Source organism: Aplidium turbinatum, chromosome 15 (genome assembly GCF_918807975.1).
Source record: "Aplidium turbinatum chromosome 15, kaAplTurb1.1, whole genome shotgun sequence".
NCBI lineage: Eukaryota > Metazoa > Chordata > Ascidiacea > Aplousobranchia > Polyclinidae > Aplidium > Aplidium turbinatum.
In genome coordinates, this window is record NC_137486.1 from 19,196,770 (window position 1) to 19,256,020 (window position 59,251).

At 38.4% G+C, this 59,251-nt stretch overlaps 2 protein-coding genes and 1 long non-coding RNA gene across 4 annotated transcripts; all 3 read right to left on the minus strand.

Annotated features, from left to right (window-relative positions):
* Window positions 1-587: 587 nt before the first annotated feature.
* On the minus strand, window positions 588-15,550 carry LOC145784106 (glycogen [starch] synthase, muscle-like). 2 transcript variants are annotated; one of them, XM_082595859.1, is made up of 16 exons: window positions 15,408-15,550; window positions 13,619-13,800; window positions 12,856-12,894; window positions 12,487-12,639; window positions 11,761-11,946; window positions 11,057-11,201; window positions 10,868-10,924; window positions 8,192-8,309; window positions 7,496-7,616; window positions 6,363-6,529; window positions 5,703-5,839; window positions 5,231-5,413; window positions 4,481-4,740; window positions 3,476-3,553; window positions 3,091-3,195; window positions 588-2,820 (listed from the first exon to the last, which is right to left on the minus strand). In XM_082595859.1, exons 1-16 carry the CDS (start codon window positions 15,463-15,465, stop codon window positions 2,728-2,730), a joined length of 2,082 nt encoding a protein of 693 aa, XP_082451985.1. In that variant the 5' UTR covers window positions 15,466-15,550; the 3' UTR covers window positions 588-2,727. The 2 variants fall into 2 exon arrangements, with proteins under 2 accessions (XP_082451985.1, XP_082451986.1); XM_082595860.1 differs by lacking the exon at window positions 10,868-10,924.
* Window positions 15,551-19,857: 4,307 nt separating this feature from the next.
* Window positions 19,858-47,538, minus strand: LOC145784039 (uncharacterized). The gene is made up of 20 exons (XM_082595795.1): window positions 47,331-47,538; window positions 46,073-46,261; window positions 44,486-44,593; window positions 42,264-42,500; window positions 41,677-41,799; window positions 41,356-41,478; window positions 40,974-41,093; window positions 36,742-37,014; window positions 36,072-36,353; window positions 35,217-35,531; window positions 32,895-33,218; window positions 31,556-31,719; window positions 30,267-30,368; window positions 27,233-27,404; window positions 26,277-26,388; window positions 25,607-25,751; window positions 25,168-25,309; window positions 24,292-24,405; window positions 23,125-23,204; window positions 19,858-22,137 (listed from the first exon to the last, which is right to left on the minus strand). The coding sequence occupies exons 1-20, from the start codon at window positions 47,536-47,538 to the stop codon at window positions 21,964-21,966; spliced, it is 3,507 nt and encodes a 1,168-aa protein (XP_082451921.1). The 3' UTR covers window positions 19,858-21,963.
* A 599-nt stretch (window positions 47,539-48,137) lies between these two features.
* On the minus strand, window positions 48,138-49,609 carry LOC145784284 (uncharacterized). Its single transcript, XR_014290994.1, has 3 exons — window positions 49,527-49,609; window positions 48,897-49,061; window positions 48,138-48,236 (listed from the first exon to the last, which is right to left on the minus strand). It is a non-coding gene; the product is annotated as an uncharacterized LOC145784284 (long non-coding RNA).
* Between the last annotated feature and the right edge of the window lie 9,642 nt (window positions 49,610-59,251).

Below are 59,251 nucleotides of genomic sequence, written 5' to 3' on the forward strand. Positions count from 1 at the left end.
TCGCGTAAATTTTGCGCGATTTACAATTTGCAAAATTTATTGGTGTCTATCTGTGTGTCTAAAACAAGTCCTGGGGGGTGTTAATAACCAGATGTCTTGGAAAACGTCATAAATTTCGACAAATTTTATTACATTTTCAACAAAGAGCTCAACTTCGGAATCCAAAGTTGGAAAATTTGGGGGGGGCCATGGCCCCTTTCGCCCCCCCCTGGCTACGCCTATGTTGCCTATTGGCGTGCTGGTATGATATACTGTCCATGCAGGGACGTAGCTACGAGGAGGGTATGTCGTATTACTATAGCAACGTCTGCCATTGTAGTTAATCTTGAATGATGTTTGCCCCTTCTTTCTAATTATGTCACTGTGTCGGTGGCAAGTTAGTTTGTGCAGCACAGGAAATAAGAAATAGTGCTACAGCGACAGCTTACCGTTACCGCAACAGTAACGGATTGAACGGTAGAAAGCGATATTTAGCATTTAAATAAGAATCTCAAATTACAAAGCCCACTTATAGCATGTGTTATCCTGGACTCTGAGAGAGAACTTTTTCAGCTATCTAGCGACACTTTGTGGTTAAAACACACGTCTCCATGTAGTTGATTTATCATCGACACTCAGGCAGTGCCACAGCAAGCAAAGCGTGAAAGTTAAGCAGAAATGCACTAGTTTTGTGATTATTTCATAAGAAAAACAATGAAATTAATCAATTAAAGACAATGAGACAAAATAATCCGGCAGAATTTCGCACTGAGATAGATGGATACTTTCTGGAATAGATATTTAGTTATCTTGAATATCAAACTGAAAACGTCTCATACTTCAACAGAACTTCACCTTGGTCCGATTAAATTGAAAATTACGTAGATTTAGGAAACATTCTACGCCAGATTTAAAGCACCAGCTAAATTTAAAAGCCAAATTTTAAACAAATAATTAAAGAATTAAAACTATAACATTACCGCTTCTGACATTTAATTTTTTTGGAAAACAGGGCATTGTGACATCACAGAATCCTTAACAAGCATCTAATAGAGCATTTAGACACATCGTGTATCAGAGAAGGATATTCGAATGTTTTCGGGGTCTACGTATGCCCGACTTTGGTTAGCAGGTCGAAGTGTAGAAAGCTGCTATGGAAATCAAAAAGTACAACCAGCGATGAGCAAAATTGTGAAACCAAAATGTTTTTAAATCATTGACAACAAAAATTTCTGCACATTTCATCTTGTTTCCGGCTGAACAATTGGAAGTTGTTGCTTTACAATGGTAAACAATGGGAAGTTGTTGCTATACAATGGTAAACAATTGGAATTTGTTGCTATAGAATGGTAAACAATTGGAAGTTGTTGCTATACAATGGTAAACACTTGTTGATTAATTGCACACATTTTTCTACCCCCAACCGTAACCTAAACAGCTTAAATTTATATACTGTATAATATAATTTAGAAAACAAACAAATTTGTCTATGCTACAAACTTAATATAAAACTTTGAAAAAAGTCGTGAACGTCAAATGCTGCATTCGTGTTCAAGGTAATCTACACTAAATACAAACAGTGGTTTAACTACCATTGCAACGGCACGAAAAAACAAAAGACAGTTCACCTAAATTTTACACAGAAACATTTTTGAAGTGCCACAATATATGGCATTTTGGCACTTGCTGAGGAAATTAAATCAAACACAATCAAAACAAAGAAATGACAAACTAAGACATGAAATTTAAAGTCGTTAATTTAAGGTCAGGTCGTTAACGTCTAGATTGTTAAGACATAAAAACTGGGATTCTATAAAACTTAACAAAATTTGAAGCAAGTTTCAAAAGTTAAACTGTCCAGAAAACAGATCATTGAATTTATATTCAGAAGACTTTAGAATCCTAAACAAGATAAGGTGCTTATATGAAGCGTCATAACCTACAGAGCTGGGTCTAACTGCCGCCAAATCTCTAGAAGAGTCTGTTGGAAATAAATCTTCATTATACTATCAAGTCTACGAGATGAGTAGCATATAGTTCTTGCATGGATTCAATATTTTTACAGTGATTCCTTCAGTCTACGGTTAGTAGACTGTAAATGTAATTGCATTTCCAACAAATGAGAGTAAAGGTGTCATCTGCTTCACTAAGCAAAACTAAATTTCTTATCAGCAATCACCAACAAACGTAGCGCTCTGAAGTTTCCGGAAAAGAAGTCTTGTTGAAAACCATCTGTTCAGAGTAAAAAATTCAAAACTGATTGGTGCTTAACCGTAGAACCTTTGAATATTAACATGCAACAACCTATTGGGCCATACTGGTTTGTCAGTGAAAAAACATTTCGTGTTAATTTTACACGAAATGTACACGACACAAAGTTGGCTTGAAAATTAAAGCTTATGCTTTACAGCAAAGCGAAGACTACACGATTGAAGGTAAAGGATCTGGACTGATTACGACCAAAATTTCTGCTCAACAACTGTACTAACTTTACGACAATTACACATCGCAAAAACGATAGAGTTGTGGTAATTAATTGAAGAACGCAATAGCATTAAGCAAGCATCTGAACCACAAAATTGTACACGATTTTAACATTTGCTGATATGATACAAATAATATCACATTGCGCAACCCTCAAATTTTACTCAAAAACGACAGCAAATTGTAGGAGCTGAAGCGTTTTTCGTAAATTGATCGTCAAGAGATGTTGAAACTAGGTCAAAAATCGCTACAAGTCAGTGGAAGTTATGGTGGATTGTTGCTACTGCCAACGCTCTCGGTATCAGTCAGCGTCAGCTTATCCATATGTAGCCCGCTGTCAACGTCATCGTCGGACAACTGCAAAGCAACCAATCAAATCAAGGTATTGTCATCACGTGACTCATCAAGCAAAACACGACAAACATCAGTTCAGATTCTTTGCTTTTGCGGGCAAAAAAAATAAACATCACATTAAAAAAAAAATCAATTTGCACATGGGTTGAGAGTGAAAAACTCAGCAGTCAACTAAGCCAGCAGCCACTATAGTATTATATTTTACAAACCTAAAAAAACGATATACAAACTCAGCTTGTGCAGTAACTAACACCAAGAAACGTGCGATCTCACCTTATGACCTTCATCCTCATCATCAGAGGGGTATGGGGTGACCGCTTGTGACGCAAAGGGGGAACTGGGGGCGGAATACGGCCGCGGCAAGCGGACTGAGCCGGTCTGAAATCAAGCAACGATTACAGTAAAAGATGCGCCAGAAGCATATAGATGTCAATAAAGGATTGCATAACTTAATTCAGAAGATAACTATTCAAATTGTTAGTGCAGATGTGCAAATGTCCAATCTCGTAAAAACCAGCTAATATAGAATGTAATCCCAATACATTTAACTCGGTATAGTGCATTCAATGGATGAATTGAATTCCCGCTGTATCAAACCTGAAAGCACCTAAGCAATGTTGATACAGTAGATATATCTGAGAGCAGTAAATTAGCTTACCGGGGAGATGGAGCGAAACTGCTCGAGAAATTCTGGCCTGGTTCTTTCAATGGCGAGACGTCTTGCGTTGGAATAATACTGTGGAAGTAAGTTGAGTTGACGAGATCAGATTATAATCTGACTAAAAACAATAATTATTGTAGCAACTTCATCAAGTACAAATACTGTACAGAGAGACACACGAGACATTGTTGTGCCAAACAAGCATGAGTCGTAAAGAAAAAGACTTACAGTTCTACGTTTGGATTAAACGTCAAAACCAAAGCTACGTCAACTTCAGTAACGGTCTAAGAACGTAACAGAACGTCTAAGAACATCTTGAGCGCTTCGTAGCCAAGCACAGTAAGAATCGACAACATAGCCAAGTCCTCGTCACGTATGATTTTCTGTGGCCGAGGGTCTATCCTTTTACCACTACTTGTTGGCCATGTTTCCCAGACTGCATTGAGAAGCTACTGAGAGAACCTAGTCTTGAGTTAGCTGTGTTTCAGCCATGCGGTGAACCACCTTGGCATCCCATGGCTTCTGCTACAAGACCACCAGGAATATAGTTTAACTTGATTGGCGAATGAACATGGCATTCTCAGTAACGGTAGCCACTTTAACAAGTCGAAATTCTGCCACTGAAATTGATAAGAATGAAACCGCCAACCAATCATAAGCTACGGTTTAAGCGACGTAAAAAATGGCGAAAAGAAGATCATAGAAAGCAAGTTAAGTGATTGATTTTTTGTCAGCTGGTTGGCTTAGGGGTTAAGGTTAGGGATAGAAAGTAATAATTTCATTGACGCGTGTTCGATTCTCACCACTGCTATTGCTCTTTTTCTTCTGTAATTACCAAATAAAGTTCAAAACAAGCATTAACTCTCTGGGTGAGTGCTAGAAGGGTCACAATTGGACGGTAGCCTCTTATAACACTTTCTGATTGGTTGGCGCTTGCATTGTAGTCAATTTCAGTGGCAGAATTTCGACTTGTTAAAGTGGCTACCCTCAGTAACAACCTACCATTCCCAAGGTTGTCCAGTCTAGCCGCTCGCTTAACCGTTCCGTCCTGTTCCTCTGTATGATTCTTTCCCTGCGTGACATCCTGCAGAAGTGATAGAGGTAGTCCGTCAGTTGAGCACACGACTCGTCAGCAGATCTGAATCTCCTGTCCACGATGTAGATCCCGTACGCTTCCGGGTCCTCTAAGTGGCGCTGCATGAAACAGCCGAAGCCGCTCAGGTTGGTGGTGATGCTGGGAATCCCCTTGACTGCGCACTCAGCTGTGACGAAGACAGGTTGGAGCTTATACAACTCATTAGTGCCAGTTGAGTGTATATCATCAAGTTTCAGATATAATCAAACTCTCACGCTAGGCATCTTCGGAAGACACTCAAATCAACAAGTAAACTATTTTGTTGTATCAAAGTCTAAGCCCGGTGGTTGAAGATTTATATTAAGTGGACTGGAAGGCGAGGAATCCAATCTTCGTGTCCACCTTCAGGTATGCCAAAGTGCCGTGCGCCAAAAACACAGCTACATGCGCTTGGACGGTGTCAAACCGGCGCCTTTCAAACGTGCCAGGGTTCCCTTCTCACTACTCGGCTGTACAGTACAGGTGATTCTCGAACACACGAGAGAGCCACAATCCACAAAGATTTTCAAACTTACTGAATGTATAACCACTATTATGTATCACCGACCGGTCATAAAGGCCGTCAATTTGACCCAATACACAGTCAATATTAGTACACACATCATCCGCAATCCTACCTGGAGTGTACCCCCAAGGCTCGTAGTAAGAAGGAAAAACTCCCAGATGGCAGCCCCTGACAAACTCATCATAATCCATGGGAAGCAGTGGCGAGGTTTGAGAGAGGAACTTTGGGTGGAAGATTATTTTCACATTATCACTCTTTGCGTTGAATAGCTTCACTGCTCTTATCTGATTCAAAACTGAAAAGTATTTTATAGAATCGATTAATATGAAAATGTTAGAGACAAACAGCTCAAGACTTTGAATAAGAGAAAGTTTTGTTGCATCACAAGCAAATTTGAGGTTACCACTGAGTCTCGCCAGAAAATTTATGTCTTGGTTAATTTCTAATTAAATTTAAGGAATCTGAAATGCGTTAACATCAAGTGTTGCTACCAGTTAAAATGCATCAGAAAAAGTAAAACAACTATAAGAAACAAGCACTTGCTTACTGCGACATATTGGCAAAAGAGCAGTAGGCAAACTTACTAGGGTCGTTGGAGTCGTCCATCATGTTATGGGTTACAATGGGAGGAAGGGTACTACACTGGTTCGCATACATGCATCTCTTCAGCTTTATCAAATCATCTCTCTGAAGTAATTCTTCCTCGTTGGGGAGTTTCCCTCTAGTAAGAGGCACTGGATTAATCTCACGAGCATACAACACAAGAATGACAAAGATGACAAGACATTAGCACGTAGGCAAGTTCTAGAACGTTCTGCACGTTCCAGAACGCTTGTCGAAGATAAACAAGGCATGGCACCAATACTAAAAGCAAGAATGACATCGATTCATTAATACTGTATCGACATTGAACAAACAATTGACTAAAGTTTTAATGAGTGATACGTTGTTACTCATGCTGTGAGAATAAAACTTAAAAAGCTGGACTGCAAAAAAGGATGCTTGACAAGAAATAATACTTCCACATGGTCGACTGGTCGTCACCACAACTGGGGAAACTAAAGTTGCTACACCTGTCGTTATAAAATTATCATGCGGAAGAACAAGAAACCAATAAAAGTAAAATAAAAACAAAGGGGCTAACAACAAAGCCAGTTGCAGTAAAATTGACCAAAGCTGCACCAACAATTATTGTCAGCTCAAAGGACAGGTTTAATGGTCTTTGAGTGGAATATAGTCCATACCTGAGACAAAGATCAAACATTCTGGAACCCATTTCCTCCTTAATGCTATCAACGCTTTCCTTCAGCTGCTTGACTACCGCCTGGCCCTTCAGGCTCTCCACGTTGAAGTTGTTGGTCGCTGCAGGAAAGATAAGAAACGCCACCACTGTGACGTCGCTGTTGATCATCTGCAGAGAGACACGTGTTCTTGTGACGTCACTGGAATCATTCCACATCAAAAACTAACGCAGTCGGGCAACAAAAACTGCATCACAGCTACGTCAAAATGCCAAAAGGCGAAGCAGTGCACAAAGATATGGATGGTGAACGGAAGATAGTTACATAGATTCAACGTACTAGGTTATAGTAGAGACGTTGCGCAAGACGATAAGCAAAATTGCTCAGTTTTGTATTATTTTAACTTTTGCAGACGTTAGATTAATGTAAAATAATGAATTTTGCTGGTTGAATTCTTAAACCGGTAATGAAAAGCAATAAATCCAGTTCATAGCGGATTATTATTAATCGAAACTTGTAGCTACGGGCAATATTAACGAGTAACACGAGCCATTAAATTATTAACAATCGGGAGTTGTCTGTTCACTGCGGAGCGAATTTAATCTGAGCTACTAATATTTACTTGGATGGTGAGATTTGCTGATACGATCTACAACTACAATATTGTACTGTTTGTCGTCGAATAATTGCAAATTATTTCAGGTACAAAAAAAAGGATTTACAAAATGTTTCAAAACAAGTTTGCCTTCCCAAACAGCAAATCAGTCGTTCGGTCTCTGTCGAAACAGAAAATTTCGGATACACCTCATAGAGCTTTAGTGACAAGTTTAAGTAAAACCGAAAGTATATACAAAAAAAGACGCTGTTAAGACGTTGAAACGAAGGGTTGGTGGAAAGAAGAACTACCTTCTTAATATCGGCAACCTTATCCCACCATGGAATATTACTCGCCTTCTGGAATACAAAATGACGTGCACGACTACTTACGGTGGCCTCGGCACGATACGTGACAAGAAGCAGTCGCGGAAAACGTTAAATAAGATTACAAACTTGGAATCTAAACATAGCATCAACGTCACCAGAAGAGCTATTAACGAGAAATAACAGCATTATTGCAGCATAAATACACAGCATACCTTCAGCCTGTGGTTGAGCCTGCTCATACATTCAATGTACATATCAGCTCCTTTGTTGGAATATTCGTATCTGCCTGCTATGAACATGTATAACGTCTTGTCCAGATTCAGATCGAAATGCCTGCAAATAAACAAGGAGTCTTTAGAAGAAACGTAAGCGAAGCTGTCTGGAGTGGTCAACAATGAATATGCCGACTACAACTACAAATTCCCTGGATTTGCATTGGCAAAACATCAGTAGACGTTAAGAGCTCCAGTGTCAACTGCTTGGTTTTCAATCACTTGTACCGGTCCTGCCACCCAGTCAACAAATCAGTCATTTTTACATTGATTCAACGCCTGGTGAGGTTGAATCAAGAAGAACTGATTCGCCAACTGGGTCGGGTCAGCTAGCATGACCGCACACTTCCAGTCAAAAAAGTTTTTTGATATATAGTTTCAGCATGGCTGAAACGTCGTCGTCAGATTTTTGCTGACCCAGTTGCGTGCAACATATGGCACATGGCGTGATCTGGTTCTGGGTTAAGTCGTGACCGAAACTGAATGATGAAAAATTCGTTAAATCTTCAGACATTCGTTGTGTATAAGCAACACATTCTAAGTTTTTTTTCAATCCCACAATTTATCGGTTCCCATAAAAACCTTCAATAGTAAATAGAGAACGCAATGCCGGACATCGTTAGCTTGCTTACTTACCCGTAAAAATGACCACGAATGAAATTGTGTATTTTCTCCTTTGCAATTGCGTGCAGGTTTTGGAATTCATGTAAGCATTGTGTATTTTTTATGCTTAATCCATTTGGTAGAATTAAATCTGTAAGATTATTGAAAGAAACAGAAATTAATAAATCGCTAATCCTATTTTAATTACACCATAGTATCGCATTATACTGCATCATACATATGACGTATGTTATACAATTGCACTGTCAACGTATGTTGAAGCATAGAAGTTTAACAATTGACACCAAGCCACTTGAGAGCGAATCCATCACTTTATTGGCTTCCCTTTCATTCAATCCGATATTGCATAATATGTTAAACCAGTATCGCGTTTTTAGCAATGCCGAGAGTGCAAATGGCAAAAACCAGCAACCTAATCCAGTTATGCAAAAAAGGGGGAAAAATACGTATTTTCAGAATTTTGCCAGTATGGTTTGCTGGTTTGGTGGCTTCCTGACTGGGTCGAATAAAACCTGGAACCAAAAATCGCCAAAAAAACTTTGCTTTCATATCAATTGACATTTAGTCAGGAGAGTGGCCTTGCTCAGACGGATCGGTCAACGCATGGTTTTGCACATACAGAAACTGCAAGATGAAGTAACGATGGTTCAAATCTCGGCGCGTGCAGTTGAGCAACGCACTCAAGGACATATATCCATTTAGATACTAGTTTGAAGATGGTTTATTGGCACTTGTTATATTCCAGTGCGCCATGTTATGAGGTATTTACTTACTAGTGCAGAATTCAACCACAAGCATAAACCTCAAATACAGTGTTATCAGTTGTTAAAGTTTCACGCGTATACCAAGATTACACATACTTGAACGTTAAATGAACGAAAAACCACTCCACCTGTGGATGCACATGCCTAGCCACATTAGTTATCACTGATATGAGTCGAGCAAAGCTTCAGAGATAAGATTGTTCGTTTTTCATCGAAAACAAATGTTAAATTGATGTAAAAATAACAGAATTTGATCCTTTGACAAACTCGTCAATGATTTCATGCAGAGCCAAAGCAGAGTGAGAAACTCAACGAACAAACAACTGAGACCAGCGCCAATTAGTTGCTAGCAGCAGGGTGCTTCATTGGGTTAACATGCGCATTTTAATTGACTGGTCAATGATGTCCAGCAACACTCAACCAAGGCAGCAAAATCCGCCATTTCTTACATTTGTTAAATCACAGATTCACAAAATGAATCGCATTGAATTCACAAATCATTGAACCACAAAATGAGGGATTTTGCTGTCTGCGAAGTCGTCTTTGTGGTTTTTCAGATAATTGAGAATTCAAAAGCTGATTTGGAGTTTGTTGAAGCGAAGCACCGACGATGACAGGCAAACTTTCACTAATAAACTATCGCATCGTGATTGGTCAAAGCATTTGTCAGCCCACAACCACAACATTGACCAATCAAAAACTCATAGTCCTACCACACTCAGAAAAAAATCAATTGCAACGACTGAGATAAAATAAATAAATGGAAGCAGCACATAAGTTGCAATGAAAAAACTGTGCTTTTACAAAACTCGCAATCGTTACAGGACAAACTTAGTCTCGGTCAGGCAGTTAATTTCAAAGCATGATAAGCAGACATGCTCCCAATAAAATACCAATGCGATGACAAAAGTAAGAGCCTACGACACTTTGACGTTGCCGTTTTGGCGTAAACCGAATAGATACGCTCATTTTGCCGTCAAACTATTTTAGCGCCAGAACGTTGCTATTTTAAGAAAAGATTGGTTTCATTCGGTGTATGGCTGGACGAGGAACACAGGCTGAGGCAGGCCTCATGAAAACGCTAAGAGCAGAAAAGCTTCTTTTAAAAGCAAAGTGTTTTACAATTACAATGAAACTCAAAAAACAAATAGACGTAGACAACCAACTGATACGTTTCCAGATAACACCATCTGTGCTTGAAGTGCAAAACCAGTACAAGATTCATGAGCGGATGAAAGATGAAAAACAATTAATCTTCTGTACAGGATACAACTGTACATTGGCCACAATTACCTCCAAAACCTTTGTCAGAGTTTTTAATTACAGATTAGAAAGACTTTCTTCAATTTCCATTGAAAACCCCAACTGGATTTTTACAAGAATGTCCGTGTTGTATTATGGCTTTGGCTTGCTTGTTCCATGCCAGAATTACCAGTTTACTAAGAAAACACACTAACGATTCCATCATCCAGTAGAGTACGATGCAGTTTACTCGATATAACGACAACCTGGCGTTTAAACGGTCAACCGACGAAGTGAGCCCATCAATTAGCTTACCCATGGGTTAGGATATCATGATTCAAAAAGTAGGATTGTTGAAAACAAAGTTATCTAAAATCTTAAATCAATTCGTTTCAACGTAAAGTTCCTTTTTACCCCATTTCCTATCAAAGTCCAAGCACATCGGTGTGTGTTCGAAACAGCAAACATTGAGAGTCTCACAAACGTGTGGCTCTGCATTGTGTTTTTGGCAAACAACTTAAATTCAGTTAGGCCAAAAAGAATTTCTTTCGAACACCCCTGAACAAAAGGCAGCAAATTGTACGTTAAACGATATTGATGGTCATTAGAAGTTGCATTAGTATGAAAATTCTTTGATTTAAAGCAAAAATTAAGCAGAGAGGGTTAGAGATTTTCTTCTGACCTGGTTTTCTTTTCAATGGAAGGTTTGGGTCAGAAAATAGATCTGTTTTGTTAGAGTCTGTGGCAAAATCAACACAAGTATGAAACAAAACACAAGAGCATGCACTATTTTATAACACTGCAGAGTTTGACTAAATTATTATTAGTCAATGCAACGCGTCAAACAAAAAAATGTTGGTAGCTGGCGTACCTGGTTTGCGCTTGAGTAGATGCTCAGCTTCAAATGCAGTGATATCAGACACAGTTGTGAAGACATGAGCAGTGTGAGCAGTAGCTCGCTCCATGCAATACCGATGATAAATTTGACGATTTCCAGCTTCGGTATCAACGTCGAACTACAGAAGTTAAACGTACAAATATTAATGGGATTGCTAGTGCTGGTTTGGAAATCAATCAAGGTTTTAATTTTTGCGCTCTGTAGGTATAATAGTATGTCAGTAGCGCTGCCAATTCTTGCGGCAATCGGTGCGAAGAAATAGGAAAATACTGTAGCAGCTCAACAATTCATACTAAGGACGCAACACTTAATACAAGATACAAGCCACGATCATGTCTTCACTTCATTGACGCTTCGTAAAAATAAAGTGGTGAGTTTGTTGAAAAGATCATTTGGAGAGGCGACAAATAGTGGACAACCGCACATAACAGCAGTTTTTGAACACACGGTACTAAGGAAAGTAGCTTGATTTATTTAAAGTAGCGAGTATAACTTATGGAAGTAGACAAAAAAAGGATCAAAACAAGAAAGCACATTAAATTGGTCCGAAATTTGTTTTTTTTGATACCATTTACCATGATATTAGCGCATATGATCACAAGTTTTTAAACATCTTTGCAAGGATTTTGTTTACAAAAGTACTTTGAAAAGAAATTGCAACATATTTAGTTATTTACCTGGTCTAAATTATTGTAAAAATCTACATTGGCCGCACACAGATACCTCCCGAGCAAAGTGGCATGTGTTGTGAAAATGGTGGAGACCTCGATATGGCGAAGTCTTGCCATTAACAACCCAACGCCAGCCAACCACTCATGGAAGTGAGCGATAATCACAGGCTTTGAGCCGCATTGCGAACGAAACTAAAAAGAAAAAATTGAATAAAAATTGTCAAACAAAAGTTGAAAGAGCAAAATTGCATTTGATAAATCATAACCTTGTCTAGAAACATCTCAAAGGAAATCTTTCTACTTGCAAGTAACATTCTGGCATCTAAGAGAGTTCATCAACTTGAGGAAGAAATTCCACTCTCAGTCAACTGATTCGGCATAAATAGACGTTTTGTCGTAAAATGGTTACCATTAAAAAGGAAGACAACAGCATAATAAAGTTTAAACCACCCAGTACAAGGCGATGTGTGAGTACCATCGTTTTTCACATTTTTCAAGCAAATGTGTCTGAAATTAGTCCTAAGAGGGTGTGTATGATATATGGAGTGAATTTCAACACAAAAACAAATAAAAGAATTCTGAATGGGACTAAATTGGACTTCATAAACAGGTAATTTATATAATATAAACAGGGAAACCTAATAATCAGAGTCAACTGTGTATGTCACACTTTGATTTGTAGAAATAACAATTTCAATAACAATTCTGAATGCATGGGACATTGTCACATACTTCCCCCAAAAACCAAGCAGTAAGAAATCCAAACAAAACTGAACGTTTTGCTTCTGAATCATGATCAGGGATTCCAATGCCAGTTTTATCAAACATTTCCCAAGACCAAGAGCTGTAATGATTCCATACAGTGTCAATGTCAAATAAAACAACCTGGAAAACAATACTTTATTGTTTAACACTTTCTAATCTATAAAAACTGCAAAAAAACACTGACAAGAGAAAATATCTGATATCAAAGATTACATTAGGCCTACCTAAGATGTTAGAAAAGACATAAATGAAAGTAAGAAGTATACTGATCATCAGTGACATTGGCACTGAAATACAACAGAGCATATTAATTTTGTGCCGTTATTTACAACTTACTTTGGGATAACCTTCTATCAGCCAATGACCAGTGACAACCTGAATAAAAAACAAAAAGATTTAAATGCCACTTGTTGGCATCATAGACAGTTGTCATGAGCTCAAGTCATTGCTCACTTTTAAACACAAACTATCAATGATAAAAAACGTAAAATAGCAAATCCGGTTAAAGACAAATTGAGTTTGCACAGCCTATGTGACACAGAATAACAGCTAAAAGTTAGCATATTTGTACAATGATACACAGAATAAGTTTTTCAAGTGTTGACATTACAACAGATGTGATGAGGATCTCATTGACCAAACAAATCTAAGGTACGGTATGCTCTCTCACATAATTGCTACCAAGTGGTGAAAGTTTTAAATTGGTGTAAATTAAGAATCTTTAAAGTTTTTTTTTTCAAAGGAAAATATGCCTTGCAATGAACCTGCCCCTTACAACTGAGCTAATAAGTTTTTATGGAACATATGTCATTTAAAGACAATTAACCATGTATATAGTTTAGTTTTTAAAAACAACAAGACTCAAATATCCATCATTTTCAACACTTCACAAGGTGAAAAATTTGACCGAAAATATTCAAAAACACAGTTAAGTATATAGTTAGAACAGTGCATTCAGTGTAGTCGACAACAATTAGTCTTCACCATAATACATAACTACTAAAATTTATTGCAAATCAAGAATATGGAATAAAACTACAGCCAAATAAAATTTTAACTACAAAACAAATTGTGAGAGTGAACAACATAACCCATTTACCCCAACATGTTGTTCTCTCATTGAATCGACTGTTTTTTTCAGCTGAGGTAGAGTGGGTTCCACTTTTTCAACTTCCATTGCAACAAATCTCTCATTGCAGATTCCGACCATGCAATAGTCATCTCCTAATTCTTTAACTGTTGATTCTGCTTTACTGCGAAGTACAGTGTAAATTCCACCAACTGCAAAATAGAATTTAAGTGAGCAATGCTTCTCTACATATTTGCAAAGTTGCCGCAATTAGCTTTGACAAATAAACACATATATAATCTTGTTTTGCATGGAACAGCTATATGCATGGCACCGTAAATATGGCCACTTTCCTATATTTTTAAGTTTAACCTTAGCTATTATTTTCGTTTATTGGTGCAAAGTCCGTGTGTTTATGTTTATTTTACTATTTTTAAATTTCTCTGCACCTTGCTGGTGTGGGAACTTCTACCGGTGTGTTTCTTTTGATAGTTAGAAACAAAAGAAAATCTAACTGAACTATCAAACATTTTGTTTGTTCAAATACAGCAATGATATTTGTCAGAATGTTTTGATTTAACTTTCATCTTATTTTTATTGAAACTGCTGCATCAATCAAATTTAGCAACTCTCGTGAGGTAACTTCTAGACCGCAGTAACTCCTGAAGTGTTATAGTATTATACCATACTAGAGCTGGGCGATATTACGATATATCGATACGATATTCTTTCGGCAGCGATATTTATTCACAAAGCTCCGATTTTATCGTTTATAAATGTACTGAAATTATAGCAACATTTTCGCATGCGCAGTGACACAGACATCGCATTTGCAGACAACCCAGTGTGTGTGCATTGTTTACGCATTGCGAGCAGTCTGACATCGCATGCGCAGACAACCCTCAAGCGTGTGTGCATTGTTTACGCATTACAAGCAGTCTTTGTGATTACGCAATCCTGCTTATTGATTCCCACGTGTTGCGTTGTTGCGAAGGATGACGTCCGGTAAATACAATAGGAAACTTGCAAGCTGACTGAATTTACGTATCATAGCGTAGCGGCCGTAGCCTACGGTAGCTACAGCTAGGTGGATACTTTATTTTGTTTTGCTACTCACAGCTGCATCTCTATTTTGCATCAAAAACTATCAACAAGGATAGCTGCATCTGTATATGGTGGCGAGCTAGTGTGCACTGACTTTTCCTACACTTGCAAAAGTTGCAAGAAAACTTCTGTGCATTCAAGCCACCAGTGTTAGTAGTGAAAGCGTGTTTTCACTTAGTGGCTCAATTGTTTCCAAGAAGAGATCGTGCCTAACACCCCTCAATGTGAACATGCTGACATTTTTGTGCAAGAATCTTTAGTTTGCGACAGTTAAATCGCAGCATTGTTTGCAATAAATGTTGTTCATTTCAGTACCAGTGCTCAGTATGTTTTTCATGCAGTTATAGAAAGCCGTGCTTTGCGATTCACCGTAAAATATCGAAACTTATATAATATCGTTTTATTTTTGGGAATATCGTATCGAAATTATTTACCAATATCGCCCAGCTCTATACCATACTACCGGTAAGTAAAATAAATTGTTTACGGTACAAGGCTGGCAATGCAAATGATTTCATTTTCATACAGTTGTTTGCCTTTTCCATTAGACTAGCCTATTCAAATGGCAATGCATAATATAAATAAGAAAAATACAAATAAACTGATTTGCATCAAAATAAATTTGCACAGGTTCAATGTGGGAACAAGAGAGGTTAAATTGTATGGGGAACTGAACTTGTTTAGCTTATTTTTTTAAAAGATAGGTCATACTAACCTTTATTGGCAACTTCAAGTGCAACCTCAAATGTAAATAAATTTGGTGGTTCCAACATTTTGCTTTGGTTACCCAGTTTAGTCTTACTGGGCCACAACTGATATATCAAAGAAAGCTATACAATTACAAACTCCACGCCTTGCACTAACAGAGTAACAGCAGGTTTCCATTCTAACAGTGTTGCCAGACACCGACAAACGAATTTCCCTACTGCTAAGTGCTGCCGCACAAATTTCCAAAATGCAACTTATTTTCAAACACACTTTCATAGTAATGAGTCCATATATCAAGTTCAAAGTGTACTTAAAAAAGGAATTGAAAATTTGAAAATATATCTTAAAAAGGTGGTTTTTAGGTTGGTTTTCCCAGGATCCTGTTTCCTTGCAATTATTATTTCCAAGAACCTTCCACTTCCCTAACTTAGGGAAAAAACGCTCAATCTGACAACGCCAATGTCCCAACATGGACCCAAATGAACATTGTCACAAGCCCTCCGAAAGTTTACCAATGGCAATTTCATTTCAATGACACTTTTTCATCGCACTTCAGTAGCCTATCTTTTTCCGCCAACTTCAAAGTATTATTATTCGCAGTAATTTACAGTTTTACCTAATTTTTATGGTTCGAACTATCCAGTAGGCTAATAGGCAATCTGTACGTTTGCACAGCAAACTGTTGCATTTTATCAAAACAACTAAACTTTCTGCGTTATGCTTTTCTCTACTTTTTTTGATCAATTGTACGTAACCTACTTTAAGTCTATCCGCTTCATAACGAACAGTGACGTTAACCAGCAGTGTTGACAAGCGATACTTTTGGACTTTGGACCTGGTATGATTTTAGGGGGCCGTAACATTTCCAATAGACCCTAGTAGGCTATTTGCAGAAATCACCGTGTATGCAATCCTTTGAGCCCAAAAGCAAAGCTTCTAAGAAAAACGCACTTGGTACCGTAGCCTACCAATTCCAAATTATCCTCTCTTTATGATTGAACCGACGCATGTGGATATATTTGTTATTTTACAAGAAATATTATTGTTGTGTACCGTATATCAAGCATTGTTGTGGGTTTGACACCTGTTAGATCAGTGGTTACGCGTCCGGATCAAGATTACGCGGCGCTAGTTCGACTCTCGGGGTGTGCGTTTGAGCAACGCATTTCAGGACTGCTCTCCATTCAGCGGTAGCCTACCTAGTGAATGGAATAATTCCCCGGCAACAAGACTTCAACAACAGGAAAACTTAACTCTTAAAACTTAACTTAACTTACCTAATATACGAACTGACAATTTGGGGGTCGTCATACAAAACACATCAGTTATTGGAAAGCTTGGTGTTTTGCAAAATAAAGCAGTCAAAGCTGTTGTGAAAGGCAAATGGGCTGACCATGTCACACCCTTTTTTAAAAAACTCAATATCCTAAAGTTAAGAGATCTGTAGCCTACAACTTTGATATTGCTAAATTTATGTACCAGTTTAGTTTTAACTCATTACCCGACTCTTTTCAAAACTACGGTACTTTAAAAAATGCAACGAAATTCACCACTTTACTACTCGAAACTCGACCAACCTAGATTAGCCTACTATTATTATCGATGCACAACCATAAAACTACAACGCTTAATAAAATACTCTGGCGCAAAAATTTGGAATAACATACCAGATAAAATTCGTAAATCCTCCTTCACAACTTTTAAAAGAATGTACAAAAAGAAAACTATTGACACATATTAGGCAAATGCTAAATTACTAATCTGACTTGCAAATGTAACACAGGCTACGTTGGCCTACCTGAATTTTTTTAACTTCTTATCATTTTGGACAGCTTCACTGTTATTTATTTATTATTATGTCTTTTTCTCAATTAGCCAATTATAATTAAGTTATCATTGATGAGTTAAGGGGTGGCTGCTTGACTTGAATACCTTGAATGGTAACTTCGCAGCCTCCCGCTGTTGTGATGCTTTCATCATTTTTTTTTAGTTGTAATCATTTCAATAGTTTTGCTATGTACATTGTGTTTTGACTTGTTATGCATCTTTTTCGCAGCAGCTAATAAACATCTATTTATCTATCTAACTCTGCCAATCTCGGTAACCGGCCCTGTGTCCAGAGCCTCTACAAGTATGCGAAACTACCAGGAATAACATATCAATTAAGGCTTTGTCAGTCCGAGGATAAAGATTCAAAACCCACCAATCGTTTAGCAAGGTGAGCATTGATTCTTGAACAATAGGCTAGCCTACAGCTACACCATCGAATGCAGGGATAATTATAGATATTCTCGAAAAAAACCCTCTGAACATGGTAACGCTGAAGCCCTGAGCCGTTTAGGCTACCTAGTGGTCACGATGAGTAGTTACAGTAAATAACGAAGAAGAGGAAGATGACATTACTATTGTCAACACTATCAAAGTCATCATTTCAGGACTGCTTTCCATTCAGCGGCACCTAGTTAATGGAATAGTTCCCCGGCAACAACACTTCAACAATCGGAAAACCTAACTCTGCCAATCTCGGTAACCGGCCCTGTGTCAAAAGCCTCTACAAGTATGCGAAACTACCAGTAGGCTATTAACCTAGGGACGCGCAACTCCGTTGTTCCTTCAACATTAGAAGGGTCAATTGCCAATTTGACATTTTTTTTACGTTTTATTGCTGGCTTGCTTTCACTAAAAACCTTAAATTACTTTAAAACCAACTTCACTCTTTGTTTGTTTGTTTGTTTTATCTTTATCCTGCATTGCGGAAAAGCGGACTTGAGCGCTATGCATCGGTGTACGCCTTCCGACATACACCTGACCCACGCTGCAGCCGACGGCAATGTCTGTTTCCGGTTGTCTACTCTACTTATGACTTAAATTTGGTACTACCCATTACTCGAAATCGATCACTGGGTAGAGGAAATTATCGTGAAGTTTCTTGCCCAGAGAAACAACAGCAAGTGCGGGTGGCTGGAGTCGAACATGCAGACTCTCGACTGCGAGCCCAACGCGCTAACCACTCGGCCACGGCTCGGCCACTCTTCTTATATAACCCATAAAAAGTAAAATGTTTTGTAAATTACAAAAAAACGTAACCCTTCTAGTGTTGTGGATAAGCCAAAAGTGGATGAAGTTTCGCATCCCTATGATCTACAGTCCCTATAATAACCATTCCAGGCTTTGTCAGTCCGAGGATAAAATTTAATACCAAGCAACCAACCAAGCTCCCAGAAGCCAGCTGATTCAACATCCATTTGCAAAGGATATAGCTATTTCTACAGCCATGAGAAATACCCCTGAGAGATGGCCAAAAATATCTTAAAAACTAAAAATTCGAAGTTTTCAAAAAAAAAATCCTGACTCATTGTCAGTGGAGCATGGATGTTTATTGTTATGTGGATCGAGACAAGTGATTCTCCGAATTCTACAAACATCAGTTCTTGAATTATTGCATCTTAAACATTTTGGCATGGAAAAGAACTTCGCCCGCATTGCTGTCTCTTGGGCAGGCTTGTATGGACAAAGCAAGCAGTGTTCGAATTACGCGTAGTTCCACAATTAACCTTCTAAAATGGCAACCACTCGTGGATGATCCCCAAAAAACCATGGAGTCGGATACACGCAAACCACGCAACACAGTTCACTGATGGACATTGGCTAGTGATTGCTGACGCCTACCCCAAATATCTGTGTATTTATCTAACTGGTTCTGTATCTAAAAATGCCACCATAATAGAACTACTGTAGAAGATTCATTCACTCATTTTGAATACCCGCACAGTAACGGATAACGCAGAAACGGATAATGCAGCTATTACAGTAATAATAATAAGTAAACAGTAACGGATAATGCAGCCATTTTCATGTCGAGTGACTTCAGCAATGATGTAAAGAAAGAGGAATTGTCCACCTCATCGGAGCACCTTATACCATCCTGTTACCAACAAAGCCGCTCAAAGACTTGTTCAAACCTTCAAACAAGCTCTGCAAAAATCCGCTCTCACCGAAAGCCGCTGTACACGAATTATTGATGCAGTAGCCTAGGGTGTTGGCCACTGCCCTGTGGATAACCTCAACCTCGCTGGGTTCCAGCGGCTGCTATCAAAATATTGGGATTTCGGAGGCCTGCTGTACCTGCTTATTTGCGAGTACAGAGTGGGCATATGTTGCAGACACCTTGACCAGTTTCGTCTACGATTTGACAGTAAATTTCAGCCTTCTGTTGGCGCCTATTTGAGTGATGATGTTGACAATGGCATGACGAGTCCCCAGAGATCAAATCGGCCTAAAAAAGTCATCAAACCCAGGGTGACATATGATGTCATTTTGCATAATTATTGTTATTTTATGTGTATCTCCTCAAACGTAGGCTATGTGTTACAACTTTGATTCATGTAGGCTACTGTAATATGGGATAACTTTGGTCCAATTTTTTTTCTTGAATGCTATCACAGAATGCTTTTGGGAAGTGGAATTTTATTTCAAATTATTGGCTTATGAACTGATACTAACGTTACATAGACTGAAAACTTGAAACTGAAAATTCAACGTAACGAAGGAGTTTTTTTAAAAATAACTTTGGTGGTCAAACTTACCCCAAGATAGGGTAACTTTGGCCAAGTAGCCTATATAAAATGCCTTGAATGTCAATGTTAAACCGCCTTGGGGTAAGATTGGCCACCACCTAAGTTTTAAAAAAGCGTTTGAAGACTGCTAGATAGGCCTATCTGATAATTACACTGGTAGGCTACGACATAAGAAAGCGGAAAATTTTTTTTTTTTCAAAAACAACACAATTTTAAGACACAATAAAAGGTTAAGATACCAGCATGGCCGGTTGACACACTTTATAGTCATCAAACACTTCGAAAATATTTGTACGGGAGTAAGAGGGTTAGTTCCTGGGATCTCACTCAGGGTCAGATTCGAAATCGGATAATTCTTCCTCAGTGGTTTCATCATTAGGCTACTAATAGTGAAAAGAATCATTATTACAAATAGTCAAAAGAAGAAAATTAAAGTATTTCGGATAGGCTACACAATAAGGCAAAACTCGTTACAAAGATCATTAATAGAAGGAAAGATAAACGGTAAAAGAAACAAAGGCAAACCAAGAATGATTTGGACATCAAACATCACTGAATAGACAAAATTAAAGTAGCCTATGAAATATCAGTACGAACAGCTCATGGTCGAGAAAAATGGCGCATTGTAGGCTATCCAACCCTCAATACGAGGAAGGAACATAATGATGATGATGATGATGGTTTCATCATCGTATTCGGCCTCGGCTTGCCTTGAGACGAAATCCTGCCTTTCATCTGTACTTGGAAGCTCCATTCCGCCTTCCTCGGCACCAAAATCACTTGTGTCCTGCTCATCAACAGGCCCACGAACACTTTTCCCTGGCTCAACATCCAACCGATGCTTTTTTCTTCGCGATGTCTCCTCTCCTGTTCCACACCGCCATTTTTGATGATCGGAGAGAAGCATTTCTGACACCGATATATTGATAGACTTGTCTTGATATTTATTCTGTCAGGGGAGGCGATTGAAGACAGGCCCTGGATCATGGGGAAAAAGTCCGGTCTTTCTAAACCCAGCTTCCAGATGGATTTAGTGTTAGGCTTCAAACTGTCCGTCAGCTGTTTCAGAAGGCTTCGGAAGATGTCCTTTCGGATGCTTCGTGCTTTCTTTCTTCGTCATGCTTTGTAGCCAGCCAAGATGTTTCGCCATTTTTTCATAGGACGAAAGAAAGCAACATCGAGGGGTTGGCAAAGATGTGTCTAATTTGGAGGAAGGTAGCAAAAAACAATGTTGTTATCTTCACACTTCTTTACTATCTTAGGGGAGAAATGGGAGCTGAGATTGTCCCCAATTTCAAACGTAGCGACCACTGTTTCGCCTACGAAATGGGAGAGCAACTTGTCAAACCAGTCTCAAAGCAAGTAACCAGCCGGATCGAGAACGATTATATCGTGGACCATTCTTCAATTAGAATGGTCCACGATATAATTGGACCATTCTCTGTTTAAGTATCTCAGAGTTTTTCTGCTTTGTACACGATGTATGTTGCTCATCGGATGCCGTACCAGCAGATATAATGCTCGTACAAGTTTTCGAAGATTCCATTATCTTCTCTGGATATGTTGTGCCTCTCTTAACAGCCACCTTCTTGCGCCCCGGGTCATCCGGCAGATTTGTCTCATCGCCATTGATGATATTTTAAGTGTGTCCTTAAAGTTGTTGTTGACAATTATAGGGGTTTCAACAGATAGTGAGTTTTTTGTTTATAAGCGAACATCTGGTGCAATATTTCGGTAGCGTTTATTTTTTACTACCAAATACAGTACTTATCATTCAATTTACGCAATTATTATAAATGATATACAAATTTGATGCAGAAGTGGATGTGGTGGCAGTGAAAAACGTTAAGGAGCCACAGAGAGCGGTCCCAAAGTTAATTCCTTCTAGAACCCTGGACGATTTTGTCAGAAAATCCTATAAGGATCGGAGACAGTGTTTTTTGTCACGAAGGTAAAGTTGCTTTGTGAGCCGCAGCGAGAATCAATCTACGGAGATGAATGAAGCATTGTGTCGGGTGCCACCTCCTGGTCACATAGACCTACTCCAGTGAAGGTTTGAGAAACCACGCAGCGATGGCAGTCATATTTGACGCATGATTGCGTATTTCCAGTGCAAGTGCACTGAGAAGTGCAATCTGCTGACAAATAAGGAACTGTGTCCTGTAAAAAAAAAACAATCTTCTCAATAAATGCGGCTGTCTGATATTATTCAAAACACGATTTTTTAATTGCCTATCACTGTCAGTTGATTGAAATTTTGACTGTGTGGGCAAAATTCTTATTTAAAGTCAGTAGGTTAATCAATTTAAAATAAAATACTTATAAAATTAATCAAAGAAATCAGTTTAAAGTCAATGCGTAGTTCAATATCCAGATCTTTTAACAGAATAAGGTAATTTTGATTAGACATTCGTGACAGGTCTTCAATGTTTGAAACTGATAACAAAAAAAAACATCAATAAAACATGATTTATATAAATTTAGTCGTATGGAGCATTGGAACATCGAGCAGTCACAAAGGTCGCAAGGGCGTAGGTTCGACACTACACAAGAGCACGTCCTTGTCGCGGTTATCTGTAGTTAGTTATATTCTTGATGAAAAACTTAAAGATAAAGTTAGTCCCATACACAGTTCTGAGTTTTTGGGAATGAGAAGATGAGATTCTCATCATACTGGGTCTCCGCACTCATGAGAGTAGGGTGGCCAGTTCTTCTATCTCTCGGTCGCCTTTCCTTCAACAACTATACCCACCCAATTTATTACACCCTGGTAATGGTTAGATGTGAGCGGTGTTAATCAACACCCAGCTTAAGCCGGGTTCGAACCAGGTTTGCATAATTGGAAAGCCATCCCACCATGAAAAATTTAAAGGCTGTCATGAATATTGTCTTTTTGCTTTCGCCTCTTTTCAATGTAACTCTTTAATTTGCTTCACCGTAGTCGATGCATCTTCAATTTATTCTAGAACAAGATAGTGGCGTCTTCTCCACGCACGTCCTGCTTTGATAAGCTCATAACTCCAACATATTTCAACTCGATTAATTTGCACAAGAAGTTTGGTTTATCTATTTCATACGTGTTTAAAATGCAGCCTTCAGAGCAATAAAACGAGCAAGTAGGCTAGTTTGGTTATAATTATATCAAACCTCGTTTAAGCACGGACAGTCCTCAAACTTTACGCAACCACCTTCCTGGCTCCTGACAAGTCCATCATTGCATCGGCAACCTGCAATGACACAAGCTGATATTCTAGAACAGGGGTGGGCAAAGTTGTTCAACGAAAGAGCGCTCGCGGATAAACCATAAACACCAGCGAGCCGCAAAATCAGTTGACATAACATAACAGCAATAAAAACACAATGATTGTTTATCCATATGAGTTATGTACTTGACTCACTAATCTCTGAAAATTTGGACGATAAGTTGTTAATGCTGTGCGAATTAATTCTTCCATTTGTCAAGGTTGCACGATGTTTTGATTTTACAAAGTTATAAATTCTTGTAAAAATGAATAAGTAAGCTCTGGTAGCCTACTACTTCTAAGCTTCAACTGATCGCTGCTTATAGTGACTTTACTAAAGTTCCAATTGTTGCTGACTGAACCCAAAATGAGCCAGGAGAAGCACAGCAATGTTGCTTTTGCATTGTCACAATTCCATTGTTCAATGACTACCGTAAAAGAGAGACTCTTGTTTGATCTTTGTGTTGTATTGGCCGCAAATTAGATTTTGAAGACAGTGTAGACTAAGTCACAAATTTTAATTTATACCAACCCATTTTTGTGCCCTTATCAATGTGGCGCCCATGGCTCGAGCCATACCTGCTATACCCTAGGTACGCCACTGCTTGGTTGACAGTCCGAGATACATTTATAAATTATAATCTTAATTTTTTTGTAATATTGCGATTCAATACAAGAGCCACAAAATTTATGTTGAAGAGCCGTATGCGGCTCGCGAGCCGCAGTTTGCCACTGTTGTTCTAGAATGCTTGGTGGCGTGCCACGCGACACATCCCGATTGATTGTGGAAATATTTGTCCTCGCAAAACAAGTATGTGTTTGAAGCTTGCTGAATCATTTTAAAAATATAATTTGCAAAAAATGATCACCACACGTTACGGTGCAATAGGTCTCCAGATGGCGACGTTGTGCAACAGAAGCAGTCCTGTCTCAAGTTTACTTTTGAAGTTTGGTTTTGATAGATTTCGAGAATTTCAAAAAATCCAGGAAAACTCATTGTCCAGCAAGTACGGCATGAACGAAAGTGGAGAAGGTTTGCAAAAATGTCAAATATTAATAGTTGAACACGTACCTGAAACGCAAACAGGTCTGCAGTGATCCATTTCGGCTATACCAGGTGGTTTCAGGCAGGTTGGTTCACAAAAAGGCTGCAGGCAATCTGTATAGGTTTCCCCATTTGGACACACTGCACAAGAGATATTGGCGAAGAGTCAGTTGGAATGGTAACATTGTAAGTTGTAATAATCACTGTAGCCTACTTGAAGCGAACTTAGTCAATTAAAAGTTGCTTTTGTTTTGTACAATCACGACACTCGATGCCATAAATAGGATAGCTGCAAGTGTCAGAAAAAGAAGCAAACACAAACGTTGTATATAGCGTGTCAACATAGGTAGGTAGGCTAAAGTCTAAATGAAAAAAAAAAGAACTAGTAAGCAGTAGTTGCGACACAAAACGCATTTTCTCGGATATTATCTCCTTTTTAGATAAAGTTAGTTGACTACATTGAACTTAGCGTAAATCGAAATTTCAAAAACAAACTTTCAAGCCCTAAATCACAAGAAATCATCCTTTTTCTAAAGAGCATTAGAATATTTATACTTAGACTACCGCTTGCAGCGTAGCCTACAAACACAGCAAAGTATAATCAGATCAAAAATATCTAATTTCAAGTCTGTGATTTTTTAAAAACCATTTCTACATACATCCAAACACTCTGCGTCTAGCAGGTTTGCAACAAAGTGACGAGTTTTTAAAAAGTTACTCAGGGTAGCAAAGTGACGTAATAAATACAAAGTGATGATGTAACAAAGTGACGAGTTAGTTACTCAGGGTAGCAAAGTGACGTAATAAATACAAAGTGATGATGTAACAAAGTGACGAGTTAGTTACTCAGGGTAGCCCAAAACCCTCCGGACTGTAAAGTCAATACGATAGCCCATCACTCACGTGGAATATTGTATTGCGACAACACATATGACAAGTTACAAGCTTCTAGATCTCGAACTTTGCATTCAAAGATAAGAGCTTCCACAAATCGTTTCAATGCTTCATTGGTTGATGGAGAGTTACATGTAGAGTCTTTGCACAACTGAAAGAAAGATTAAAAAACAAGCTCATAATAAATTAGTCATAATATTAATAAAAATGCCTGAAAACGAGTGAACCTTTGATTCTGACTTGGTAACAAAACAGTAGCCTAAAGGAACTGTTTCAATAACAAACAACAATAGCCAATAGGATAGGTATGCAGTGGTAAGATTCTGTAGCCTGGCTGTTATTTATTAAACCCACTTCCTTTTCAATAGTCAATTCAATTCTAAGAGACGTAAGCATTAACAAGACGTATAAAGCTTACAGCAACATGCTAATTTGAAAGGTAGGCTACCTGGAAAAAAGTTTGTACATCCAAACTGTCTGTGCAAGCAGCAAAACAGGAGAGATTTTTAAGAATTGCTTCACAGCTTGCTGCAGTAGTTTGGTTGAGCTGAGCGCTGAGGCATGGCTTACTGTCTGGCAACTCTGCTTTGCATCTAAGAGTTTGATTGAGAATTTCATTAACTTCAAAGCAACACAAATACAAAACAGTTTCTTAGCCTCACAAATCACGACACAATTGAAGATAATTTTACGTATAAAACAAGTGAATGGAATAAATCCCCGGCAACAACACTTCAACAATCGGAAAACTTCACTCTGCAAAATGTCCGTAACCGGCCATGCGTCAAGAGCCTCTACATGTCTACAAGTATGTGAAACTACCAGGAATAACCTATCAAGGCTTTGTCAGTCCAAGGATAAACATTCAAAACCAAATAACCATAAGCAAACATAGCTTAACAATTAAACTCCACAATTTCAGTATCTACACAAAAATTCAAACGTTATTAACCTCAAGGAATTATTAAACTCGAGTTTTCAACCATTTTGCAAATTTAAGAGTTACCAATCACTCCGTGTGAAACAATGTGCTCTTTTGCAGTTTCAAAAGAATCTTATTAGGCTACAAGAGAAAAACTTAAATGATTTAAATTTAGAGGATTTAAAAACACGCTTACTTGTCGTCCACATAGTATTTTTCTGCGATAAAGTTTTCATATGAGCATAAGCTCCTATTTCCTTGTTTGGAAAAATCGTTCCAAGATCGTCCATCGTAGTTGCCACATAAACCTTCATAACAGAGTAAAAAAATTGTACTTTTTTTTATTGGTTTGTCGTATCCAGGCTTACGCCCGGTGGTTGAAGATTTAGATTAAGTGGACGGGAAGGCAAGGAAGCCAATTTTCGTGTCCACCTTCAGGCATGCCTTTAAGTGTTCTGCCACAGACACAGCCGCATGCTCTTGAGCGGTGTCGAACCGGCGCCCTTTCGATTGCCGTTCCAAGGTTCTCACCACTCGGCCAGTGGCGTAGCCAAGGGGGGGGGGGTTGGGGGTTACAACCCCCCCCCCCCTTTGGCACGCGTATGACGTCACGATATCGAGAATGATGCTTTCAGTCTAAAAAAAAATTGCCTAATTTTAAACAAAATTGCATTAAAAGAGCGAGTTTTGCCAATGCCAAACATCTCAGCCAGGAATTAGCAACAAGAAAACACAGAGACTAACCTTTATTTCCGAAAAATGCCGAAGAAAACATGATTTTATCCTTTTGCTATGCTACCGGACAGCACCATTTTACAGGAATATTCGTACCCACATTTTTGTTGAAAATGCTCTCAGAATACACCAAATTCAAAGTAATTTTTCAAAATTTTCTGGGGGAGGCCCCCAGACCCCCCGCCGCTGGGTGGTCAAAACCCCCCCCCCTTTTAAAATTCCTGGCTACGCTACTGCACTCGGCTATGCAGCCGACAAAATTGTACTCAAATACGGTAACAAAATCCGTATTTTTGACATTGATTCAACGCCAGAAGAAATTGTAACACAATGCAGCCTAATGAAAACGACTATCCAATAATGTCACAGTGTCATGTACATTGTAGGCTACATTGTAGGCTACAATTTGTACAATACCTTCTACAGAATCCCCATACTTGTCACTCAGACCAACGGAGATAATATGGCTGCCATCGAATCTCAAAAACATCCCAAATTCAGTATCAAGTCTAAGCATTCCGTTTTCAACTCGAATGTTGTAGCCAAAGAAGTTCTCGAAGAAGGGAATAGAACGAAATATGCCATTGACCTTTAAGAAAGAATGTTTCAGACATGGTTTTAGAAAGCGTTTATGTTGCCCAATCCTAAATCTTTTACTAAAATTAAAGGAGACTATTTTCTTTTCAAACCGATTAATCGGGTATTTCTAAGGAAATGGTCCGAGTAAATAGGTGACAAGGTGGTCTCTATGCTGACAACAAAGCACCATTCAGTCATGTTTGCCGCTTTGCAGATAACTGTCAATCACTCTGACCTTTAATATTGAAGAATGAGATGTAATCGTTAACTGGTCTAGCTCCAGAATTCTTTTAACCGTTTTCAATCAAACGCCAGAATAAATGAACATTAATTACTACTATGAATATCTGGTCATATCTTAGTTTAGCTTAATTGCGGCAGAGGAACGTAGCATGGTATTAAACCAAACAATCACTGCCGGTACCGTACTTGCAACTATCCAGCAGGGCCCGATTAACCATGAGGCACACGAGGCACAGGCCTCAGGCCCCCTGGTTTTGGGGGCCCCCAATTTTTTTTACATTAATACCGTAGGCGTCAATACTTTTATAGGTTTCAAGCAGTGCCATGTCAAGGGGGGCCCGGATCCCAGGCCCACCATCTCAAGGGGCCCACAAATAATAGATTTTTGCATTTCAGAAAAGTGTTTTTTGAGTTGCTAAAGTTCACTGCGTGTACTTGTCCATTAAGAAGATGATTTAGGCCCTTATTATATACTAAAACATCTCAAATTTGGGGCTTATTTTACAAATTTGAGCCCTAACTACACTGAAACATCTCTAAAAACACCATTGCTATCTAAAAACGAAGTTAAAATGCGATAAAGTTAGTAACATGTTCTGCAGAAATGTATTGGATGCAATTGAGTATATGATATGAATTCAAAAAGGGCCTAATTGCCACAAAGTGTTTTTGGCACAACTGTTTTAATTATTTTGGTCATTTACTTTTGTGGTGAAACTTCGATAATGATTACATGCTTAAACATACTGGTAAGAAGCATCATACCTAAAAAGTTCACTCATTGAGGATTCTGTGGAGAAACTATAGAGAAGTTGAAGTGCAATTGCTGTAGTTGGGCCTATTTCAAAATCAATGGAAAAATTGATAGAGTATTTTTTATGTGTTTACCAATATGTTTGAAAAATCTGGCTGTTTTTTTTTAAGTATCATTTAGAAGACATTGAAAGAAATTGGAAAGCACAAATAGTGAAATAAAAAAAAAACAACTGGAGGGCCCTTTTGAATTCACATATTCAGATTCTTTTTATCAATAAAAGTGCTTTGTTTTAAAAAATTGTAAGCTGTAAGCAAAATAGCATTTCAGATAGTTAATTATCATTTCAATTTTAACATTTACAATACCATAATTATAAATATCCTTGACTAGTGATGTTGCGAGCAGGAAAAACCTGTCCTGTACTTTTAGCAGAAACGTTCTTCTGTATTTACTTTTTCTGAATATATGCACATGAAATTGCTCTTATTTTCAAATACCTTATAAGCCTGGCATATCACATGTTGTACGGTACAAAACAAAAATCATTTTTAACACAAGGGACCTGTTTATTCTTGCCACTAACTTAGGCTACCATACCCTAAAAACTTTAATTAACTTGAATACCTACATAAAATTATGAAAGCTTTGCCTTGGAATGAAATAATGTTGAATAAAAATAATTGAACACCTGATCCTCAAAACGCTTTACACTGCTTTTGTTTACAAGTTACCGTTCAATCACAATGTTTTCACCTTGGTTGACAGAACAAGTAATGTTGCCAGATAAAACATAAAAATAGTGAAAAACAATAATGTTATCAGATGACCAAATCTGAATGGAAATTAATAATTTCCACAGCTTTGGTTTTATCCCCAGATTTTATCTGCGCGGTACCGGGCGGCAAAGCAGGGCAAAGTTAAAACAGTCAAAATTTTCTGTGGTACGATGGTATGACCGCGTCGTGACCGATAATGTTCCATTGCCAGTATTGGAGCTGGTATACAAGTCCCCCCCCACCCCCCTTGGCAACTCATGACAAAGACAGGACTCAACCAAACATATAGGGTGAAACTACTTTACCTTTGCTTTACTGTTCACACACTTCCATCCACATGTTTTGGTCAATTCCTCTTTATCATGAGTTGCCAAGGGTGGGGGGACGTGTACCAGCTCCCCAGTATTTTTTTTTATTAGAAATTGTTAACACTTTTGGCTTTCATTCCGAGCAAAGATGTAGCTAAGAAAGGATAGACCTGTGTTTGCGGTTACTTACACTTGTGTTGTTTTCTAAACTGGTGAGAAAGTCTATTGAAATGAACCACATTTCCATGTCGATGCAGTGAAAATTTACACAATATTATAGGTCTGCTTGACGATAGAGGGCCCAAAATTATTCTGGCCCCGGGGCCCACAAAAGGTTTAACACAGCACTGGTTTCAAGGAACCATTAATAAACTCTGCTAGTTCAAATTCAAATGTAGCCTACATTTTGCTAGTGTTTCCTGTATGAAATTGAAATGAGCTCAATTGCCAATCTGTTAGAGAGATTTTTCATCCAATAATTTTTGTAATAAGTATAAAAGTGTTCATACTGTTAGAAAGTTGTAGGTAAATTGGCTAAATTAATATTTATGAAGTTATAGTTTTGCTTGAACTATTTTTTAGCCCATATTTCATCATTCGCAGAGACTACATGGCATTGCTTTGAAAGCGATTGCCAACAGGGGCCCCTAAAATTAGCTGTGCCTCGGGCCCCCATGAGCCTTAATCAGGCCCTGCTATCCAGTACATTTCCGAAATGTTTAAACTGTTAGGACAAGTTATTTTTTATGTTATTGCAGGCTAAGTCTATTAGGTCAAGGAGATCTTACCACAATGATGAACCTTCCGCGGATTTCGATCACTTCCGTCAAAATGCGGACAATTATTCTTTTGATGACGCAGCTTTCCTCGCTTTTCTTTTCTGTTTCGAGCTGCTCGTTAATTGAACAATGTGAAGTCGCGTGCGATAGGTGACAGGAAATATCTTGGTAGACTCATCACGATGTATTTTGTTTTTTCAAGTACTAGGAGACTTTTTATTGACTCTATTTTACACCCAACTGGTGTAAAATAAATATTGAAAACAATGTATAGCATTCTAATGAGGTAACAACTAAATATTCATCCTCCCCGATATTTCCACCTATGCAAACACTATTGATAACCGAAAAAGCGGGAAAAGATTAAGAGTCAATGGTTCAATCCTCTGCTTGTGCAGTCGAGCAACGTACTTCAAGGTCATATCGACTCTCAGCAGCAATGGGTAGGGTTAGGTTTAGGCGGAATATTGTGCAAGCGATGGTAATTCAATGCAAAACTTTATACAAAATACATATTTAATTAAAACTGAAAGCAATGAAACAAATATAAAAATCTTACTTTTGATTTAAAGTATTTCAGATAATGTTTTCCCTATTTCTATATTACTTTTGACATCACTACTAAAACAAAGTAGTATGTCCGTCACCTTCGGAGTAGCGTGATTTTTATATCGCTCCGCCCGGATAGCTCAGTGATTACGCGCCCGGCTCAAAATCACGCGGCACTGGTTCGACTCTCGGGGTGTGTGCTTGAGCAACGCATTCTCAGGATTGCTCTCCATTCAGCGGCAGCTAATGAATGGAATAATTCCCCGGCAACAACACTTCTGTGACGTTTGGCTTCGATTACCGCAAGCCCGCGCGAGAAACTAAATTAGTCTCGCGACGCGCTTGCCTTCAGATGATCTCACATTTTTTGTAAGTTACACGTTTCATTTTTTGACTACGTTGAGCAAAATTGATCAGTTTTTAGTTGGTTGAGTTACAGGACGGTTATTTATTTTTGCCTATCACTAGAGAGAAGAAAATGAAGAAATAAAACAAAAGTGCACAATTGTTGTTTCTCTTCATTTGCAAGGCGTTAAAAACTGAGACCGAAGAAAGAAAAGTGAACAATAAGCCCGTTTGCGCACACTTCAACAATCGGAAAACTTCACTCTGCCAATCACGGTAACCGGCCCTGCGTCAAGAGCCTCTACAAGTGTGCGAAACTACCAGGAATAACCAATCAAGGCTTTGTCAGTCCGAGGATAAAGATTCAAAACCAACCAACCATATAGATCTAAGATTTACCATACCTCCACAACAAATTTATGTAATGGTTTCTTGCTAGCTTTGTCATTTGTTTTCGTCAAATAGAGTGGACATGATCCAATGAAATGAAATGTGCTGTCATCAAAAGTGTCGTAGTGTTGCCCGTTGCTAACGGTACACCAATCCACATTGTTGTCAAATACTTCCACTGAAGCAGAAATGGGTGTTGATTATTCTGTGTTGACTTTCCAAGTGTTTAACTTTTGGTGCCATAGGTAGTTGCAAATACTCAGCCTAATTTGACCACGGTTTATTACAAGGTTAATCGACACTTTTCTAGTCAAAAATGCAAATAAATTAAGCGGCTATGATTAGCTTTGCAAGTGCCAAAACAGTCACAGCCAGGCCCGGATTTAGGAGGGGCAGAGGGGGCAGTTGCCCCGGGCCCCTCGACTTTTGAAGGGCTCCCTATGTGGAAAAAAATGTGATTTTGTGTTATTTTTTTTCTTTTGGCCTTTAAAAGTTTCTGCAAAATGCTGTGCAGTACTGAACTGATGCTACTGTAGACGTAGAAATGTTTTTTCGCGCCGTAGCCGCGAAAATTTTTTTCACGGCGGCCCTCCCAATCTAAAAGTGCCCCGGGCCCCCCCATCAGCTAAATCCGGCCCTGGTCACAGCAATTATGATGTTTGCAAGAACCAACAACAGTAAATCACAAGCAACGTGTTTATGAATCATCATAATCATCGGCCTTGTCTGAATAAGGCGTCGTTACCGTGATTTTTCACAACGATCGATCGCTTATTTTTCTTATTAAATTGCAAACTTTTGGTTTGTCTATGTTAAAAGACTCTTAAAAATTTCCAAACGTGGATGCCCACGGTGCCTTTGACCAGGAAGCCGCCCAGGTTGAGAACAAGCTCTTCTAAATTTGTAGAACAAACCAACTATGTGATTAGCTTTTCTGAACCTATGTAAAATGTTTATTTTGCAATGTAAATTTAACTGGTTAGGTTAAAAAAACAAAATCATTCATTGAAACTATCTTTCTTTGAACAGCAAATTCTCACCATTTATGCACCGGGAAAATTTGTTTTTAATAATTAAATGTATCTGTTATTGTGGCATTTGCAAACAAGTTTGGATACTCTGATTGTTTTCAACTTTACATTGTCTTCCTATGTGACAATGCTACATTGTATACCTTTTTCTGATCACTTTATGTCTTCTCAATGAGTACAATGTAGCCTACAATGTCACATAAGACAATGAAAGCTATGTCTACATTGTACTTATTGAGATGACATAAAGTGACCGGAAAAAGTCTAATCTATCGACAACTACAAACGCCTTGATGTATTTGGCCATTTCAATAGAACCCACCTTTTGGACAGCAAAATCTAACGTGGTAGTTGCTGCAATGTTGTTTATTTTCTTTGCACGTTCCAGATCTGCAGTCAGTCCTCAAGTTCGAACAACGGAATCCTCCAATTGTGCTCAAATCGTAAGTAACACCCTCTATTGTGCTTCCATTGGATGCTATCGATACTTGGACGTCATAAGGATGCAAGCATACCCACGGATGAGACACTCTAATTGAGCTGAGGAGTTCGTAATCCCCGTTTCCTCCTTCTCGTAAAGCATCATCTTCATCGAAGAAACGAGTCCATTCTCCTCCCCAAGAGAAACACTGGTCGTTTGTTTGTTCTGTTTGCAAGCAAGATTTGGTTATAAAAATGTTACGTTTCATGTAACGTTTGTATTTATATTATGTAGATAGCCTATAACAAGATGTTTATCTTCGAATAAGAGAATCTAACAATCTTACAAGGTATGCCCCAATAAGCCCCACTTTCACATTACGAACTATGAATTGACAATTCACCACTTTTTGAAGATGAAATGTCGAGATAACGCAATAGGATCGCTTATGCTTAGGCCTTAGGCCAGGGGTGTGCAACGTACGGTCCGCGTTTTCACCCAGTTATTTATATCTGGCCCTCCTGCAATAAAGCTTGCACACCCCTGCCTTAGGCTATTGTGTGAAACGTTCAATCACATACGATCAGGGATCAACAACGGATCAGGAATCAAAAACGATTATGATCATCACGATGGTTCAAGGATGCAAAGGTATTTCGATGTTAGAACAATTGGATGTGAATTCTCGTGCTACTGTGAAAAATTAAACCTTTAGCATATTTGAAGGAAACTTTAATGTATAAGGAAAAGATTGCTATTCTTGTGGATAGCAAAAACCAACTATCTAACTGGCACCATCGGTTACTATTAGTCCTACATCTATATTTGATAAAGTTTTGGCAAGAACTGGATTTGTCGTTGCGTAAGGTTATATTCAATCGTACGCAACGTTATATTCAATTTTGCATTGATCACCCCCCCACTAATTGGAGTGGGGGGGGGGGTGATCAATGCAAAATCACCCCCCCACACTCATTTGGCTTTGAAAAGGTTTTGTGATATTTTATTGATCAAATTTTGAAAAATATATTTTCGCTGTTAGCACATTTTGAATTTTTTATCAATATGAATATATATTTCATTTCAATATGAATTTTTGGTTTGGCAACCCTGAACTACGAGCCAGGCGTTTACACTGTGTTTTAACTTAGTTTGCTTGGTAGCCACTTTAACAAGAAAAAATTCTGCCACTGCAGATGACTAGAATGACACCGCCAACCAATCAGAACATGTTATAAGAGGCTACCGTCCAATTGTGACCTTTCTCGCACTTAGCCAGAGAGTTAATCTTTGTTTTGAACTTTATTTGGTAATTACAGAAGAAAAAAGAGCAATAGCAGTTGTGAGAATCGAACCCGCGTCAATGAAATGACTGCTTTCTAACCCTAACCCGTAAAAAGCCAACCAGCTGCCAACTTAGTCGGCAGCAGTGGCCGAGTGGTTAGCGCGTTGGGCTCGCAGTCGAGAGCCTGCATGTTCGACTCCACCCCCCCCCCCCCCCCGCACTTGCTGTTGTTTCTCTGGGGAAGAAACTTCACTATGAGTATAATTGCCTCTACTCAGTGATCGATTTCGAGTAATGCGTAGTACCAAATTTAAGTCATAAGTAGATTTGACAACCGGGAACAGACATTGCCGTCGGCTGCAGCGTGAGTCAGGTGTACGTCAGAAGGCGTACACCGATGCATAGCGCTCAAGTCCGCTTTCTCGCAATGCAGGGTAATAATATGAAAAACAAATAAACAAACAAACAGCTGATAGAAAATCCAGCACTTGATTTGCTTTGTATCATCTTCTTTTCGCTCTTTTTCACGTCACGGAAAACGTAGTTTATGATTGGTTCGAGTTTTCATTTGCAGTGCCAGAAATATTTCTTGTTAAGTGACTACCAGTTTGGTTACCCAAAAATGCCCTTTCCGAAACATACTTTGTGAAACGACTTGGAAACCCTATGCTTCGATCAGAAAGAAGCCGATGCTGCAATGGGGGGTCTGGGGGGCGCAGCCGCTGCAATGGGGGGTCTGGGGGGCGCGCAAACAAGTTGAAATGACTATGACGATTTTAGCTCACTGTCCAAAAATCACCCCCCCCCCCCGAATTCTAAAAGTGGATAGAGCCCCTGCCATCTTTTTCAGTACATCGTCAGTTAATCGTTTTCAGTAATCGGCTAATCATGCTTTGTACAGAGTATATAATTACGTACAGTATAGCAGGCTATCTTACCTGGAGGGCAGCAATACCGGACCATGTAATCTTTACATCGTTCAAACGTTAGATTCATCCCTACAACTATTAAACGTTGTTCTTCAGTGAAACACTGGAAACCATCAACTAAGCTCAAGTGAACAATCTGTCCAAACACAGTATACAGATCTCCACTCAAAAGTCTGACGTCCATAGCTGTTGGAGAACTACATACTTCAGTATGCTGTACAATGAGTTCGGATAGGTTTTCAATATCGTTCGTGCTAGTTGTGGTAGGGCTGTCAACGTCATAATAATCTGTCCAGTGCCTCTCATTACAAGTGTCTGGAGGAACTGAAGAAAACATAAATGAATCATAATAAGAAAGCAGTTTGTTTGAAATAACAAAAATAGTAACCTAATTAATTTTGAAAAAAAAGTTTTACTTGACATATGCAAACTTAGACGGTAAAATGTTTGTATTCGAGAATGTTATTTTTGTCAGAACTTTGAACAATTTTTCTTGAAACGACATCAAAACTTAAGTCATTTATGCTATGCCAACGTCAGACAATGCGATCTGTAGAAAACATCGTCGTTACATTTATTCAAAAACAGCCTACTTTACAATTACCTCATCTGAGTAGAATAGTTACTTAAAAAAAACTTATTCTTACTTGTGAAAATGCAACTTACTTTTATTGATTGCAAAACAAAATCAAGTGGAATTAAATTTTTAAGCAATTATAAAATTGTAAAGTTTCAAAGAGTGTTTGCATTTCTCGATTCTATTTGGTGATAAAACAACACCAACAGAGTTAAACAACTGCCGACTGGTAAAAAGTTGTCAATCAAAAATTGCAATAATTTTAAGTTAAGCTGCAAAGTTTTTACCTCGAGGGCAGCAAAACCTCACTTCATAATCATCGCATCTGATGCCATCCGTGTTGGAGCATTGGAAGCCAAAAGTTGGGCTGGCTTTGATATTAGTTTGTGTTGGATCATACAGCTTCCCGCTGCCTTCCAGTCTAGCTTCTATTCCGGTCGGCCTGTTACATATCACATCAGGAAGGATATGATGTAGGATAGCTAAAGTTTCAAAGTCTCCTTCTAGAAGAGGATCATCCTCATTGTAGTAGGGGGTCCAGTCGTCTTCTTTACATGCATACATTGGCGCTATGAAACACATGTAGTCTTACTTTAATATATTACTGTAAAGTACGAAATGTAGCCTACGTAACTTATGTAAAGTGTAGTTGATATTGTTCTTTACACAGTTGACTTAGGCTATCTGTAGGGTTACTGGTTAGGCCTACTCACAAATTAAACATATTTGAACAATTCACCGTGAAAAGCAGTAGTTTGATTAGCAGAAGCGGCTCTACGTTATTTCTGTTGATGCAATTTGTTAAAGAAGGTATACCTTGATGAAGCAATAGCAAATTAAACCAAAATAGGCCTACTAAAAAATGCGAGCGTTTTCGGCTCCATATCTAACCATTATCAAGCATCTCATAACTTGTAGTTTCATTTTCATCGAACAAAAACGTACAAAATGACTTACGCGAAGGACAACACAAACGGACTTCGTAATCATCACACGTTTGCCTTTCAGTGTTCATACAAATAAACCCCTTCTCATCAATCGTCACATTCTGCCCCGTTGTACTCCAGTGAACTTGATCAATGATCCTTCTTGCGTCTACCACTGTGGGAACCGCGCATATTAGTTGATGGTAAACTCGCTTAAGATTGCTTATGACCTCACAATCACACTCTTTGTCGGGAGTGTCGGCGGAAAAGAAGTCAGTCCATTGATTTCCTTCACATTCCGGCACTGAAAATAGAAAAAAAATCATCTAATCTTTGCAATAGATAGATTTTTGCTTTTAATACATGATTGCTGCTTACTTCACAATGTAGATATGAACGACCTGTTTTAGCCTGATGCTGCAAGTTTGCTGTGATAATGGCGAGTTGTACCACCTTTCGGAAGACAGTTTCCTAATCATGTGCTATGACGAATGATGTTGAAGTCAGTGGGTCGTTGTTTTATGCCGCTCTTTTGTTTGGCTTGAGGCTGCTGTCTCAAATGCTGTCTGCTGAGTTTCTGTGTTGTTAAGCGTTATTGCTGTGAAATTTTGTTGAATCAGTTGATTAATACATTCGGTGACGTAGAGTTTTCCTTTCGTCACTTTTTGATCTTTGGACTCTTTGTCTACTTATGAAAATGGCCTCTTTGAAACGCAATTGTACCGCTTCGTTTTCGCTGGTAATAATTGTAAATTTAAAGTCGGCGAGGCACTGTAGTTGATGAACAAAGACTGAACTTTTATCTGAGCTAAAGAGGTGTTATTTCAGGCGGGAGTGGAGTGGGCGGATTGTGCATTTCTTGCATATGATCTTGTAAACACAGTTTTGGTGGTAGCCTACACATGTCGTCGTTTTGTAGTGGGCAGTTTTGTAGCCGGTAAGGTTCGAGTTTTTGTGGTTTTTGAAGGGCGTTTCGGAGGGTTCGTGAGCATCGAAAGAAACGGACTGGCAAGTCCAGGTCTTTGAAGACTTTCTTTACTTTACCGTCCGCGTCGTCGCTCATAAACGAAAATTTAAAATGTATTGTGTTATATAGTGCTTGGGGGCTTTTGTCGATTTTGTGGGTGTCGTCGTTGTCGTCTGTGTGGTTGCTTAAGAAAGTCCTTGGGGTATCCGTTATCCTCGCTGGTCTTTTCGAATTCTGTCAAGTATGGAATTGCTCTGTTGGGTGAGGAGCATCTATCTTTTCCTCTCTGTATTTTGTTTAGGAATATGGTCTGCTTGGTACTTGTGGGTAGAGCCGAGTCAAAGTGAGGGAGTAGTTTTGACTTTGCATCTTTTTTGGTAGAACTTGTAGTGGATTGTGCCGTCTCTGTCGATCTTTCTGGTGAAGTCCAGTAGTGAGATAACGTTGTCTGCTCTTGGTAGTTCCATTTCAAAGTTAATAGCTGGGTGCGCTTGATTGAGGGCGTTTTGGATGGCTAAAGCTACTCTGTTATTGACTGTCAGCAAGAATGTGTCGTCAGCGCATCGTTTGTAGTGGATGAGTTGTGTCTGGTTCCGCAGTGTCTGCTTTTCTAGAATGTCTATAAAGAGGATAGCGAAGATTCCGGGTACGGCGTTTCCCGTTGGTGAACCGTCAAGTTGGCTACAGAACTTCTCTTTAAATGTAAAGACGTTGTTCTGAAGGATAGTCTCGAGAAGGAAACCAGTCTATTCAAAGTGGAATGGGCTGCAGAACTTTGTTTTTCCTGTCAACAGTTTTTAGATCACATTGTTTATCGCTTTCTTAGGAGGGACGGAACTGTACATTGCTGTCACATCCAGGCTGAAGGAGAAGCCGAATTTTTTCAGGGTGTTTCGTGGCATGTCCATGAGTTGGTTGAGTAGTTCCTGACTGTTTGTAAGGTGTGCCGGAATGTCTTTCAATAAGGGGTTGGGTAGGGTGGAAACGAGGTGTGCTAGTTTGGTAGCTGACCCATTTGTACTTGAGACTTTGCCGGCTACAAAACTGCCCACTACAAAACGACGACATGTGTACCACCAAGGACTGTGTCTATAAGATCACATGCAAGATATGCAGAGAAAGCTACCTAGGCAACATGATCTGTCCACTCCATTCCTGCCTGAAAGAACACCTTAGCTCAGATAAAAATTCGGTCTTGATCATCAACAACAGTGCCTCGCCAACTTTGAATTTACACTCATTGCCAGAGAAAACAAAGCGGTACAATTGTGTTTCAAAGAGGCCATTTTCATAAGTAAATAGAGTCCAAAGATCAACAAAAGTGACGAAAAGGAAAAAACTCCATCATCGAGTTTATCAATCAACTGATTCAACAAAACTTCACAGGAACAACTCCTCACACAGAAACTCAACAGACAGCATTCAAGACGGCAGCCTCAAGCCATTTAAAAGAGCGGCATAAAACAACGACCCACTGACTTCAAGACCATTCGTCATAGCACATGACTAGGGAACTGTGTTCCGAAAGCTAGTGCAATTCGCTATTATCACAGCGAACCCGCAGCACCAGACCAAAACAGGTCGTTAATATTTAATCTGTTATAAACTTTTGTTTACGTAATCTCTCAAAAACTGTAAATTCTGCCAAGCGAAGCCTGATGCAACCAATGCAATTATTTAAGGTTTATGCAAAGCAAGCAATGAGTTCTCACGAGTTTTTTCGAGAAAGAATTTAGGAATGATGCAGGGCGGCAATTGATGTTAGTTGGAAATGGAAGAATCAGTTTAGCAAATATGCTTTCCGAAAAAAAAAAAAAGTTAATACTCTTTCCTACTTTATTTGTTAACACGACATACACAATTTGTTTTTTACGTGCAACAAACTTTATGGACTTGAAACAAAAATATTCAACATGACAAAATCTCACATAAAAACATTAACTAGGGTTCCATTGAATGCTGAAAAGTTTGAGTGTTCATCAGGATAATTATCGTTTCTAGCACTAGTTGTAGCGTTCATTTTATAAAAGTGAAAGCAAACAAGTTGATTTATTGCTTCACTGACGTTTCGCGCACCATGACAATGTGAAATTTCAGAGTGAATAACATACAAAATGAAATTTACGAAGTTATATACTGTACTGCAGTGCGGTTGAAAACAAGAAAAAAAGTGAAACACACATTATTTTGATTGACAAAAAGATTTGTAAGCGGTTATTTTCCATTAAACATAAAGTCGAAGTAATTAAGAAAAACAAAAATTCTAGACGAAATTGAATTGCGAGAACGTTTTCAACTATTCTTATCTGTTCCTTTTAGTACGTTTCTGCATGCTGAAACAAATGCAACTTTTCTGCATGCTGAAACAAATGAAACTTTTCTGCATGCTGAAACAAATGAAACTTTTCTGCATGCTGAAACAAATGAAACTTTTCTGCATGCTGAAACAAATGAAACTTTTCTGCATGCTGAAACAAATGAAACTTTTCTGCATGCTGAAACAAATGAAACTTTTCTGCATGCTGAAACAAATGAAACTTTTCTGCATGCTGAAACAAATGAAACTTTTCTGCATGCTGAAACAAATGAAACTTTTCTGCATGCTGAAACAAATGAAACTTTTCTGCATGCTGAAACAAATGCAACTTTTCTGCATGCTGAAACGAATGAAATTTTTCTGCATGCTGAAACAAATGAAACTTTTCTGCATGCTGAAACAAATGAAACTTTTCTGCATGCTGAAACAAATGAAACTTTTCAGCATGCTGAAACAAATGAAACTTTTCTGCATGCTGAAACAAATGAAACTTTTCTGCATGCTGAAACAAATGAAACTTTTCTGCATGCTGAAACAAACGAAACTTTTCTTTATTATTTCCAAGTTTCTTTCTCGATACAAAAAGAAAACCGACCGGAGCTCTTTATGATGTCACCATCAAAAATTGATTGTAGCCTATTATTATTCAATTGTTCCATAGCGCTGTATAACGATATTGCAATCACTTCCGTAGGTCTTCCACACAATTCAAGCAGTAGATTAGTTTCTGATTGTTTACAGTAGCCTACCTACAGCCTTCTTTTAATTCTTCAAATTTTTCAATTAAATTGTTTTTTTTATTGTAGGCCTATTTAAGTTTTTGTTTCATTAAGATCAAATATCAATTCAATACCATAATCAAAATTAAATGGAACTACTAAAGAATTAATCTTAAAACAGAACAACCTCAAAGTAGCAGACGTTATCAATTCACACTATTTGTTGAGTATAATATCACAGGGTATCTAGCTAGGCTTACCAACGCATTCCCCGTCGTTTGGTATCAGATTGTTTATGCATTTACAGTGGTAACTTCCGTAAGTGTTGACACATCCTGATCCGGTGCAATCGTTCGTACCATCCACGCATTCGTCTACATCTACAGAGCAGTAACTTGATTAATACAGTAGCATACACACGGAAAAAGCATAGAAATAACGCAAAACATACAAAAGGAGTAAAATATAACAATCACGTTTGTCATAAAAAACAACTTGGAAGTTTTAATAATTTTGAAGATTTTTTCCTCCAAGATGAAGGAGTGTTAAGATTAGAAAAAACACATCATGTGTCCTTGTTGAAGAAAGTGTCAACACGTGGTTATCGCGATTGGAAGCACATTGCAAGGCATATTACATTACCTACACATGCCGTTCCATTGCTCCTAAATCCGATGGCGCAAGAGCAATGGAAGCTTCCTTCAGTGTTCATACATGTGGTGTGTTGAGGACAGGTAGTAATTTCCAAGTCGCATTCGTTCACATCTTAAATACAGTAAACTCATCAGCACTACAAACTCATCAGCACTACAAACTTGACCAGAATGCATCAGTCAGAGCCTTGGTTTAAGTCGGTCTCTTATTTTTTTGTTAAATGGGAAGAACCATCAAATTCCGATATACGACAATCAGATCTAGATTGCATTAAGTGACAAAAAATTAATAATAAAGTCCTTTTTTCACCTAGACAACGATGTCCATCACCAGAATATCCTGGCTTGCATTCGCAACGAAATCCTTCATTCGTGTTAACACACATCGCGATGTCACAGCAGTTATGAGTCTTCAAGTTGCATTCGTCTATATCTTCACACAACAAATCAAAAGGGAAGTTTTGAAACCATTGCTCATTATGATACAAAAATATGTCAATACCTATCAAAGGATGAAGTGATCTGACATGGATTTTGAGAAGGCCTCCTAAATTTTTAAAATTGATTTCAATAGACTATCGAGCCCATAATGCTTGCGCTGCTGATTGATGGTTAGATATCTTTGTACAGTTTATAGGCTTATGACCAGCAGCTTTTTAAAGATTTAAATTAAGTAAATTAGAAAGCAAGAAACCCGATCTTTGTGTTGATTTTTAAGCATGTCATAAAGTGTCCCGTCAAAGACACAACCACGTGTTCTTGAGCGGTGTTGAACCGGTGCCCTTTCGAGTGTCGTACTGTAAGGCTCTCATAACTTAGCAATGCAGCCGACCACTGGCCAAATAACATTGAATGAATATCTTGCAATGCAAAAATGAGATTTTAAAGAAAACAAACTTGTCTGGCAGCAGTCGCCTTCCCAATACGGCGAGCAAATGCATCCTCTGTCATCCATATCACCACCATTGTAGCAGAACCGGTTGCAAGGCTTTGACTCCCACAAGACACTTGGGCAAGGGTCGCCACCACATGCATCCATCACTGATATCGACCTGCTCCTGTTGCTTGTGCCAGTACCGCCACAAGGGGCAGAACAGTTGCTCCATTCCATCCACTCAGTGACCTTGCAATCCTCTGAAGCGAGAAATAGAAGAGTTGCAACAGCATGTTCTTACCTTATGGCTTGATTGATTGATTGAATCTTTACCTTCGGACTGAGAAAGGTTCTTGCAGAGCTTAATCCTGGCAGTTTTGCATACTTGTAGAGGCTTCGAATCACTGACGCAGGCCCGGTCACCGAGATTGACAGAGTGAAGTTTGAGATTGTTGAAGTCTTGTTGGCGGCAACTATTCCATCCATTAGATGCCGCTGAATGAAGAGCAGTCCTTAACGTGCGTTGCTCAAGCGCACACCCCAACAGTCGAACCAGCGCCACTTGATCTTGAAGCTTCTTCATTCCAGAAGTGACGCTCTAACCAATTGAGCTATCGAGGCGGACATTTTATTTTACTTGCTCAAGTTACTGGTTGTTTGGATAAGAGTTCACTTCCCTGGAGGTTAGGTTGCATCAAGGCATGATTACACAGCTACAAAAAGTGTCTTTTTTTTTTTTGAGTGCCAGTAGATTAAAAGCATAACGTAGAACAAATTTATCTCAATACCACGAACAAACTAACTTGTTAACACTTTAGCTGCCAGCGTTTTGAAAAAGTTAGAGGAGTTCTCCTCTTTCTCTGGTTGCCATGGTAATGAAAAAATGGGTTGCCAAACTATTGAAACGCACTTTGAAATTTTGGAGCAAATCGGTGTTGCAATTGATCGTCGAAATGACCATTGCATTTACAAGCGCGCCAGTCAACAAAACAGTTTTTTTTGCATTGAATCAACCTGTTTAGGCGTGAAAATCAATGTAAAGAAAAACGATAGGCCGAGTGATTCAACGTATTCAAACATTGAATCAATGTAAATACGAACTTTTAGGCTAATTCGGTTCTTTGAACAAATCGAATGACTTTTGTAAATATTTCTCAGTTGCAACTTATACCTGGTCAGCAAAAGTTCCTTTTTTATACGATTTCAACGTCTGGCGACGATGAAACGATGTAAAAATGACAATTTTTGCTGGCCGGTAGCTAGGCTACTATACGGTATCGAAGTTTAACTTAACCAACTAGGCGATTGCAAACATATTTCCCTTCGATGAAACCTATAGGCTACCACGTTTGGTTTGCCTTTACATTACATTCAAAAGTTTTGTTGACATCATACCATAGTCATAGCATATATTCATAAGAAAATGCTTGCTTGGATTTTTTTAGCGACTAGGGTTAGATAGGCTGCAGGACTTCTAGCTAGTACCAGTAAGCAGTCTAGTCTAGTGACTCTAAATGAATAGGTAAATTAGTCTAAAGCTTAAAAAATAATAGAATATTTCAATTACCTTGCTGCATAAAAAGTAAGCTCTTTTACATGACCTATGTGCATTGATCAATATACTAGTAGCCTGGCATCATGATTCCAGTCTAAGAATTTCTAGACCTCGAAGTCATTGCTGAATTTCAAGCTTTGTTCACACAGATTGATGTTTTGACTTTTATTTAATTTTAAGAATTTGGCGGGGAAATGGGTTAAAAGTCGTTTTTTTTTGGTTTAAAATTGAAGCAACCTGTCAGGCCCCCACACTGGCAACACATTAGGATTTTTGGGGCATTGTAACGTCATGTGACGTTAAATTACATCACAATTGCACGAGCTAACTCGTTTCCAGCAGCAGAACTGTTAAGATGTAAGATGTGCTAATAAAAAAAACTTAGTAACCACACTTAGGAATATTACATTCGATTGAAATTGATAAAAATGGTGAGTGCAGTTTTTTGTCTCGTTTTTGTTTTACTGTAAACATTTATTTCCGGTCCTTTATTGTAGCAGTGATTGTGCATTGACACAGACTACTAAATTAACTTGATAGCTAAAAATGTTCAGAAAAAAAATTCCACTGAGCTTGGCAAATCACAACTATAGTCAAAGTATGAAAAGATTATTACATTATACAGTAGAATCTTTCTGCGACAGTAAAATCCAAACTTGAACATTTTTGTAAATTGTTTTTCTTTTTTACCTTTGCAACAAAACTGGTTACAACTACGTTGCTTAACGTTACTTCCTTTGCAGGTGCTGCCGCCGCAAGTCGCATTCACAGCATAGGATCGTATTGCAGTCTCGTTTCCTGAAGTTGAAGAAATATAATTTTGTAATAATTGATAATATATTATATTGGTGACATATCACCCTCTTCCAATCTGCCTTGAGCCAGCATGGAAGCAGTACGGCTCATAAAATGACATGGAGTCCTGTCAAGTAACCCACGTTGATGCGCAATCTGCTGCAAGCGGAGATAGCGAATGATTAATTATTAATATATTATATATGATATGTAAGAAAAGAACATTTTACTTGAATAACCTAATTGCAGCAAATCGAAATCGATTGTTTAATGATGGGATTGAACGTGAAAATAAGTTTATTTGCATTACAAGACATATATCCAAGCCTTGTTACTAATCTTTCAGAAGATATTTCTTCCAAACCGATAAAGTTGTATGTTCTGTCATGTTTCAAACTGTTAACCTGCTTACCAGTTCCGCAAGGTTTTGAACAGTTGGACCATTCCTCCCAGTCGTTCCATACGCAATTAACAGGACAGCAAACATCATTACAAATCCTGAAATCAATACGTATACACTTACAATACATTTACATCACAGCATGATTTATAACTAATCAATAATTTGAATAAAGCATCAAGTTTAACTTTTAAATGAAGCTTTTTCATGAAAGTGAATTTTTCAAAAACATGCATGAAGGCAATAATTCGGTTCAGATAAAAACGATTTAAAAGACATTTCCATTAAACTCGAATCTTTGGTTACCACCGTAACTTGTGAAACGATTGCAGTTATTTAACCATCTAGACTAGGGGTTCTTAACCAGGAGTGCACGCACCACTAAGGGGTGCGCAACCTGAGCCTAGGCGGTGCGGGAATGCTGAATTATCAAGGCTTGTTATAATACGACGTAAGAAGCAAAGTTGTTTTACCAGGTTTCAACAAAAATTTCGAACTGTAAGCGACTATTACGTTTCAGCCAATCCTAGAAGGGGGTGCGAGAACTGGTTGGTAATTTCAAGGTGGTGCCGACAAGGTAAAAGGTTAAGAAGCACTGCTGTAGACAGACAAAACAAAGTAACTTTAGCGAGTTTAACATGTTTTATTACTAAGAGATATACCATAATTAAAAAATCAAATCAAACGTTTTCGACACGCACGTGTGTCTTCATCACGAATTACATAAATCTGCAATACACATAAAGGCAAAATTATAAGATAAATATGATTATGCACTATAACTGTAACGACATTTATAACTAACACGACATCATTTTCATTTTATTTATATTGCAGATTTAAGTAGCCTAATTCCTGATGAGGACACATGTACAATGTAGGCTATATGTCGAAAGCGTTTGAGTTGATTTCTTAGTTATGCTATATCTCTTTGTAATAAAACATGTTAAACCCGCTAAAGTTACTTTACTTTGCTTGTCTATGGTTCAGCAAAGCAAACTCTTTACCAAACCTTTATCATTAAACATACAGAAATAGAATCGTTTTTTATAAAAACAGCAGGGTATGCATTCAACTCCTACCTTTGTTCTTCGAAGCTCCCAACACATTGTGCGCCATTACACGATGCTTGCAGGGCAATTGTTCGATTTCTTGTTTGATTTCCACCACCACAAGTTTTCGAACATTCTCCATAATTTCCCCAATCGTCCCAAACGCAATCAACAGCACAGCACTGGCTGTTGCATTCTCTGTGATGAAATTGTTATAACCTGTTAATAACATTACAGAACAATAGAACAAAATGGGGACAGTTCATAAGCAGGTCACAGATAATGAAACATCATTAATCTAAAAAAGAAGAATGGGCGTTAGGTCCACTGGCAGAGTTAAAATGTTTTTCCTAGATATTTACACGAAAATCTGGATGCTGAATTGATGACGGAACTATCCGTCAGGCAACATTTTGTTACCTCTCATAAACGATAAAAATAATTGAACTCACACAGTGGCCTACAGGAGCTTTGTTCATTCAACTTTTATACCTTTGTTCTTCAAAGCCCCCAACGCACTGCGCACCATTGCACGATGCTTGTCGAGCAATTATTCTATTTCTTGTTTGATTTCCACCACCGCAGGACTTAGAACATTCTCCATAATTTCCCCAATCATCCCAAACGCAATCAACAGCACAGCACTTGGTGTTGCATTCTCTGTGATGATGAAATAGTAGACAAACAACATTTAGGTTACTGAAATATTCTAACACTCCATGCAACAATTTCATTTTGGTATAACCTCTTTGAAACAAAATCGACAGCATAACCAAATAAAGAGAGCCCTGGCAATATTGCGATCGCTCCAATTCCCCCCTCCCCCCCACTTGGATCTGCCACTGCAATGATCAGCCATGTGCATGATTACGAATGAGTTCGTAATGTTCCAACACATCGTTTGTCGGCTGCGTAGCCGAGTGACAAGAACGTCTGCGCGACGTTCGAAAAGACGTGGGTTCAACACCGTTCCAGAGCAAGCGGCTGTGTTTCGGCAAAGACACTTGATGGCAAGCCAAAATAAGGGCAGCAGCTGACTTGAAGACTATATGTCCCTTCGCTGCTTCCTGTCGTCTGTTATATCGCAGTGTACTGTATGTTGTCGCAATGAGCGGAAATAAAAACACGAGTATTATTATTTTGCGATGAACTTTCTATTCAAACAAAGTTTGTGATACAATGGGAGTTTGTGATACAATGGGAGTTTGTGATGCAATGGGAAACTTTTCAACATTTAAAATACACAGATCAAGCATTTATTAAAACTATTAAAAATCAACTTTTATACCTTTGTTCTTCTGAGCTCCCAACGCACTGTGCGCCGTTACATGATGCTTGCCTCGCAATTGTTCGATTTCTTGTTTGATTTCCACCACCGCACGACTTAGAACATTCTCCATAATTTCCCCAATCGTCCCAAACGCAATCAACAGCTGCACAGCAGTGGGTGTTGCATTCTCTGTGATGATTAAGTAGTAGAGAAACAATATTTTCATTATTAAATTTTATTAAGACTCTACTGTTATAGCATGAAAAACTATTTTTTAGTATACCCAATATAAATTTATAGCATCAGCATCCAATAATTCCATAAGGCAAAGCGCTGTCTACAAATTACATTTCAAATGTTGTTTTGATGCTATTTGTTATTTCTTAAAAATTTGGATACTTGCATCAAATGTTCAAACCACATCGGCGCCAGATTGGTTACTATGTGCAGTCAATCACCACAAGAAAACTTGGGTTTCATTCCAGGCTTTGTTCCTGGTCCTTCTGTGCACTCATAAATCGTCAATCAAGCGTAATCTTGGGTGCAAAAGAAAAGTTTTTTTGTTCCAATACTTAGCCCATACCTTCATTGCTCAGGCAAATGCACAATCGAGTGCACTATCATACAATTTTCTGAAAGCCTTTCTTATTCTTAATATCGAATGTAAGAATTGGTGTAACAATGGCAAACCTTTCAACATTTAGAATAACAAATCAAACAATTATTCAAGTAAAATCGAATCAACTTTTATACCTTTGTTCTTCAGAGCTCCCAACGCACTGTGCGCCGTTACATGATGCTTGCCTCGCAATTGTTCGATTTCTTGTTTGATTTCCACCACCGCACGACTTAGAACATTCTCCATAATTTCCCCAATCGTTCCAAACGCAATCAACAGCTGCACAGCAGTGGGTGTTGCATTCTCTATTGTTGATACATAGTTTGGTGATGATGTCACAATGGTTATGTTTTTTAAATTATCAAAAAAGTCATTTTTTGGTAGTCAGAACACCCCACAGGTACTGCATACTTGAGTGGTAATTTTTTAAATAACCAGCTTATGTCGGGAGTCGAACCAGCTTCCTGCTCCTTGCTATTCCACAGCTTATTTAAGTGGTATAAAAGAAAACAGTTTAAGTTGTCAGAAAATCAACATCATTTGCAACGATTTAAGCATTTCCTTCAGATGTTTACAAATGTATTTAGTGTGATCAAATTCCGTAGTTTGCAAAAACATGCGTAAAGGTTAGCGTTGTGATACTATGCTTTACAAATATACAAAATATTAAAAAGTAGTTGTATATATTACCGCATTAGGCTGATAATGGCAATTCAAACTTTGAAAATATATAATCAAATAGAAAATAGAAATAATATTGACACAGCCAAACTGTAATCAAAATGTAATGAAATGGCGGATGCTCAGGATGCTGGCATTGTCGGTCATCGGAGTCGAACTTGTTCGTCACTTTTATGGCTTTCATCGTTAAAAAAGAAAGTCAACCATCAATTAAATAGATTTGGCAGTTTTCCTTTAATATTTTTCAGTTTAATGCTCAGAAGTTAAAAAAAACTTGAACTAACATAGATTCTGTAGCTTCCCCATCGCACGATCCTCCGCACTGAGCTACAGTGGCAACCGATCGGTCTCTTGACTTAGTTCCACCTCCACAAGTATGTGTGCATTCTCCGTAATTCCCCCAGTCCCCCCAACTACAATTAGTTGGACAACAGTGTGTGTTGCATTCTCTGTAAACATAACGTTTTAAAAATTGCATGTCATTTGAATAAAATTGGTATTTGCGGTTTATGACTGGTGCTGGTTCAACCAAAATGTTCCTAGCGGTGTGTTTGAATAGTGTCGACATAGTTGCCAAATTTATTATCCTACCATTCAATTTAAATTATCGAAATTCTGGAGGCGTTGCTGGGTAGTCAGAGCACATGCGTTACACTCGAAAGGGCGTTAGTTCGACACCCATGGAGATCACTCGGCTGTGTCTTTGATATGAAACAAGGCACGCTTGATGGTAGTCACAAAAATTGGCTTCCTTGTCTTTTCGTCGGATTAATCCTTCACAATCGATTCTGGATACTTCAAAATATTTATTGCTTTATAGCTGCGATTGAGCCTGGGTAAATATCATCTGATTATCATCTTTGGTAAATGTCATTGATCATTGGTAATGGGCCTATCATCGTTATCAGTGTTACCTGCGTTGGACAGAATCCTCCGTACATGCAGCACCTCCACAAGGATGCGGCAACAGTATCGTTCGTCTTCTGCTCTGACTCCCACCTTCACAAGGAGCTGAACAGTCGGAGTAGGGTTGCCATTCGTTCCAAACACAATCAACAGGGCAGCACTGAGTATTGCAAGTTCTGTAAAAACAAATAGGGAAAATGTTGTGCACATCCTAGGCAGCAAAATCTGTCATTTTTACATTGATTCAACGTCTGTAGACTGTAAAAATGATGGATTTTGTTGTGTAGGATGTTACTTGACTTATTCAGACTTATTGGTTCAATTAATTCTATGCAACAATGCAAAAAATGATACGCAAGCTGTCACGGCTATGAGCTTCTGATGTACCTTTGGAACGGAAGATTCACACCAACTTAGCAGATGTCAAAAGATTAAGTAAGTTACATAAGGATGCAACCATATCTACTATTTTTTGTGACAATATTTTAACACCTGCTTCTAAAAAATCTTTAAAAAAACACATAAACACTCTCCAATTTTAATGCCACCAGTTTTTCTTTTCTATTTTCTCAAATTATTCAAAATCAGATCTGCTGTAGTACTAAAACAAAAAGAAGTGGTCTTTGTAGACCGGTTTTTTTAACCCTTTACAGGCGGCGAAGACTATCTCTCGTTATTTGTTCGTGATTTTTTTGTATATTGTAGTTTTTAGTCTAACTAAGAATATTTTGTAAAAAAAATTTAAAAATTTAATTTCTTTGTTTGTTTTTTATTATGTTCCCAAAATGGGAACGTTGGCATGTAAAGGTACCAAAAAATATCGTATCGTGTTTTGTATTTGAATACGATGTAAACTTGGGTAGCCTACTTTATTCGATACAATAGCATTGAAAAAGACAATAAACAAAAGTACACACATTTAAGAGATCCACAAACAACAAATGTACTTTCTACCACTGTACTTTCTACCATGTAGCGTACTTTCTACTTTTTACAACTACCCTGTCACTAACTTTATTTGTGGTGGTATGTGTCACTGCATAACTTATGCGTCGGTTTTCGCATTTTGTGCATTGCAAACTTGTATTTTTCATGCTCATTACACATCTTCCTTGTGACGATGATACAAGAAAATGGTTCAACGAGTCGAATCGCGCGGTTGCAGACGGATGTGCAGTAGGTTCTCTAAGTCGACGCCTAGGTTTCTCCACTTTCACCAATGACAATCTCGCACCTGAACTGAAGGTTGTTTTCAGAACATTGATTTACGTGATTATAAAAACAGAAGGCAGCTACAATTGAAAGGTCGATAATATGGGTGAAAAGATTCCATCACCATTTTTTCGATCGAAGTCGTGGCCGGTAAGAAGATAGCAACCCATTACATACATCCACGCCCCCAATTCCCTGATTGTAAGCAATCAGAAATGGTTGTGTTACTGATTTTTCCTTATGTTTCACTCTTCGTTGAACTGTTTGAGTTGATGCTACACCGCAGTAATTGCTTGCAATAGTGACAGCACAATTATCGTTCCATCTGGCACAAATTACAATGCCGTCTGATCAGTAATCATATTCTCCTCTAGGCTTTTTCTGGAAGGTTTCCTTACTGGAGAGAGGACAGGAACCGGTCCTGTTCTCTCTAATTGTACCACATGCTCTGATGTTTTCACTTTTCTCCAGCAAGATCAGTAAGTAGTTGATGGCTTGTGAAAAAATTGTCAAAGAGAATAATATGTTGGTCTTTGCCGGCAACACATGACAGCATTGTCTCAACTACGTGTGCTCCCAAAGGTTCAGCTCTTTTTTCATTTTTACCGCAGTAGATTTCGAAGTTGTAGGGATAACCATCGGAGCTACACAACATCCATAACCTGTAACCAAACTTTACTGGCTTTCCTTTTATACATTGTTTTGCACTGTGTAGTTCTCGATAAGGAACCATCGATTCGTCAAAGCTTAGCAACTGGTGAAATGAATGTAGCCTACCAAATTGTTGACAATTTGACCTTAGCCGATCTAACAGCGGCAGTACCTTGGCCAGTTTAAACTGAGCTAGATTATGATTGTCAGCCAGGTGCAAGTACGTTTTTATATAGCGGAAACGGTCTCTGCTCATGGTCTTAGAAAATAGCGCTGACGCCGTCAATTTCATTGAGAGTTTACGCAGTACTTTACGCCGTGAAGTATTTAGGCAATTCGCGCTAACGCCGTCAATTTATTTCATTGACGCGTACAACACTGATAGTATGCCAATAAGTTTTCTCATATCAACCTCATCAACTTTGAAGTTTATCCTATTCTTGTCTCTCCTTGTATATAAGCTTGTTTGCTCTACGAGTAAAGAGAACATGTCATCAGTAAAGAACAGAGAAAATTTCTCAAACATGCTTTTCCCTCCATGAGCTTGAACCTTATCGAATGGCTGCAGTTCTTTTGGGTCGCTCAGTGATGCTTTGTCTTTTTTTCGCTATCTGCAAGCTCTTTCCGTTCCTTCGATAGAAGTCATAGAAGTGTTTTCTGCTTAAGATCAAGCTGTGAACATATCAAGCTGTGACAGCATCAAGCTGTGAAAATGTTCTCTTGATAAATATAGTGAGAAATTTTTTGAGATAAACTCCGTTATTTGTGTACCACATGTTGCCAACGTTCCCATTTTGGGAACAACGTATAAATTTAATTATGAGAAGAAAAACGTTAAATATAACGAAACAAATGGTAGGGGAAACAAGTTACTAGTATTAATCTCACATAAAAAACGCAAAAATTAAAAAAAAGAGTTTGATTTGTGTTTTCGAGAAGCACTTTTTTTCGAAAGCTGAAAAATATGATTTTTGACTAAATCCATCGCTTTCATAAAGAAACAATTTTGCAAATAATAATTTCTCAACAACAATATAATTTTCTCAACAATAATAATTTTCTCAACAAGCATCTGAAACAATAATCATTCAACAACAATATCCAAAACAGAAAAATTTTATATAGAGTCTGTGTTAAGCTGTGCGCGACTTCAACCCCATGTTCCCATTTTGGGAACGTTGGCGTGTAAAGGGTTAAAGTCTTCGATTTGGCTGTGTTTATAATGCTCATCACACCGTGTTAATCCTTTGTACTTCTGCGTTATTGATTTGAACTGTTGAACAACCACTAAAGCAGGCGCTCATGTTTCTCAACATCCGTTACGGCTTTCGGATGTTATGAAGAGTTATAAGATACAAGGATCCATGAGTCAGGATGCAACTAAACGATTGACACAAATAGATAATTTTGGAAATTGATATAATTTATTGATGAAGCATTGTTTGCCACAAAGGCGGCTTTTTTAATGTTTATTTTCACATTACATCACATCATTATTTATAAAATCTAACATCAAGCTATGGAGACAAGATAACATGAAAACAAAACTGTTTCATTCTTTATGAGTCAAAATGGTTCATCCGTACGTTCAACATGGACAATCGAAAGCCTATAAGATTTAGGAACTACTTAAGTCACAATTTTGATGTTTTAAGTTGATATTAAAACGACGTAGTTTGATGTTTTAAGTTGATGTTAAAACGACGTAGAGCAGTGGCGGCTCGTCCACACTGCAAGGATGCAGCCCACCCTCGTGAAACTGGTAAATGTAATGTAAAACAATGTAAAATATTTTTGCAGCCTATCCATAACTAACTACGAGCCGCCACTGACCTAGATTAGTATATCATTGTTAATCTAACGATCAAACCGTCATCTTGGTCTTATGCAGTTTTTCAAATTTCAGTCTTTTCTTACCGTACTCAAAAACTCTCTTTAGTGACAAGTAATTCTTATTTCAAATCTTCGGTTAACTGCACACTTACGTTATTTCCTTAGTCGGCCCGGTACATGGCAAGCCTCCACAAAATTCTTCAACCAATCTACTTCTTGATTTATACTGAGTTCCCCCACCACAGGATACCGAACACTCGTCATCCCAAAGACTCCACTCGGACCACACACAGTCTCGAGCACAGCAATGTGTATTGCAAGGTCTGGGGCTAGGCAAATCGCACCTACCACATGCCCCAGCATATCTGACAACCTTCGGGTTGTTTACACCTCCCCCGCAAGATTGTGTGCAAGGCTCATACACCCAACGGCAGCTAGTTGTGTTGCATCTTCTTCTTCGTCGTCTTCTCCTTCTTCTTCTCCTGAATAAAACCGATATTTTAGAAGCTTTGCTACTTTAATTGAAGATAAAAAAATTTAAAGGGTATATTTTTCTGGTTTTTCACAAACGTCCTATAAGTCACTAAAATGCGGATTAGTTTTAGCGCCGGATTACTTGTGAACCTATTTTTATCGTTTCTAGCACTAGTTGCTACGTTCATCTGATGAAATTGAAAGTAAAATTAACAACAAACAAGATGGTTTATTGCTTCACTGACGTTTCGCGCACCATGACAATGCGCATCCTCAGAGCGAATAACATACAAAATAAAATTTCACCAGTATATAACCTGGTGAAATTTTATTTTGTATGTTATTCGCTCTGAGGATGCGCATTGTCATGGTGCGCGAAACGTCAGTGAAGCAATAAACCATCTTGTTTGTTGTTAATTTTACTTTCAATTTCATCAGATGAACGTAGCAACTAGTGCTAGAAACGAGAATTGTCCTGATGAACACCCAAACTTTTTAGTATTCAACCCATTTTTACGTGCGCAAAAACTTCCAAGATTTATTTTGGCTCGCAATGGGAGTATTAAACTTATCTTAACTATAAATTGTGACGTTTAATGTTGTTAAAGTTAAATGAAGACAATTGTTTTACAATCATGCAAGAATACAACCCAGATTTTTTCTTGCTGGTTGGTGTATTTTCTATGAAATTATAGCTACAGTACAGCATAAACTTGGCAATAAAGAATTATTTTTTACACCGTTTTAAATGGATTTCTTATGGCGCAATAATAGAGACTCTTACAAGTCAGCTGTCTGCAGTTGTGAACTGAGCAAGCGACAATTGAGCAAGTGATAACTGAGCTAGCAACATTTGAGCAAGTGGCTGAAGTTAGTAATTGTGATGAAACTAATCAAGTAACAACTGAGCAAGCCGAAACTTGGCATGTCACAAGTTAACAAAATGAGTGACAAGCGATGAAAAAGTAAATCCGACGTGAGGACGTAAATCTCATTTGCTGACTTGGCAAAGCTGAAATGTAGCCTACATGCTGAGTGAAAGCACTTGCTGAGTTGAAGCACTTGCTGAGTTGTCGCATGCGAGTGGTCCGAAGACCGCAATTATAGGACCACAAGAAGCGGTGCATTTACAAAATTTTTAATCTTTTTTCCATGAGTAACTTCCTTATTTATGGTGGAGGAATACCCGTGACCCCAAAGCTTCAGTTTGTTTAGCTTTATGGATAATCCGGCACCGGTTAGTTTAGAAAGTGATGATACGTATAAGAGGTGATTGGTGGTACAGATTTTAAAAATAGAAAGTAGAAGGTTCATAGCTCGAAGCTGCAGGTTTTCGTTTGACTCTCTTCAAGAGTTATCGTCAGAATAAAATAAACTGAATGTTGTGAAGTATTTATAGTAGAAGAAAGAAGAAAAGGATTTGGCTAATCAAAGCAGTTCAAATTAACAATGGTCGTTTTAATTATCTCGTATTCTTTGTATATAGTAGGACTACGTTTTTCTTAGAAGTATCTTGATTTGGTGGCCGAGGATCTCATTGGCACCGGGCTCCAATTATTATCTCAGCGCCCCTACGCAATCCATTGTACCTAGATCTATCATTGATCCAAGATGATATAAATTATGAAATGTCGTATCCTGCTTGTAAAATTAAAATATCTTCTTTTACTGTTACAATGAAAATCTTACCATACTGAACTTGATTCAAAAACTGTTGAAATGAGCAACATGGCAATAAACCAGGTCTTGTTAATCTTCATTGCAACATTTATTTTTTCTAAAAAAACTACAAAAGTAAACTGCTGTGTAATTTTTAGCAAATAATCTTTAAATCCTTACTGTGAAATGCACTTTGAAACCATAAACTTCCTAGTTTTCAGCCAAGTGAAACCAGGCTGTTACTGTCCTGTTCATTTGACACCACCTTAGAAAATCTAAAGACTCTTCTTCTGTTTCCACTCATGCATCGTGGTCAAATGGTGAGGATGTCAGATTGATGGCGTACAAACACGGGCGTCGGTTTGGTAATAATTAAGAGCACTCAGCTGACTTTTAACGAAACGTTTAATGCTATCCTTGAACTTGGACACAAAGATTGGCTTTTCCGTTTTCTATTTTATTCCAATCTTCCAACACTACACGCAAACTTCGACACAATAGCAGCCCGGTGAAACAAATAGCCTACATCTTTTTATTTTTCAAATTAAGTTTCATGAATATCCTCTGCGTATAATTAAAGCTTCAATAAGTCGTTTTTAAACACTATCCTATCTGTAGCCTACAACTTCTCCTGATTTTAATTTCTCGAAACTTTGTTTGAAAACTTCTTTTTAAATTTTCAATAAGGGGACAAAATTTATCTTTGAAAATACCTAACAGTAAAGCCACCTAAATATCAAACGCGTAATAAATTCTAACAACGACCATAACGTTAAAATTTAATACAATTCGAACTATCTTAAACGTAAACAAGCCGACTACACATACAATCTCACTATATATCATCACAGGCACAGGTATAAGGCTGAGAAATCCAATTGCAATCTGATTGTTTCTGTTTCATCAAACCTACAATCCCGGTTTAGCAAGGAAATAGATTCCTGCATTGTTTCCTTTCTATTGTATTCTTTGTCTCGAGTGATCGTCGATGTCTTAATCATAACATTATAATTACAACATTTATGCACGGTGGAAACAATGCAATCCGATACGTGAGAACTGTTTTTCCTCGTTGAAAGTGTTTTCATTTTATCATTTGCTTGAGCAGTTTTATTTGAATTTTTTAATATTTAGTCACTTGTTGATGGGACTCTTTATAATATATTCAAATTGAGAAAAACATTTTGGAATTCAATTCTGGCTTTGAACCACTGACGCAAGCCGGGTTACCGAGTTTGACTTAGTAAAGTTTCCGGTTGTTGAAGTGTTGTCGCCGGGGAATTATTCCATCCATAAAGTGCTGCTGAATGGAGACTTGGCCTGGAATTGCAATGTTCAAGCTCACATTTCAAGAGCCAAACTAGCGTTGCTTGGTCTTTCTTTCAAATCCTGATTTTTTGTCCAATACAGCGTTTGGGTCCTGTTATCACCCCCAATGTAGGTTTAACTAGCCTATATTTTACACCTAGGATACTTGATTGAGAAAACCAAACACCAAACAAAATTGACTAATCTCATTTGATTAAAATTGGAATGCGAAATCTGTAAAAAGGCAATAAAACAAAGCTTTCTGAAGGTGAGTCTTTTTAAAGACAAATGAAAGTAGCCTACATTTGCATGAAACGCATTAAACAAATAAAGAGCTATTAGGCCTATAATTGTCAGGCAGGTCATTGCATTGGGAACACAATTTTTGTTGATTTTGATATAAGGGCAACGCGTGATATTACTTTTTTGCGAAGTGATTTCAAGTGGTGTCGGTACGTGAGAGTCCTGTCCAAGCTAACACTGAGGTAGACTGGTGTGGGGTCAAAGGGGAAAATGTTGCCATCGATATTGATGTTGAGCTCACGTTTTGCTTCCTTGTTGTTTGGATGGAAAGCAGTCGACACCGTTTTAGACTTACTGAGCTTGAGTCTCCACTTGTGGAGGTAGTCTGACATCTTTGCCATATCTTAAGTTAGGGTCCCTTCCAGTGGAGACCACTCCGAAGGGTTATGCACCATAGCCAGGTCGTCGGCATAGGCATACAGCTTTGATGTTGTTGATGGAAGGTCATGGATGTAAACATTAAAAAGGAGTGGAGCCAGGACGGATCCGTGAGAAACACTGTTCTTGAGGCGTCTTGGCCTGCTTCCCCGTCCGGTGATGAAGGTGAAATTGCGGTTGCAGACAAGCTCCATAATCATTCTGACCATGTGCCGGTCGGAAAGAAGGTGACGAAGTTTGGAGACGATGCTGCGGTGTCACACTGTGTCATATGCTGCAGTGAGATCAATGAACATTGAACACGGCACCAGCCCTTTTCTTTTCCTCAAACCAATCTTCTATGTCTTGGCTCATGCGAGTGACCTGCTCTACAGTTGATCGGCCACGGCGAAAACCTGCTTGCTCTGGTGGTAAGAGTGGGTCGATGATTGGATCGACTCGTGTGTGGATGAGCCGTTCGAGGATTTTATAGGGGATGCATAGGAGTGAGATAGGACGTAGCTCCTAGCGTTATCCAGGGGATTGTTGGGCTTTGGTATGGCTATGACGTCAGCTCGTCTCCAGGTTTGGGGTATTTTTAGGTGGTGCAGGCAGGAGGAGAAGAAGCGTGCAGCCAAGATTTCAATGCCGGCGTAGAGGTTTAAAGCATGCTGGAAAACTTCTAGGGTGAAGTCTCGAGATATATTTTGCTCTGGTGGTGTTGGAATCTTCTACATCTTCCAGATTAGATGACGTCACAATTACGTCACCATTAATCAATTGATTCAACAAAATTTCACAGCAATAACGTCTAACAACACAGAAACTCAACAGACAGCATTCAAGACAGCAGCCTCAAGCCAAACAAAAGAGCCGCATAAAAGAGCGACTCACTGACTTCACCACCATTGGTCATGGCACATGACTAGGGAACTGTGTTTCGAAAGCTAGTGCAATTCGCTATAACACAGCAAACTCGCATCATCAGGCTAAAACAGATCGTTAATATCTACATTGTGAAATATTCATTAAGAAAATAGTAGCCTACTAAAAGTAAAGTCAGCTGTTCTAAACCTTTCTTCCGATAATGGACTTGTTTCACATCACTACAAATATTTGCGGGCTTAAACAATGTCCAAAAAGAGTCAACAATCGAAAACTTCACTCTGTTAATCTCGGTAACCGGCCCTGCCTCAAAAGCCTCTACAAGTAGGCCATGCCAAACTACCAAGAATAACCTGTCAAAGTCATGTCAGTCCGAGGATAAAGATTCATAACCAACCAACCAAAAGTCACAACAAATAACAGAAATGCCTTATTTATTTTCCACAGGCGCTGCGAATCTATTAGAAATGGATGAGGCGCTTGATTTCTCTTAAAAATTTTAGAGTCCACGACCACAAATGGCTGGGAATCACTGGCCTCGACTCTGGTTTGGAATGCTGGACTGGTTCGGCCAACTGTAATGAGGTTTAGATGTGACCAAGGGAATTCGTGTATAATAGGTCCAAATGGGGTGCTCCGCTTCAAAAATTTAAAAAGTGTTTCCCAAAAAAGGAAATTGAAAATTTAAGTTTGAAAAGGAAATTTTGATATCAAATAGAATCCAACGCAAAATATGAATTTAGAAAAAAACCATAGAGTTTAAAATTATTATAAATGCTGAAATACGTAAATATTTCGATCTGTACCATAAGCCGTTCCTCTTCAAAAATGTCATCAAAGCTCACAGTATGTATGGTCAGTGGTCTATACAGTATATTACAGAGTAAGCACTCAACTTTCTGTTGTCTCGTGAAGTCATCAGCCGCTATCGATGACTTCATTTGGTCGTCTGACGCTTTACTGTCTATCAATGTGATGACGTCACAATGCATTGGTTTGGGAATAATAAAACGAAACATTTTATTTTCATTATCTACAGCAGTTGGTTCAA

Coding starts and splice junctions, on each gene's coding strand:
- LOC145784039 (XM_082595795.1), bottom strand. CDS start 47,538: ATGAAAATATTGTTTCTCTACTACTTAATCATCACAGAGAATGCAACA. Junction 41,479..41,676: donor TGATGGACATCGTTGTCTAG/GTGAAAAAAGGA, acceptor ACTGTATTTAAG/ATGTGAACGAATGCGACTTG. Junction 30,369..31,555: donor TACATAAATTTGTTGTGGAG/GTATGGTAAATC, acceptor ATTAACGAGCAG/CTCGAAACAGAAAAGAAAAG.
- LOC145784106 (XM_082595859.1), bottom strand. CDS start 15,465: ATGTTGGAACCACCAAATTTATTTACATTTGAGGTTGCACTTGAAGTT. Junction 5,840..6,362: donor ATGTTTGATCTTTGTCTCAG/GTATGGACTATA, acceptor GCCTCTTACTAG/AGGGAAACTCCCCAACGAGG. Junction 3,554..4,480: donor ACTGGACAACCTTGGGAATG/GTAGGTTGTTAC, acceptor TTACTTCCACAG/TATTATTCCAACGCAAGACG.